The 60,948-nt window shown below is 32.1% G+C and overlaps 1 protein-coding gene and 1 long non-coding RNA gene across 2 annotated transcripts; both read right to left on the reverse strand.

Moving 5' to 3' along the window:
* Positions 1–6,190: 6,190 nt before the first annotated feature.
* On the reverse strand, positions 6,191–7,733 carry LOC139481598 (uncharacterized). The gene is made up of 2 exons (XR_011654644.1): positions 7,216–7,733; positions 6,191–6,347 (listed from the first exon to the last, which is right to left on the reverse strand). It is a non-coding gene; the product is annotated as an uncharacterized lncRNA (long non-coding RNA).
* Positions 7,734–20,381: 12,648 nt separating this feature from the next.
* Positions 20,382–60,577, reverse strand: LOC139483153 (golgin subfamily A member 6-like protein 7). Its single transcript, XM_071267187.1, has 8 exons — positions 60,322–60,577; positions 57,273–57,542; positions 50,657–50,926; positions 45,846–45,859; positions 39,981–40,377; positions 35,854–36,126; positions 23,991–24,269; positions 20,382–20,455 (listed from the first exon to the last, which is right to left on the reverse strand). The coding sequence occupies exons 1-8, from the start codon at positions 60,575–60,577 to the stop codon at positions 20,382–20,384; spliced, it is 1,833 nt and encodes a 610-aa protein (XP_071123288.1).
* Between the last annotated feature and the right edge of the window lie 371 nt (positions 60,578–60,948).

A 60,948-nucleotide genomic window follows, 5' to 3' on the forward strand; every position in this document is an offset into this window, starting at 1 on the left:
ATCCTGTTTGATCTTCGTAATTTCATGCAATTGTAATTTTGCTACTGGGCGGATGATGTCCTCAGGGACAAAATGTCCAACAGCAGAGACATAGACCCAGTGGTTATAAAAGAGAGACGAAAGATACCAAAGTGACAGTCAAACTCATCAATCGAAAATAAACTGACAAAGCCTGGCTTAAAATGAAAGAAGACAAACAGACAATAATAGAACACATGACACAACATAGAAAACTTAATAATAAGCAACACGAACACAACCAAAAACTAAAAGTGATCAGCTCCGGAAGGGTAAACAGATCGTGCTAAACATGTGGCATTCTTCGTGTTGCTATTGTGATAACAAATCCGGTAAAAAGTCTAATTTGGTAGGTCACATTCATGAAAGGGAAGGGCATTGTAGTTACGACGTAAGGAACATATCCGATATCATTTGTGAAACGGTTATTCCATAACAGTCAACCAACTTGTGATGGCGTCCGTAAAATTAACGAATGGATGATTTCAACTTCACCATTTGGAACGCTTAGTTTAATAACTTCCTTGTGAGCAGCAACCCTCTATCAAGAGGGCCTAATTGAGGGCCCTTTTCATCAAGAATATTTGCCAATATTGCACACTAAGAGTTACGGTATTTCTTGCATTTGATTGAACATATTTCAATGATTCAAGATGTCCTCTAATGTTAAATATTTTGAATAAATAATACTAAAACGAATGTTAAAGCCACATTCACCAGAAAATGCGCAAACTTGTCATTTCTTTTGCATGGGTTTTTCGGTTTATAATTTTCCTCGGATGTCGGTATATGTGCTTTGTTATTTTTTTTTTTTTATTGTTCTGATAAAAAGATCTCGTCTAAAATAAACTAAGAGAGAACGATTCATTACTTACATGAACGATTTTTCATCATTACAGAATCATTGTTTGATGTCGATGGGTTGCTGCTATAAAAAAAAAGGATAGAAATTATTGATTAATGCATTGTTACAAGTATTCATGCTGCATTTACATGTGTAAGACTGTATTTTTGTTCATAACTTGATTTTTTTCTGTGTTAAACACCACTTTCAGCACTATATTCATATTCATGGCGGATATTTTGTATCACAAGTGAAAGTTGAAGTGATTATTTAGGACTAGCGGTGTTCGGCAGGATCATTGACAATCCTTGTCAATCAACTCAAGGTTCGAACTCAAAACTGTTTTATATAAGTATAACAGACAACTGACCTACGGATAAAAGCAACATTTTGTTTCATTTTGATTTGGTTCTGTTTTTAACTTTTATTTGACTTCGAAGGAATTGAAGGTTTGCGTTTTTGTACAATTTGTGCGATTAACTAACAAGGCATATATACAAACTGAGACAAGAATGAAACATGCAAGATATTCATCTACACCTTTGCAATGTTTATTATATAATTATTTACACCAAATCTGCTACTGTTTTACATTTTCGTCTCAATATTGTTCAGGAAAGATTATGATATCCTTTGTAGAAAAAAAGTTTACCTGGATGAGGTTCTTTTCATAGATGTGGTTTAAGCTTGTGTTAATCAAATGTTTTTATTCCATTACAGGGGCATTCGTGAACTATATGATACTGATCGGTGTTTTAAAATCATTTGGTATTCTATATGCAGAACTTCTTGACCAATATGATATAACATCGGGACAAGGTGCTTTCATTTTCAGTTTGAAAGTTTTCATGGTGGCGATTGTAGGCATATATGACATAAGTCCTTAGTCCGGTATTCAGGAAGCTACCGTTTGTTTAAAATGGGGATGGGGTTGTGGTGTATTCTTTAAATACTCAAATAAACAAAATCATTGCACATTCATCATTATGGCTCTAAAATTTGCCAATACTTGTATCAAGGCATCGCACAAAGTCATGTTTTTTTCTGATTGTTTTTGCCGGTTTTGTGCTAAATCCATTTGATTTTTGAAGTGTACTGATTGATTATTCAGTCTTAATTGCATGATTTGTTGATAAGCTTCTAAAGGATTAAGCTAGATGTCAGTAACTGCGAGTATTCTCAAATATGTAGAAAGTGACTTTTTTCTAATTACCTACTACATATATTAAGCCATTAGTTTTCTTGTAGTGCTTTATATTTGTCTTTTTGGGGACTTTTCTAGCTGATCATATGGTATTGGCATTGCTCAATGTTGAAGGCCTTACGATGCCTTATATTTTGTTTATTTCTGTCATGTCTGTGTCATTTGGTCTTTTGGGAATAGTTGTCTCAATGATAATTATACCATATTTCCTTTTCAAATGTTTGAAAATTACACATGGAAGTGCTCAATCAGATTAAAATACAGATCATTTGACAAAACTTTCTCACAAGGATCTGACAATTCTCTGTTATACTTTCTATTTTTGCATTTTTTACTTTTCACATCAGCCAATGTTATTTCAGCCTTCAACATTTTGAAGGTGTGTATAATATGTAAATGTCCGACAATACTTAATTATCACAATAGGCCTTCAAAACAGAAGTTAGAACGTAGCAGTTCCAGTTTTGACATAAGAACTGTATTCTAATCAGTCTGGTACATGGTATATATATCCATGATAAAGGCAAGGTCATATCAAACTTTTTATGCAATTACTTGGACAGTGGTCACAGTTTTTGTACAAACGTGTATGAAATTGATAGACGTACGCATAAAATCTTTGCAACACAAAAAAAACAGGATGATAATCTATGTATAAAAAAATTATGTATGATATTTTTTACACGTACGTACAAAATCATTGCAGTTATTCATGTTTTATGTATCAATTTCGTATTGTGTGACAGATGATTTGAGAGGATGATAGTCAAGAGATCGAGATGTGAACCATTTGATGTGAAATAATAAAAAAACTGTTCTTACACATAAAACATTATCATCACCAAATGTTCACAAAATATTTAAGCTACATAAACATTACAATGCATATCTTCACATGTTATGATTAATGGCAGGCAAATTTTGCAGTTTATTTTGCACCTTTACGCAATTTACACTTGTCTCTTTTAAAATATGGAAAATGTTAAGTTTTCTAAAAAATAATATTAAGAGAAAGATGAATGTAAATCATATCTTGTGGTTTGGATATTTTTTTGTAAGTTTTCTTGTATTCAATGTTAATGATTTATACGATTTTTAGATTGACTGTTACACTTTTTAAAGATAACCAAAATATATGAGATTTATTTGCGCTAAGTCTTGCTTTGGAAGTAAAGATGGTCGTTCAAAAAATATATGATAGGATGCAAAGCAAACTACATGACTTGTACACTAAACTTGTTATCATTTTGAAATATCTTTTTCGTTCTAGGTGCATTATCAGAATTTCTAAGTAATACTTTTTCGTTTCGAGGTGTTACATTCGTTGGAGGATTACTGATAGGAAGTGGATTATGCTTCAGTGGTGTGACCAGTAGACCTATAGTTTACTAACAGGTACGACATGTAACAATTGCCCAATTTTACCAAATGCATCAACTTTTGTTTGTGTAGGCAACGATTGTACCGTTTTAATCAGACTGCATGTTTGTTTTCTAAATTATTGATTGCTTACGTCATATTTATTAGAATTATTGAGCCCGCCAAAAGATGGTTTAAAAGTCTTTCAGTCGAATAATCATTCAAAACCATTAAACTTCTTGTTTTGTTGTAACCGAGTTTTATAACGTCAATTGATATCTATTTACATTGATTTCAAACAAAGAAACCTTATTCGTATACAATATTTTGGAAAACCACGTTAACATTTTAACTTCCCGCGTATTTAATCTTCACACAACCATATTTTGGACATAACTTTGACTTCGATTTGAATAACTCGGAATACTCGTGGAAGTAGAGTGTAAATCGAACTGGTCGAGTTTCTAACATTTGGCTAGGATCGAGATCTACGTACATTGTGGCAAGGTTAAGTTGAGTAGTGTAAACAATCTGATGGAAAAACAAGTGAAGACAGTTAAAATTGATTTTTTTTTATCTTCAACTTTAATAAAGCTACTTGCATCTTACACTGTGTAAGAAATGGCACTTTTAAAACCAAAATATTAAAAAGCAGCTCATTTATTGATTCAATTCAAAATGAAAATGTTTTCAACGATTTTGTTCCATTCTTTTGGTAGCTTGCGTCTGCATCATCGTAGATTTTTTATTTTCAAGAGGGAATTTTTAAATGTTTCGATATCAATATTTGAAAATACCGGCGCAGACAAACTAGCTCTGATTAACATACCGGCAAAAAGGAAGTTTCTATGTAAATAAAGGCAAAAGTAGTATACCGCTGTTCAAATTCATCAATCGATTGAGAAAAAACACCAAATCCGGGTTATACACTTAAACTGAGAGAAACGAATCAAATATAAGAAGAGAACTACGACACAACAGAAACACAACATTAAAATGTAATACACACAGAACCGAACTATAATATAACAATATTCATGTGACAGGACAGGACATTTTAAGAAAAAAATTGGTGGGTTGAACCTGGTTTTGTGGCATGCAAAACCTCCCGCTATAATGGCAATGTTAAAAATAATATTAAAATGAAAACATTACACGACAGGACTACAATACAAATAAATGGGAGAATATATAGGACAGAGAAACACACGAATAATATCTAACAAAACGTACCAGGTTTAAAATTTAATACGCCAACGTGCGTTTCGTCTATACAAGTAACTAATGACGCTCAGATGAAAAAAGGCCGAAAGCCAAAACTATAACAAATTTGAAGATCACCAAGGACCAAAAGTACCAAAAGTTGTGACTCATACGACTACGTTTTTCTGCCGGGAATAAGAACATCATACTTTCAAGGCACTGGCAATATCCTGAATTTGTAGTTTAGCTATTTTCTTTTTAAAGATATAATTTTAAAATTTACTTTTGAAAAGTACTATGAAATGTGCATTATTTAAAAAATAATGTTGAAGAGTTTAGAAAGTTTGCTTGATTTGTAAGTTAATGTTTGATTTAACTGTCTAGTGCGCTTGCGTTATTACTTAAAAAAATTTACCAGAGTAACCCGTTCAAACAAATCGAAGTCGACCTAGTAGTAAAATATTTCTTTGAAAGTACCGATTGCATATGAAGCTGCAAACTACAGAAAGAGTGTAACTAAAACTAACTGAAAAATAATAGAGATCAGTGTGATAGCTATGTATATAAAAATATGAGATAGTTGATGCATCTATAACACTGCTTAACTTTTGTAAAGTCTTGTGTATTTGTCTTTTAGATACTGGAATAGGTTTATGTATGCCATCATCACTATCAGTCGTCAAATTTTACTTCAACAAGAAAAGAGCTTTAGCATGCGGAATTGTTACATCAGCCGGTGGCGTATCAGCTTTGATATTCCCCGCTCTGTACAGATGTTTTTTTTTAATTCATACGGAATAAGGAGCGGACTTGTTCTGTTAGGTGGTGTGGTTTTAAATGTGTGTGTAGGCAGTTTGTTGTTAAGACAGCCAGCACAATTAAGGAAAAGAACACAATTTGACAACGAACATACAAAGTCTTTTCCTAATTCATGTTGGACTGAGACAAGTAAATACTTGAGCATTTTAAGAAATACGTTCAAAAACATCATACAAAATCTCTGTTTTAGACTGTACACTGCGACTTTTTTCTTTTGCACTAGTTGGCTACACTGCAAACTTCACAGTATTCCCCCACACTTGCGCAGTCGAGGTATTTCTGATAACGACCACGGCCGTTTTTGGCACAACTTTTTTGATCTTTTGGTCCTCGATGCTGTTCGACTTTGTGCTTGTTTCGGCATTCAAACTGTTGTATCTGGGCGTCACTGGCGGATCTTGTGTGGATAAAATGCACTTCTGACGTATTAAAATTTTCAACTTGTTGCCTTTTGATGGCTGTTGTTCGTGTGTTTCTTTGTCAATTGTATTCTCCAATGTATTTATATTGTAGTCCTGTGGTGTTGAGTTGTCATTTTAATGTTATATTTCACATGGCTATGAAAGGGGAGGTTTGGCATGCCACAAAACCAGGTTCAACCCGCCATTTTTTTCTTTAAAAATGTCCTGTACCAAGTCAGGAACATGGCCATTGTTATATTATAGTTATGTTCTTTTAATGGGTTCAACCGAACATAAAGCATTTCTTTTCTATACAAGGCTTAATAACACAAAACACAAATATACTATGGGATGTAGGTTTGCAGCATCCAGTCTTTTAATAAAACATTCGGAACATAATAACATGTGGAAAAAAAAATTTAGAATGGCAGGTGTTACGCCAAAAAACGGTCCTTATCACATTCTCTTGCCTAGAAGTATGATCAACAGCCTGAACAATCTACAAAATATAATTACAAAAATTAGAAACAATTCGCAACTACATTTAAATGAATGAAAAGAGAAATTGATTAAATACTGTAACTTTGGACAGTATACATGTGCATCTATTGAATTGTACAATTCTATCAGAATAATCTTAATATACATGTGAAAGACAGTACCTATAGAACAACAAGTGGTTTTTTTTTTAAACAAAAACAAAATAAAAGTCAAACAGACCTTAACAGCAATTGAATTAAACGTGTATTCGAATGATTTAATTCCCGCTTAGGTATGCACGGGTGAATCCACCCGTGCAAATTACTACGCATAACGGTATTCGTTAAGCCTTATAACGAAAAGAAATTTATTTATGTTCTTTTTCACGGGTTCAACCGAACATAAAGCATTTCTTTTCTATACAAGGCTTAATAACACAAAACACAAATATACTATGGGATGTAGGTTTGCAGCATCCAGTCGAGACAAAAGGCGAAAGAGTGTATATTAGATGCTAAGGTATAAGAAACAGACTGTATTTCACCTATCCGTCTTTAGAATTTCGGCTCGCCAACGGCCATTAACTTTGAAAAGCATATCTGAAACACCGTTGTTTGCGGTTGAGAAGCGCCTCCTCTTCGTAAACTATACAAACTAAATTGTTTTTGTCTAACCCTATTGCACCTAAAGCTTCTCTGGCTATAGTATAAGATGAAGGCTTATATATTTTACTCAATACTAAGGTATCTTTTGGGGGCTGCAAAGAACAAAAATGTACTCCGAAGAATTAATCTTAAGATTGCTAATTAAGTCACAATAATATTTAAAAAAAAAAAAATTAACAGGATAAGTTGGTATATCCGTATTTGCTATCATAACTATACTACCTTGTCTATAAATATCGGTCTTGCCATTGTGAACTATGATTTCAACGTGTGTTTTATGAAAATTGATATCACTCATTATTATAAGCAAGAGTTCTTTGTATCTAAAAAATCAAGCATGCATAAGCCAATTATAACATACAAAGTAACCTACAATAGGACAGGTTAGAATTATCATGATACAGGTTAAATAGGAAGTTAAATTCTTTCTTTTGTATGGTTTTCGCCTATCCTTCAAGTACAGAAAATCACGACCAGGTCCGTGATACAAGCGGCCAGGTCCGCATATTAAACACATTTACAATGTACAATCTACTGTTACAATACCAAAAAACAAAAATCGGCAAGGTCCACATAAAGAAATTTTTACTCAAAATTAATTAATTCATTTTAGCATCAAGTTTCAATACAACATGGAAAGATATGCAATATCCTATCCTTCAAGGACAGAAAATCCCGGCCAGGTCCGCATATAAAACATATGTACACTGTACAATCTAAAGTTACAATATGAAAAAACAAAAAAGCAGCAAGGTCCTCACAAAGATATTTTTATTAAAAATTCATTCATTCATTTTAGCATCAAGTTTCAATACAAGACATGGAAAGATATGCAATGTCCTATCCTTCAAGGACAGAACATCACGGCCAGGTCCGTGATAAAAGCGGCCAGGTCCGCATATTAAACATATGTACACTGTACAATCTACAGTTACAATATCAAAAATCAAAAAGCGGCAAGGTCCGCATAAAGAATTTTTTCTCGAAATTTATTCATTCACTTTAGCATCAAGTTTCAATACAAGCACATTTGAAATAAACCTATAATCGTTTAAAACCGAATTCTCAGCACATCCCCTGTTCAAAAAAAAATTTTGAAGGGGTTTTATACTCAACAAAGTCTTGCACTAAACCAACAAACTTGCCGGTGTCAACAGACTCCAGTATCGGCCAGAAAACTGTCGATTTCAGGTAAGGGATACCCAATGTACCGTTAGCTTTACATAATTGAATATGTTTTACAGTGTAAGCTATTAAAGATACATGTGACAAGAGCAAATTATTATCGATTGACCAGTCAAACGTGAATGCATCAATTATAAAAATATACCTTTTGTTAAAGGATCAAAAAGCTTTGAATTATACCTTGGGAGTTAAGCATTGTCACTATTAGCAAACCGATATAAGCTAAAAGGTCCCAATATTTTATTAAAATAATGGAAAATTCTGTCCGACAACGACCAATCGTCAAAATCAAATTTTTTCCTATACTGATCCGCGGTAGTATTCAAAGTTCTTGGTATCCACTCAATTTTCAAACACATCGAATTTTTTGTACAAACATAAAAAATCTCCATAGCTAGATTGGGCAAATCCAGTTTCATACTGCCAACTTCGAATATTTTATCTACGTTTTGGTAATCGGTGAGTAGTTTGAAATTTATTTTAAAATGATCAGGAAAGCTTTCCAAGTCAAAATCACTGCCTTTAATTCTCGCCAAGTTGACCTTGAGATTTTAGTGAAGAATGCCAAAATTCTAACTCTTTAATAGACACAAGATCTAACTTAACTCTAGAGTCCCATCGATCATTTACTAAATGGTGTGTCTTGTCAAAATTCTACATATATTACTTAATGCGGGTAATAATGCAATGATTTTACCAATATCCGCTGCAAATTTCCTTGCAGTCGTATAACAAGGATTTATAAGTGTCACTTTTCTATGAAAACACAAGAAACTTTTGTGATTCAACATGCATATCTATATCATGAAGGTACCCCGATGATGTCTTGAATCAAACCTCGTATTTAAATTTAAATAACATTTCGTATTGATGTACGTGTCTGGGGTCAAGAATCAACACCGATAAAGTATTAACAACAAAAGGGGGAGTGCTAACTTCCTTAGCGACTCCCGTAAATACCAAAAATACAGAAGTAGGTGCATCGGTAATTTTCCAAAAAAAAAAAGCCAGATTCAAGTATATTCTCTTCTATTCTATTCTATAGGTAAAACTAATTTTTTGAACTCGGCCATGCAATAAAAGTTTCTCTTTCCAAAATTGTAGGCTATTATACAATCGACCTTTTACATTATAAAGTTGTATTAACTCATTGTCATACTCATATGTGTCTAAACATAAATTAAAGTCAATCAAAGATAATACCTCATTTGGAACTGCTGGTGTTGTTAGACCGCTTATTTCTGGACAATTAGACGACCAATGTCCTGTGGAAAACAACGAGAAAGCATCAGCTGTAGGGATGCTAGTAGGATTGTCATCTTCACTCCTATAATGACTTCTTGCAGGTGCACATTCAGGAGAACTTTGGACTTCCTCGTCAGACATGAAGTAAAAAAAAGTCAAACAGACCTTAACAGCAATTGAATTAAACGTGTATTCGAATGATTTAATTCCCGCTTAGGTATGCACGGGTGAATCCACCCGTGCAAATTACTACGCATAACGGTATTCGTTAAGCCTTATAACGAAAAGAAATTTATTTCGTTTCTGTGTGTGTAACATTTTAACGTTGCGTCGTATGTTTTCTTTTAATTTTGAGTGTAAATTCACATTGCGATAAGACGTGTCACGGTACTTGTCTATCCCAAATTCATGTATTTGGTTTTGATGTTATATTTGTTTTTCTCTTGGGATTTTGTCTGATGCTTGGTCCGTTTCTGTGTGTGTTACATTGTAGTGTGTCGTTGTTCTCCTCTTATATTTAATGCGTTTTAGTTGGTTACCCCGATTTTGTTTTTTGTCCATGGATTTATGAGTTTGAACAGCGGTATACCACTGTTGCCTTTATTTGTGACGACAATAATGATAAGCGGCATAGGAGAATTAATTTCTCGGATTGGAGTTGGATATACATGTATAGTCGACAAAAAATATGTGAAAGCAGAAACAGTCTTTATTGCAAATATGGGAATAAGTGGAATATTAAGTATCGTGTTTCCTTTTTTCGACGAAGTAAGTGTGAATTATACATAAAGTCTATTAGATGGGTTACTTCCGGGAGCTATTAATTTATTGATGATGTTGATGTTGTCTCCAGTTATAGGAATTGAACAGTTGCCTTCCGCTTTGTCGTTGTCATATTTATTCATTCATACCTTTTATTTGATTGGAATGCCATTTATAGGTAAGTCTTGTTTTGTGTCATGTAGGCAACAGATTATTACCGTAATTAATGTGTGTTTTTCAGCTGCCTTTTAATGTTATATTAGTATCAAATCAAGATTTTGAGAATTGGTTTAGTCTAAATGAATCATGTAAATAATTTCCATGGGTGTTAAATCTTTCTAGTTATCTTGAGTTATAATTGTCTTTCGCTTAGTTTGTACAGGCACACGTAAATAAACTGATGAATACAATAATGTTTACGTGCAAAGTACTGAATAAATTAAAGTGATATACAAAGCTCTTGACAAGTTTTATGTTTTTGAAATGTTTTTGGTTGTTCAACTTGCAATGCATTTGACAACATGGGCTGAAATTTATTCAAGTTTAAGGAAATGTATTTGACAGAATCTATAACAGTTAAGATGTGTTTTTGCTTATAAATAAAAAAGGGTAATTTTTACTTATATTTTGGTGTTCATACTTGCTGTAAAAACATGCCCTGTGCAATTTAAAAATATAAGTGTTTTTGTACGGACGTAATTTACGATCGAACGGTTTTAATTAATGTCTAGCAATATATATATATATATATATATATATATATATATATATATATATATATATATATATATATATATATATATATATATATATATATATATATATATATATATATATATATATATAAGCAGTTATTCTAATTGATTAAAACCTGTAAAAGCAAAATTAATGCTTCTTGTAGGACCGACGAACACAATAGTCAAACATTTTTATAGTGTAAAATGATTTAATAATACTACTATATGCTAGCTCTCGAACATAGTGAAGTAAAACATGTAGAAGAAAGACACACAGCAGGCATGCGTGATTTTATGAGCAATGTCGAATTATTAAAGTTGTCTTTCATCTCAATAAAATGGCTGTACTATATTTTATTTCAACTGAGTTGATTGCTCTCCTTAAACACCTCTTTATCAGAAAGTGTATAACAACGAACAATATTTTTTCTTATATACTGCTCTGTAACTCCTACACAGTCATACTGTTATGTCAACTTTCTTACTTGTTAAACAAACACATTCAATTTCTATTTTCGTTCTACACATCTGCGCATCAATACTTGGAGTACATTTAAAGTGGAAAATCAGAATAATGTGTTTCTTCCGTAATGCTATGCGATTACGTTTTATTTATGCAAGGTTCATGTATTATATTTACGCCTGATAAAGTGTATTTTTTCCTGAATTACAGGGTACATGGACGATTTGACTGGAAACTGGAATGTGTCATTCTACAGTATTGGTGTAATTCTTATTTTGTCAGCCATTTTAGTATTGATTGGAACTCTAACATATAACGTCGAACAAAAATCTCAAGATATTAACGAGGAAGTGGCATTAGAATTTTTACAAAGCCCCGAAAGCAAGCCTATGTTAGCCGTATCAAAAATTAGTAGAGTATGAGTCAATCATTGTTTTTATTTTTTGTAAAAGTTGATATGTTTAAATCGTTGTCGTTTTTTTCAGTTCACTTCAGTGTTTCGGTTGTTTCCCTCAAATAGTTATCTGTTTCCTTCGGTTTTAGTTTGTACCCCGGATTTGTCTCAATTTAAGACTTTCGAACAGCAGTATACTATTGTTGCCTTTATTTAAAGCACGTTTAACCTAAAATAATTGCAAATTTATAATAAGACGACATAAACTGCTCCCTTATTTTTCCCTAATTTTATTTTTCTGAAACAGGGAGATTTGGTCCATAACAATTATTTTTACGTCGATGTCGATTAAGATGTTGAAACTTTATTTGATGTTACCTTATTTTCGAAATATTTACATATTTCTCAGCTTCATGGACTATAGTTATGAAAAAACGAGTTGATCACATTTTTCGATTAAACTGACTTCTGAGTAACGGGCAAACCACAGAATAAACATGTTAAATAAAAATTGAAAATTATAATATACGAGTTTCTTATACTATGTTCCTTATTTTGTCATTTTTTTTTAAGGGAGACGGATTTATATAAGTTTTTCTTTTTCCGAATCCCTGTATTTATATTGTATATTTAAACATTTTGTGCACTTTTTAAAAATAAAATATTGTTTAAACCAAACTGTTCCCTGTACAAACGTCATAAGATGCAACTCAGAAAAAAAACATGAATTTTACATCAGCAAATTTGTGATACACTTTTGAGGCACAGTAATACATGTCAGACCTAAACAAAATACCAAAAAAACATTAAAGTTTGAAAAAAACAACAAAAATAAAATTCAAAATGATAATTTTACAGCGGGCTTATTTGAAAAATGGAAGACGAAGAAAAATCAAAACGATCTGACTGTTTTTATTTGAAAGTATTTGCATTTTGGTAACATGATATGTCTAATGAAAAGGAATCTACAAATTTGAAAATACAATTGTTTTCCTCATCACATGTTGTGAATGTACATGTGCGAATAGGGTCTATTTATTGTGTGTTGCTGTGTATTTACGGAGGAGTAGGTTCATGCTAAAGAAAAACCTGAGAAGCATTCAGTAACAAGTGCTAAAATGTAAGAAACAAATATCAAGCCTTCTTTATAAAATATATGCATTAAAAGTATCCTGCCTGAATATTTATCATATATTTCATACAACAAAGTTAATGATTCATATGGAGTGCTTCTGGTTTTTTAACCCTGTATACCATTATTTCCCATGAGAAATTATATTTTTTTTTGAAAAAAAAACTTTGAACGGCAAAATTATTTTATGTTTCAATATGTGACGTTTACATTTTATGACGTCAAACACGCGAAACAATGCTTGGGGTTTTAAAATTTGATAGATGCTTTTGTGCTTTTTTGTTGAATATTTGATTGTTTTGAGATTGTGACACATTGATGACTGCTGTACCCGTACTTTGACTATTTACATATTAAGTCTGTTTTGTCACACATTGTTGTAAATCAAATGGAATTTGATGCAACTGTCATACAATTGAGAGGTTAAGCGCTATAAAACCAGGTTCAATCCACCATTTTTATATTTGAAAAGGCCTGTACCAAGTCAGGAATATGACAGTTGTTGTCCATTTGTTTGATGTGATTTATTATTTGATTTGCCATTTGATTAAGGACTTTTCGTTTTGAATTTTCCTCGGACTTCAGTCCTTTAGTGATTTTATCTTTCATTTATTCCCACCAAAATACAATCTCGAATAATTATAATTCAGAATTAAAAACCAATTGTTCAGAGAACAATTGAATGTCCTCCCACCCATAAAGATCAATTGTAATATAGATCTATGAAAATTTAGTTCGAAACATCATATCCAGCGTCAAATGATAGCTTATTGTACACTGATTCCAAACATATATGATTTCTTTACAATTTTTTCTAAATAAGGGAGATAAATTGTTAGTTCCGGTTTGAAATATGTCACTTCAGGTTTCATTTGATAATTTACTTGGTTCCAAAAATATATTGTTTAATATACTTTGACATTAAATAGGTACAAAAGATAGCTACTTCAGGTTAACACAATGTCACTTCCGGTTGTTTTTTCCATTGTCAAGTGTCTTGCAACGTAATGAGAAATCTTCTAAGGCTTTATCATGTCTGCATCTGAGGTAAAAGCCAAGTTTACAATCTAGAACGTCAATTTTTACAAATGACCTCGAGTTCAATATTAAGGTCATAAACCAAGGGCTTCAAATCAAAAGACCATAGGTCTTAATTATATATAGGTAATGAGTTATATCACTATATGTCTATATTTTTTTTTATATAAGAGTGAAAAAAATTCTGATTTAAGACTAGCGTACGCTTTCAACCAAAATTAATGTGTTACAAAAAGTCGCAACTTACATTTTAGTAAAAATATGTTGTCGATATCTTATACGGCTTTTACAAAAAGTTGAACATTAAGTATCGTTTTCCTTTTTCGATGAAGTTACCGTGAATTATACATACAGTCTATTAGCTTGGTTACTTCCGGGAGCTATTAATTTATTGATGATGTTGATGTTGTCTCCAGTTATAGGGGTTGAACAGTTGCCTTTCGCTTTGTCGTTGTCATATTTATTCATTCATACCTTTTTTTTTTATTAGAATGCCATTTATAGGTAAGTTTTGTTTTATGACACATAAGCAAAACCTTGTAACAGTAGTGCATATCGGTTATTGCGCTGCCTTTTTTCTTTTGCATGAATATCTAATCAAGATTTTGAGAATTGGTTAAGCATTAATGAAGTAAGGTAAATACCTTTATTTTCTTAAATATTTTTGTTGTAGCAATGTGCTTGACAAAAAATGGACTGAAATTGCAAAGCGTTTGTCAAGATTAAGGGAATGCAGTTGACAGAATATATCACAGTTTATTTCTAACTTTTGCTTACGGTATTATGCAATGCCACATTTTATTCAAACTGTTTAAATCATTTGTTGATATTGTGTTCCATAATGTTAGTTTGTTGTATTATAAAGGATTTAGGACCAAAAGGTGTCAAAACTGTATAGCAGTGTTGACAGGGTTCTGATATAGCAGTTAAACTACACAGGCGGATCCAGGGGTGGGTTGGGGGGGGGGGGGGGGGGTGGGGGGGGCGAGCCCCTCTGCCGTGGGACAACTTTGGTTGTTTATATCGAGAATCATTGAAGCGTGACTGGAGTGCCCTTTTTTAGGTCAGTCAGCACTCCCCTTATAAAACGTTCTGGATCCGCCACTGTAGACCACTAGGCCACCGAGGCCCCGGAAATGGTACATTGTATTAATTAAAGTACCACACGTAATGAAGTGAACATCAGTTTAGATTTATGATTCAAAATTGATGATAAATGAAGGATATACTATAACGTCAATGATAATATACTAAAGATGAATTGATTACGCATTAGTAAACGAAAAAAAAAAAGAATTGAGATAATAGGGATCACTACATTTTTATCTTTTCTGTTTGTTTCAAATGGTATTTCTTCTCCAAAGAGTATTTGGCAAAGGAAGAGGGCAATGTTTTTTTTTAATTTTAAGTGTAGTTTATCGGATCTGAGACACTAGGCAAACATATCATTAACCTCACACTTTTTTTTAGTAATGCATTTAAGCGTGAATCGTTGTTTGAGAAAGACCAGTGGCGAATATATATGTATACGTCATGTCGATTCGGAAAGACCTTTTCCAAGGAATTCGGCAGCAACTATTTAATTTTCAGGGAGAGGGGGGGGGACTATGGATTTTTTTTATGACAAATGTTGAAGAAAAGTCGAAAACAATTGTTTCTTTAAATTTTAGCATTACATAAAATGGCAGCTGAGGGTGTAACAAACAAATTTTGTGGGTCAAAAACATGTTTTGTTTCCAAAAAATTCCATAGACACCCCTCCCCCCCCTGGAAAATCAAATGGTTGCTGCTTGATGGGTTCGGAAACAATGCTGCTTTGAGTCTTGATCAGGGGTTGATAAAGTACGTTATATTTGTTTAAAACAAATAAACATATAAATTTTAGACAACAAATTCTGTAAAGAACTGTATTAATAATTGTTAAATATATCAATTTTATTCAAAAATAGTTTCCTCCTTAAATATATACACGGTAAAACTAATGTTATAAATACACTTCACCTACACAAGGCCTACATTGACTATCGACTGTGTGTAGACAAAAAATGATTTAAACTACATGTTAACATTGAGTTTTATCAATGGGAACGCAACACCGAATTTAGGTCAATGTGAACACGGCCTTAGACAACTTGTCTATCAGCTCGGGGGAAAATCTTAAATACACATAATAAGTATACAGGAAATTTAAATCAGTAATCCGATTAAAATTTACTATTTACTTCATTATTTTATTTTTGATCTGATATTACGTAGCCCTACGTAATGTACATCTGAATGTGCAACCTCCATCGTGCAAGGCTTTGTTATACTTCAAAACGAAATATCAACTCAAAAATTGTGAAATGCAAATCAATGTGAAGGTAATTAATTTATACTTGATAGTACGAGAAATAGGCTTAATTATTTGAAATTAAAACACCCCACATAATTTTCTTGGATATCAAGAAAAAATGATAGACTCATTGTTTCAGACATTTCAAATTCGACGAGATCAAGAAGTTTTTTTTAAAGTTATTTCAAACGCTATAATTGATACGGTGGTTTGGACTGTTAAAAGTCAAACGTTGCCAGGAATCCTCACAGACAAGCCTCATAATGCCAAAGAACAAACTTCAATTCATCGTTTTATATGAACGTACATTTGTAGGGTTTTTTACTTAAACTAACTACCTTCGAACGATTATCCGAGTAACCGATTAGTCAAAATTGATCATGAACGATTTGACAAAACTATTTTAAAGGTACCTGATGAACTAGCAATATATAGATTCGACTCAGCGTGTCATTTGGTACAAAACAGGTCGTATCTTTTGGTATTCCTTATGATTTTTTTTACACAATTCAAGTATTACTTTATATTTTACAGTGTCGTCTCCAGGATTTTAGATGTCTGTACCTTCTCACTTTTTTCCCATTTTCCTTGACTTGAATTTTCAAAAAATTGAAATGTATGCAATTTTGTTAAATTTCTGACACTGTTACACATGGTGTGCAAACCAAACGAATCGGTATCATATGGTTTATTAACACCGATAAGAAAAAAGAAACATAAATGAAAACGCTTTATTAGTTTTATGATATCATTTGCAAACAACTTATGTTTATAAACGTATACGTGCTAGATACTTTACAATTGCTTCTATTAGAAAATATAGCTGACCTGTTCATTCTTTTGCTTATTGTATCTAAGAATCATACTAAACATTGCTAAACGAGAAAAACTTATCATTGACCACTCAATCATGACAATGAGATCAATTTCAGATAGTCTCTAAGTTTAACTACTAGTAATGTCAGTAATAACAATGTTAACCAGCGTACAGTAATCTTCTATGTAAGAAATATAAATTCAGACAGAAATATACAATCATGCAATGCTCTGAATATAGTATACATATTGTTTATTGTTTTTCTTAAAACAGTTAAAACGCAAAAACTTAACATTGATTATTTAAACTTGACAAGTCAAGATATGATAAAACCTGCAATACGTTCATTTATAACTTGCAATCATTTCATAAAATTTAGAAACGATCCAGGTAAACTTGTCGATCTTTTGAATAAACTTATTTTAAAAGGTTACCAATTCAACACTATCATTAAATATTATTTTATTAGTATTATATTGATTGTGTTATTAGAAAATTAAAAGAAAACTTAAAATTATTTTCATATAATTTAATTTTGGATGTAACGCGTCTTCTGATTGTCTGACGTCATTTTGTTTATCAGCTCATAGACATAATTTTGTAAAGTGACCTTGACTTCATCAACGTTTTTACATGATATACTCCGGTTAAAAATGGAATTAATAATGAAATTATAAGAAATTACTGTAATATTTTTTCTGACTATTCGAAATACCATAAAAAATGTGGTGCACACTTTAAATAACACGCTACGCTAGTTATTCAATGTACACCACATTTTCGATGTTATTTCTTCATAGACAGAAGAAAAACTGAACTCACGAAGACAGTTCTACCTAAAACTGGTTTGGTCAGTTCGTTCTAGAACCTATTCTGACAGTGCCACTTGAACTGTTCTATGACATATTTGTTTGACAGTTTGAATGAGAGGTTAGAAATATACTCAACTGTATATATTTGAATGCTCCTTTGATATGTTTGATATTTTTATTTTACGCAAGACGCGCGTTTTGGCTACAATAGACTCATCAGTGATGCTCGAATCCAAAAAAGAATAAAAAGGCCAAGAAAGTACGAATTTATGAGCATTAAGGACCAAAATTCCTAAAACTTTTGCAAAATACAGATAAGTTAATCTATTCCTGAGGTAGAAAAGCCTTAGTATTTAAATTCGAAAGGTTTGTAAACAGTTAATTTACAAATGTGACCATACCAATGATAATCCATGTACGCACAGAATTGCTGACTACTAGGCTGGTGATACCCTCGGGGTATTAAATCTCCACCAGCAGAGGCATCGACTCAGTGGTTGTAATTAAACTCATCATAGATACCAGGATTATTTTTTTAATTACGCAAGACACACGTTTCGTCTACAAAAGACTTTAAATAGTTAATCATTATCCAATCATATAAAAGATTCGAAATGACTTACAGAAGCGTACAGTAATTGACAATAGCAGAATTGCGAGGTCGTACACGGACAAACATGAAAACGAGAAACTAAAAAAACGAAAACGCGAATTCAAAAACGCGAAGGGAAATAATCTCACGTTTTCAACCTATAGAATGTGAAAAGTGAAAAGGTAAAATAGCGAAAACGGTAATGGCCTCAGCCGGTCACCATAAATGCCATAGTATCGCATTTTGAGACTTTCATCGGATGCAAGTCAAAAATACAATACATTGACCATTTACACTAATTAAAAATACATACATGTTTTTATAAAACATTTATAAAGACATACGTATGAAATATGCTAGAAACGCCTTTTTGAACATCTCTAACTTTATTCCGATATAATATTGTACCAAATGTCATATATATTGATGTGGTTCGGGAATCTGTTCCACACATATTCAATCAATGAGTATGAACAGTGTCTACCATGCTTGGGGCCAATCATGTCAGAAACACATTTCAGTACTGATAAGTAATAAGTCTAATCAAAAAGCGTGTTTGTATGGTTGACAATGAATCAATTTGCCTCCAGTGCCCAGATGCAACATTGTACGTCCCTTAGCTAGCTATAAAACCAGGTTCAATCCACCATTTACACAACACGACGGGTGCCACATGTGGAGCAGGATCTGCTTATCCTTCCGGAGCACCTGAGAGCAACCCTAGTTTTTGGTGGGGTTCGTGTTGTTTATTCTTTAGTTTTCTATGTTGTGTCATGTTTACTATTGTTTATCTGTTTGTCCTTTTCTTTTTTAGCCATGGCGTTGCCAGTTTATTTTTGATTTATGAGTTTGACTGTCCCTTTGGTATCTGTCGTCCCTCTTTTACCACATAATTTATTGCCTATAGTGTACCAAGATAGGCATATCACAGTTGTTATCTATTTGTTTGATTTGTTTTAGCTTTTGATTTTGCTATTTGATAAGGGACTTTTCTTTTTGAATTTTTATCTGAATTCAGTATTTCGGTGATTTTACTTTTTCCTAAACTTAAATATAAAACAGTAAAGATTTCAATTCATTCTATTTAGTCACCATTATCATTATAACTTGGCAATACAATTGTAAGATAAATTTAAAAACTGAAGTAAAAACATGGTAACATAGACCCTAAGAGGCTTAATGTTAAAATTTTGTTAAAAGATATAAGTGAAGGTAATAACAGCATACCGATTGCGTGATTGGTAAACAGAGCATCGTTAGAACTTCTGTACACCTTACACCTATAATTAATTCTGCACACTTTATTAGAATTCAAAGTTAAATTACTAAATATGTAAACTCTACATCTAGATAAGATAAAAGTATAATAACAAACAAATCCTTACTAAATTTAAAAATACACAGATAAATGAAATTAATTAATGATACATAGTAGAGCATGTTTTATGTGTAATACAGTGTGCATTCATTATAGTATTTTGAATTTAGGTAAAATACTAACAAATTGAATTTATTTCCTTGTGGGGAAACTGTCAAATACATGTAGAAACATTTAATGAAATTTAATGGCGATATACTATATTTTTGCCACCTTAAAAAGATATAATGCAAAGGGTGTTGAAGTTATTTATAAAAAATAAAACGATGAAGAGAAGCAACACTTATAAATCACCCATGCGCTAAAATGAACTACATCTTGGTGTAATGAAGTGCATATCGATGAAACAGACTAAAACTAAAATTAAAACAAAATAAAACTTAAAAAAAATTTCCCACTATCACAAGATGTTTGGATTTTTTTAGTGTTTGCTTATTGAAATTATCGTGTATCTTTTTTGCAGTGCCAAATTTTAATTTACTTATATTATCGATTGATTTAAGAGATTCTACACACTGCAGACTTTTCCTCTTTCTCTGATTTACTTGATTTCTCTGCCTCTTCATCTGTTTCTGAAAACAAATATTAAGCTGCATATATTTATGGCGAGTTTCATTACTGAACTCCTGTGGGTTTAAGAGATAGCTGCACATTTGCAAAATGAAGATACCTAGATTGTTAATTTGAACTTATTTTTTTACCATGAAATTCTGGTTTTAAAATTGTAACGACAAAACTTTCTTCAATAGTAAAAAGTAAGATCACAAAAATACTGAGCTTAGAGGAAAATCAATTCGGAAAGTCCATGTTCACATTGCAAAATCAAATAACAAAATGCATCAAAAACGAATGGTCAAGAACTGTCATATTCCTGACTTGGTACAGGCATTTTCAAATGTAGAAAATGGTGGAGTAATTAATTGTCCCAGGTATCATAACAGAAACAGAAAAAAAGATTAGTGATAAAAACACGGATGCATAAAGAAGACGAAAATTTTTGAAGATTTACCCAAATTTTAAGTTTTCATTAAGATAGATTCACTGTATACCGCCATCTTGGATTGTACGATAGCAGTACCCGATTCTCTTTTTTATATAATAACATTCTATCTGAGAAAATATATATCGATGATCCAACTTTATATAATTCATTATAAGCATCGTCCTTCTAAACCTGATGCAGGATCATATTATACGTAAAGATGCACATTGTCTTTAACATGCTCGAGAAACCCTATAAATATATTTTGTTAACAATTTCCTTCACTGTAAAGTTTAACAAAAACATGTAGAAGGTCGTACGGTGACCTATAGCTGTTAATTTCTGTGTCATTTTGGTCTCTTTTGGAGAGTTGTCTCATTGGAAATCATACCACATGTTCTTGTTGATAGAAATCGCAATAGTGTATACAAATGAGCAATCCATAAGTTTGTAGGTCGAATTAATCAGAGTCGGTCTTTCTTTCCGATTAATATGTGGAGTAGATCTGCTAGCTATCTCACATGAAGTCAAAATACATTGGAAACATTATGTATCAGCGAAATTTTAGGCTTTTGTAAAAAAAAACACCATTAAAACATAACTGACAGATAAAATTGAAATAATATTCAAAATTACTTTATAGTATTCAAAATGTCGTAATAACATTTATAACCTTCGTTCTAATGCAGTACATTTGTAACGATAGTTTTCATTGGACGTTGACAATTATATTGAAGGGGTGAATTGTAAATTCTATATGTATATATAACGTAAGCCTCGGTCAGACCTTAGCGGATAGCTCGAACGGATGCCTAACGGATAACTTTTTTTCAATCCGTTCATGTCTGTTAGACGTCCGTTTTTATCCGTTAGACGTCCGTCCATATCCGTTGCATGTCCGTTTAGCATACGTTTTATCCGTCGACGTCCGTTCTGTCCGGTAGCAAACTTTGAGCATGTTCAAAACTTTGAACGGACGTCCAACGGATGAGATGAAATGTCCGTTGAACGTCCGGTATGCGTCAGTTTTGTACGGTACTCATCCGTTTCGTTTCGGTTATGTATCCGTTACGAGTCCGTTCGTTATACATCTATTGGAGGTCTGGGAGATAGATTTCACCAACGGACTTCTTACGGACATCTAACGGATATAACGGATGTTGATTGAAGGTGAAACGGACTTTCACCGGACGTATAACGGATAAAACGGATGATGAACGGATTTGAAACGGATAAATGGCAATTGAAAATATTGCGTCATACATGTAAATGCAAATTATTGGTATGTTAGATTTCTTGAGTGTCATGAATTCTTATTATTTATAATCGATCTTAAAGTAAGGGCACGACTTCACTATCAAGCAGCTCTTATTCGGGCCAACAAACCAACACCAGTTACACAGAAACTTTTTGAATATTAATGCGATTTATATGTATTATTATTGTCGCCTTTAAATTTTCCGCATATCTTGTTTATCTGTTTTGTCCGGTATGTTTCAATTAGGCGTTCGTTTTATGCGGTACTCGTCCTTTAGATTACGTTCAACATCCGTTCTGTCCTATACGGTTCCGTTTCTCGTACGTTGCATATCCGGTGTGTGTCCGTTACGTCCGTTTTATTTGGTCAGCACAACAACTGACTCCCAAAGGATAAAAATTTTGTCAACGGACAACTGTTATTTTCATCCGTTAGGCGTCCTTTCGTGCTATCCAGTAAGGTGTGACCAAGGCTTCAGAAAGCCATCATTTAGAATTCCGATTTTTTTTTTTGTTTGTAATTTCTCACAATATAAACACGAAAGTTACATTTTTGGCTTCAAAATCTTTTTTTTCAGTTAAATTTAAATTAGATTTAAATTCGCGTTATATTTCTACTCGCAAAAGTCGCGAAAATAAATCGCTCGCGAAAATGAGATGGTTTGTAAACAGTATGTCATTTTACACCCAAAATATTGATAAAGTGGTATTCGTTTTAATATGTTGCATTAGAAAGGAGATAGCTGTATTGTATGTTAAGCTTTTTTTTATGAAAAAAACAAGCTTAAAATACAATACAGTTATCTCCTTTATTTTCTGATATTTTTTTGTGGCTTTTTAATGCATTGATATGACATTTGAGCAACAAAATTTGGACATTTTAGCGAAAAAGTTGAGCGCATGCTAGCGACTGAATTTTAACCCACTTAAACGAAAGTTAAATTGTTAATGCCCATTTTTGCGATATATTTTTAAACCAATATAATGAATTACATATGATAAATAAACAACTTTAATAGACTCGAGACAGCAAAATGTAAAACATTATAATATCCTAGATAAATAGAATACTAAAAGTCAAATAGATTAAATCAAATGTTAAAAATCCGTTCTATAGATATAGGAAGATGTGGTGTGATTGCCAATGAGACAACTTTCTATCCAAAATAACAAATAATAAAAGTAAACCATTATAGTTCAATGTACGGCCTTCACCACGGAGCCTTGACTCACTTCGAAAAATAAGCTATAAAGGGCCCCAAAATTACTTGTCTAAAACCATTCAAACGGGAAAACCAACGATTTAATCTATATAAAAAAAACCAACAAGAAACGGAGGCCATAGGGTGATCTAACACAGACACACCAAGTCCGAATGGAATTAATATTTTAATTTAAACGAAAAACCATGAACTATTCATAAAATTTAGTTTAGAACGCCACACAACCATTACTATAACATGTATAATATGCTTTATATATTACTATATAATGTATACCCTTTATGACCCCCGAACACGATGATTTAATATGAAACAATGTAAACTCGTCCCACTGGCTAATCTACCCACACCAGATCGCCACTTTATAAACAAATCGCCCAACTCTGGTTTACCGACTCGCCCCACTTTTGAAAAAGTATAAAATCAAATGAACAATCAGTCTGACAACTCACTTACTTGACGGACACCGGCATCAACAGAAAACAAGTCAGTTAGTGTGTTTCTTGATATTCGCACAACGCTTTGCAACTTCGAGTTCATATTTCTAGTAGTATAAATTTGTTCGCTAAAATGTCCTGCGTCCATTAAAAGAATGTATGTATGAATGTCACCCGACGAATAAATACAAGAAATGAATATCCATACCTTTTTGTTTGTAGATGTTTAAATCAGCTTCTACATTTTGTTTTTGAGAAACTAATTCCTGCTTTTCTGCTGTCATTTGTTGAATCATTGCTTTAGTTTTATATTCATGTTCCATTTCAAGCAATTGATTTTGTTGTATCGCCTTTTGAGCATTGTCTTCCGCTTTTTGTTTTCCTTCCCTCACTTTCTCTAATTCTGCGTTTGCTTGCTTAAGCTGAATTTCCATTTTTTTTCTTTCTTCTTGTTGTTCTTTGCCTATCAGCAAATTTTTGTGTAAACCTTCAAAATACAACTATAAGATCATCTCTTATAAATCGTGTTTTCGATGTTTTGTCATATGCATGTAAGATCGTTTGATCCTATGCAGTTGTCATGTTATGTACCTCTCTTTGTTAGAATCATGTAGGTTCCTGTTGGTGGGCGATTCATGACCCCTCTTCAAATGTCTTTATACTTTGTTTATGAGGAAGGTATGGTATGATAATATACATCATAAACTTCATTTTTTTAAAAATTTTGATCCTTAGGTACCATGGAAACAACCCTTATAAAATTTTGCCTAAATACGTACATAGGGATCTTTTTTATATACCTATGAAAATTAAGCTATTCAAAACAAGCAATAAAAGTGTTTAAATGATTAATAAACATCATTCAGAATTGTTAACATTTTGAATTAAATAAAAAGTTTGTTTCCAAAGCAACCATTGAAAAATGTAAAAAAATCCAAAATTTTGAATCTGTTTATCTCCCAAGACCAACAATACCAAGAAATTTCAAAAAACAATTTTGAAAGACAACATATTATATATTCAAGACATAAAAAGAAAGTAGCTCGTTTTTCTTTCTATAAAAAAAATAATTTTAGTCAACTTTCTTTCTATCAAAAAATTAATTTTAGTCAACAAAATGTCTATTTTTCACAAAAATCCAGATAGCCATACTGATGATTGAACTTAATAAGCTAAAATTTTCCTTTTATGTATAAAACTGACACACACTTGTTTAATGAAGATATAATTGTACAAAACGTAACTTAATCACTCTGGGTATGTTGCAATAGTTTATAGTGGTGTTCGTGTTGTTTTATCTTTTAATTAGTTCTCTGTGTTGTGTCATGTGTACTATTGTTTGTCTGTTTGTCTTTTTTATTTTTAGCCATGGCGTTGTCAGTTTATTTTAGATTTATGAGTTTGACTGTCCCTTTGGTATCTTTCGTCCCTCCTTTGCATCCCCCTTTTGTTTTTTTAAGATTTTTTTCTTTTTCTTTTTTAAATTTTAAAATTTGTTTAAAGTTATGTGGTATCTTATTGTGCCTTCTTGTGTACTAAGCATTATAAGAAGTTAAGTATAACATTACTTCTATAGTTGAATGCAGTATATGTACACCCTCACTTCGATCTTCTATATAAGATATCTTAGAAGTTTGAAAAAAAGTGGTAATGGTTACGCATAACCCTTTGTTGTGCCTGTGACAGATGCTGTCAGAGGAAAAATAATGTTGGAACTCCAAAAAAAACATTTAAGTCTATATATCAAAATAGAAAGATGTGTTATAATTGCCAATGAGACAACTCTCCACCAGACGACATAAAAATTAGCAACCACAGGTCACCATACAGCCTTCAACAATGAGCATAAAATATATATCAGTTAATCAAATCAGATTGAACAAATTAAAAAAAATATTTACTCAGGACATTATCACTTTTAAAATAGCTATGCAGAAGTTACAGTAACAGTTTAAAAAAAAACTCATTGTTGATTTGAACCAGATTATTTATGCTTTAAAAACTTAAACTCTTTACTAAGATCTCCAAACAAGAATGAACACCCTGAAATGTCTATACCTAACCTTGATATACTGTTAAAACTCTGTTAAAAGATTTTAATACAAGTAAAATATAAACTTAACATTGTCAGGTTAGATAAACCATGTAACATGTGTAAGGCAGACGAAAGATAGAGAACGGAAACGAAAATTTAATATTTTTTTCTATTTGTAAAGAGACACAACTCCTTAACAAAGCAAGTGACACCAATAAAATTCAAACTTGATCTGTATTTGATGGTAATACGCGTTGTGTATAAGTTTAAGTTACAGCTACGAATAATTCAGCAATTTTTCCATTTGTAAAGGGGTATTACTCTAGAACGGACGCACGTACGGACAGAAGTACAACTTTATGACCCCTTTGACGTTACGCACGATATTGCGTCCCAATTGGTAACGTCAAAATTTGAGTATACTTTGTACGTTTTGTTTGTAATCATTTTTGATCGATATGGATACTTCAAAGTCTTGAATATGTATGAAATATTTCCTACTGGTAGTTACGCAAGCAAAAATAAACAATACAAAATAGGTATTTGGTTGAGAAAATAGTGCCTATAGTATATTATATAATGCGTTGGTCACCCGTTTAAATTTAAGAAGAGAGGGAAGGGAGGAAGCAATCATATTGCTTAAATAACATAGTTTTTGTGTTTTGTGCTTTTATCTTTTATCTTTTTTTAAATGTTGTTGATTTTTTGTGTGTTTTTTTAGGGGGGAGGGGTGTGTGATGATTAGTGGAAGGATGATAATGAAAAAGACTTCTAGTGTTTACAACGGAGTAATTAAATCAAGAAAGAGAATGATTGCGTGAAAAAAATAATTATATTCATCTAATATGTTTGCAAGCTTTGTTTAATATCGAGGTGCAACTCCTTAGGTACAACAATTTTACTGCCTCCTTCAATTTCATCACAAATGAACTGTATTGCAGATGATTAGCAAATCGCAGTTCTACGCTTCACAAGTTTGAAAATAAACGGTTGATCTTTTATCCTCTCGTAATATAGCCCTTTCACAACTTCAGAATCTTGGTTAAATGACCAACCCCAGTCATCTGAAATATTTTACCTATTCATTGACAAATTACCATATGTTTTTTTTTTCATTTTAGATAATTATTACGGAAGCCGATAAGGGCCATTCAAAAAAAAATGTATGTCCTAATAACGACAAAGCATGTCGTAATTTCGACATAACATGTCGTTATTACAACATCGCTATGTCGTAATTTCGCTATGTCGTAATAACGACATCGCTATGTATATAAAAGAATATGTATTATGATTGCTAAGAGACTAAATGACACAGAAATTAATAACTATAGGTCATATCATAATGCCCCCAATAATTAGAAAAAAAAACGTATAATCAGCTATAAAAGAGGGACGAAAGATACCAGAGGGAGAGCCCCCGAAATCCTGTGTGGCAGACAGTGTTATTAATTAATTGTTAGCTCCCTTGGTAAAACCCCAAATTTAATATTTAATGTATTTCACTGTTAAATGATTTACATGAAGCTTAATATGTATATATTTGTTAATTGCAAAGCTTTTGCTATTTGAATTCATTGGTTAAAGATATTTATTTATATTGTAAAGTTTAATATTTGTATCGTCGCAAAATCTTTGGTCACCTTCTGCGGTTACCTTCTGTGAGAAACTTAATATATTTTACAGATCCCATTTCATAGTAATGCGTTAACTACTGTGGAAGGGTGTGGTACAGTTAATCATAAACGATATGGACTTAATTTGGTGAAAGAATAATATATGGAATTATATGAGGACTGAGTTTGAGTACTACTTAGGCAAGCCAAGCCTTCCACCTCCCTGTAAATAAGCGCAAACTCCATGGCTTGTTGTACACATTAAGTATTGATTGCTCTGTGTCTACAGTTAAACGTTGGGCACGATGTTCCTACAACACGACGTTACACTTCAAAAAAAGCGGCGTCGAAGAGGGTTTTTGACTTCGATTATTTTTTTTTATTCGTTTTTTTTTATATGTTGGTTGATTCTGGTTCTGTTCGTTTTGTGATGTCATTTTATCATAAATTACCTCAAGTTGTGGAAATCGATTTAATAATGTTTACCCTTTAAGTTATTTCAACTAAAAATGCATTACTGTCGCAAGTAATGTATGAAGGAAAGATGGGACGGAAATAGATATAGGAAGATGTGGTACGGTTTTCCATAAAAATTTTTTTTTAGATGTACGAAACTTTTGTCATATGATGTTTAACTTTCAAGGTGCATATCATCTGTCATTGTAAAATTTCTATATCTTAATTCAACCCCAATACAAATATATGTGATACTCTGCAAGTAAATCGAACATTTTTACCCTTGGTTAAATTTGAATAAAATTGTATTTTCCCTAGCACATAAGTTGTCGAAATACACCCCTTCAATAACTTGAACATTGGCTTGATAATTATTTCCCCAAGTCATCTATAGTGTTTAACTTCTGATATCAATTTGAAATATAGTAATCTACTCCTGGATCGTCCGCGAAAACAGCTTATATAATCCCGGGTTTTTATTAATTCGATGAAACGGTTTTCGTCGCGGTTTGGGATTTGTCTTTCAATTACCTCTATTTCATGCACAAGTTTATATTGACGAAAAGTTCCGGCTTTGCTAGTACAGAAATTAATTTCATCACGACAGTTATAACATGAATAGCAGAACAAATCGCGAAGTAAAACATTCCTTGAACTGGTATAAGTCTTTTAATATTGGTGATTGCACCTTACTGAAGTGACGACTTTAAATGATCTATTTCGGAGTACTTCCACAACATAAATTTCAATTCGCATTATACATTAAGAGGACTGTCTTGGTGTCTCCAATTTGTCTTTGCAAAACTTGGACGAAATTCATGTAATGAGATTTTCCCCCCATTTCACCATTCTTTTAAATAAATCGTTAAAAGCTACAAACGATTAATAAAAATTGCAAAATTTAACCTGTATCGAGCCTATGTCTCCAGGTGAAGTCTATAGCAATATGCGCTATTCTTTTTTTTCGGCAGCAATCATCAACCTCTTTTTCCAAATGTCATAATGAACAATGAGGCAAATATTTGTACTTTTGTTAGATATTACAATTGTCTTACTCTCTTTATTCATTTTCTGCTATATCTACTTACAAAATTCACTTTCAGTCGTTGAGTTAACGAAAAACGTCGTTGAACATTTTTCTTATTCCAGCTTAATATGAAGCCACCGAGTCAAATGAAATTTGGCAAAATAACGGCTTTAACGCCACAAAGAACCGACACATGTCGTTGTTCCTGCCAAGAATGAAGAAGATCAGAGAATAAGAAATAGGATCACTATACATAAGAGTTTAATCAGTTTTTCATAAATGTTACGTTTGACATCCGTTTTTTTTTTCACATAGCTTTGTCTAATCCTCAAATATACTAGATATTAATTAGTATATAATCAAGAGCTGTAAAAACACAATTTGAAACATATATTGAATTTGTTTTAATATTGGTTCGTGTTTTCTAACATTTTTATTTTGTTTTGCGGATGAAATTTCGAAGATTCTGTTTTAAATCCTAGAGGTTGTAGGAACATCGTGTCCAACGTTTGAAAGTATGAAAAGAGCAATCAATACTTCAATTCATCCTTATGACAAGAAGGCATGTCGTTGGCGCTTATTTTAAGGAAGGTGGAAAGCATGGCTTGCCTTGGGGGACTGTAAATCAGTCCATAAATAATTCCACACATAGTTCTTCCACCAATTAGAAGATTTACTAGAATTTGACGGGATCTACACCCCTGCTACGGACAGTATCTTTATAACCTACAATGGGATCTATAAATTATATAAGTTTCTCACAGAAGGTAACCAAAGAAGGTGACTAAAGATTTTGCGACGATACAATTATCAAACTTTACAATATGAATAATATCTTTAACCAATGAATTCAAATAGCAAAAGCTATGCAATTAACAAATATATACTTATTAAGCTTCATGTAAATTATTTAACAAGGAAATACATTAAATATGAAATTTGAAGTTTTACCAAGGGAGCTAATAATTAATTAATAACACTGTCTGCAGCCAAGCATTTCGGGGGCTCTCCCTCTGATATCTTTCGTCCCTCTTTTATAGCTGACTATGTGGGGCTTTTCTAATTATTGGGGCATTATGAAGACCTAGAGTTGTTAACTTCTGTGTCATTTAGTCTCTTGGCAATCATAATACATATTCTTTTATATACATAGCGATGTCGTTATTACGACATATCTATGTCGTTAAAACGACAAAGTGATGTCGTTATTACGACATGTTATGTCGAAATTACGACATAGCGATGTCGTTTTAACGACATGTTATGTCGAAATTACGACATGCTATGTCGTAATTACGATTGCTATGTCGTAATTACGACATAATTTTTTTTTTTTGAATGGCCCTTATCGGCTTCCGTAAATTATTGATTTTCTATTTGATTATAACTACTATTATATATTACAGTTCTTATCGTGGTTTCTATGATTTGGTTATTTTGTTTTGTCCTCTGATCTTAAAACATGAAATCGAACCGTACTTGTTATTTAAAAACAATGAAATATCGTTCATATATCATATGATAATAGACCTTTTCAACAACTCACGGCACCTACAGTTGAGAACGACTACGACAGGTAAAATGTGAAGGGTCGTCTCAAAACATTTTTTTGATATCATTATTGATTTTATCGCTTTCATAGACAATGATACAACAATGCTACAGATGTCCAAATGACATTGATTTTTTAATTCATAATAAAGACAATGATGGACTTTAAATCACATTTCATCTTTTTAGACGTAAATAGCTTCTAGCTGTCCTGATGGAATTTGGAAAATAAAAAAAACCAAAGCATGTTTTATTTCAGTTAATATTTGATTAAACAATGATTATGTATGTTGACAAGGGCGGCTGATGTTTCACAAAGTCTGTTAGTTTTGTCCTTGGTGCCTCCATAATATACTCAATACTTTGTATCTTTTAAATTCACCAATTTGGTGTTCCACTTGAATTCTGTATCACCAATCACTGCTATGATGTTGTAACATTGAAATGAGGGATCAGTTATAGTTTTTTTCAATATTCATCTAGGAAAAACATCAACTCTAACAAGATATCTTGCAGCGGAGAAGTCCGTCGTTGATATATATATATAAAAAGATGTGATATTTTCCTTCGACCTTAAAAATCAATATGTGATTATCCCTCCAGAAATTGAATATGTACATCAACTAAGGTGAAGATCGGTTGAAAAACACCAAGTTGGTCGTGTTGTGATACGGATGGACGGTCCAGTTATCAATTTTCATTAATTTTGAAAAATTTCATTAAAGCTTATACACCAACAAATTATTCGTTATTTGCATGCGGCAAATATTTGGTGAAAGACTCACATAATCATAAAATATAAATAGAGAGTGGGTTAGGATGCAGTATTTTTCAATCAATTCAACATGAAATGTCGTTCAAAAACATACGAAATAAGAATATTATATGATAGAGACATATATTTATTTATTTATTTGGTTGATAGATATTCTTAAGCTATATAGTCAAAACAGTATATAACCGCCAATCCAGTATGTTTCGTAATGATAATCATGATGGTTTTTGTCTTTGAGACAATTTACCTGTAAATTGGTTTTCAATTTGGTTTATTTGGGGGTGACCTCAGGTACCCATGTCATGACAAAATAAAAGGTACAATCCGCTCGTTCGTTCGTGTTTCTCTATGTAGGTTAAATATTTTGGTGGAGGTAGTTTTCTGAACGGACGGACGGACGGACGAACGGATGCACATACAAGAAAACATATTGTTCCTCTACTATCGTAGGTGGGGCATAAATAAAATCTAACTTTGAGAGCACAAACAAGGCCACTTTTCATCAATTTGATATTTCCAAGAGCCATAACTCTTTAAATAAAGCCAGTTTTCCACCATTTTAGAATTTATTCTAGGTATTTTTATGTTAAACTAGAGTTTAAGTTTTGTAAAAAACAATAGGCAATACCTGTTCCTGTGTGAGCGCTAACGAGTCCATTTCCATAAATTTATTAATTTCAAGTGTTATAACTATTTTTTTAAAAGTCGATCGACCACCAATATAAAACTTGTTATATATGTTGGTGATATAAACCTATAATAGTATAAGTTTTGCAAAAAATCTGGCAGATTAACTTATACTATTATAGGTTTATATCACCAACATATATAACAAGTTTTATATTGGTGGTCGATCGACTTTTAAAAAAATAGTTATAACACTTGAAATTAATATATTTATGGAAATGGACTCGTTAGCGCTCACACAGGAACAGGTTTTGCCTATTGTTTTTTACAAAACTTAAACTCTTGTTTAACATAAAAATATCTAGAATAAATTCTAAAATGGTGGAAAACTGGCTTTATTTAAAGAGTTATGGCTCTTGAAAATATCCAATTGATGAAAAGTGGCCTAGTTTGTGCTCTCAAAGTTAGATTTTATTTATGCCCCACCTACGATAGTAGAGGAACAATATGTTTTCTTGTATGTGCATCCGTTCGCCCGTCCGTCCGTCCGTTCAGAAAACTACCTCCACCAAAATATTTAACCTACATAGAGAAACACGAACGAACGAGCGGATTGTACCTTTTATTTTGTCATGACATGGGTACCTGAGGTCACCCCCAAATAAACCAAATTGAATATAAACCAGTTAATTCAAGTTAGCTCAGTTCACATTATCAAATACATGACATAAACTATGCAATGTCCATCATGTACTTGAAGTCCTATATTAAAAATACAGATATTTATTACAGAAGAAGTATATACCTTAGCAAAGTATCTACTTTTCTTTCATTAAAAGGGCACCTGAGGTCACAACAGAAAAAAAATCATCCATTTAACTCAAGCTTTCTCATTTCACCTTAACAAATACATGAGTGATGCAAGCAAAACTATCATTTTTTCCAGTCAAGTCCAGTGATTTTCCAAAATGAATTATTTCAATTCCTTAGTCTGGTTGTGTAACGGTTGACATGAATTACTAAGTGAGTTTGAATATCTTTCTGGTATCTTTCGACCCTCTTTAACATAAGGATGTTGGAATATGTGGATGTTGGGTTCCATTTTCATTTCCGTCATAATTTAAACTAGAGGCTCTAAAATGCCTGTGTCGCTGACCTAGGTCTATGTGCATACTAAACAAAGGACACATATGGATTAATGACAAAATTATGTTTCGGTGATGGACTACAGTTTATCTCTATCTATGATAATATTCAAGATAATAACAAACTAGAGGCTCTCAAGGTGTCGCTCATCTTGGTGCATATTAAATAATGGACACAGACAAATTCATGACGAAATCGTGTTTTGGTGATCGTGATGTGTTTGTAGATCTTACTTTACTGTACATTCTTGTTGCTACAATTATCTCTATCTATAATGAACTTGGCCCAGTAATTACAGTGGAAAATATATTCTAAAAATTTACAAAAATTTACAAAAATTTACAACAATTTATGAAAATTGTTAATAAATAACTATAAAGGGCAATAACTCCTTAATGGGTCAACTGATAATTTTGGTCATGTTGACTTATTTGTAGATCTTACTTTGCTGAACATTATATTCAAGATAATAAGCAAAAACTGCAAAATTTCCTTAAAAATACTAGTTATGGGGCAGCAACACAACAACAGGTTGTCCGATTTGTCTCAAAATTTCAGGGCAGATAGATCTTGACCAAAAGATTATTTTACCTTGTGTCAGATTTGCTCTAAATGCTGTGGTTTTAGAGTTATAAGCCAAAATCTACATTTCGCCACTATGTACTTTTTGTTAGCCATGTTGGCCATCTTGGTTAGTTCGCAGGGTCACGCCACACATTTATAAAACTAAATACACAAATGATGATTGTCGCCAAGTTTGGATTAATTTGGTCCAGTAGTTTCAGAGGAGAAGATTTTTGTAATAGATAACTAAGATTTACGAAAAAAAATATGGTTAAAATTTGACTATAAAGGACAATAACTCCTAAAGGGGTCAACTGACCATTTTGGTCATGTTGACTTATTTGTAAATCTTACTACGCTGAACATTATTGCTGTTTATAGTTTATCTCTATCTATTATAATATTCAAGATGATAACCAAAAACAGTAAAATTTCAAAACCAATTTAGGGGCAGAATTCCAACAACGGGTTGTCTGATTCATCAGAAAATTTCAGGGCAGATAGATTTTGACCTGATAACCAATTTCACTCCTGTCAGATTTGCTCTAAATGCTTTGGTTTTTCAGTTATAAGCCAAAAACTACATTTTACCCCTATGTTCTATTTTTAACCATGGCGGCCATCTTGATTGGTTGGCGGGGTCACCGGACACATTTTCTAAACTAGATACTAGAATGATGAATGTGGCGAAGTTTGATTTAATTTGGCCCAGTAGTTTCAGAGGAGAAGATTTTTGTAAAAGTTAACGACGACGGACGACGGACACCGGACGCCGGACGCAAAGTGAAGGCAAAATGTTCTTAAATGACCAATTCACAGGCACCAACCTAAAAAACGGGTCATCCGAATCATCTGAAAATTTCAGACCATAAAGATCCTGACCTAGTAAACAATGTTTCCCCATTATCAGATTTGCTCTAAATGTTTGTGGTTTAAGAGATATATGCCAAATTCTACATTTTTCACCTATGTTTTATTTTTAGCCATTGTGGGCATCTTGGTTGGTTGGCCGGGTGACGGAAACATTTTAAATAGATACCAAATGATGATTGTGGGCAAGTTGGTTAAAATTTGCCCAGTAGGTTCAGAGGAGAAGACAGGCTTAGTGTAAACTAGTAGAACTTTACACAGAAAGTCAGGATTCAACTTCGATATAATCACAGGTATCTCTAATAATGCTCCAGTCACACTAGACCACGATCGAACCAAGCCCATCGCGATCTAAAATTAATTCAGATCGTGGTGAGATCGTGGTATGAGCGGAATGAAAATGTAGATTTTCGTTGTTTGTCACGATGCTACAACGTCCTCATTACCCTTTTACAACGATTCCGCTACGATTACACCTCGGTTTCACCACGCATATTCTGCGACCTCTCTACGATAACAACGATCTTAATATTATTAGATACGGCATACTCAAATAAATAACTGGAAAATTTGCAGCGAAAATAGCAAGTCATATGTGTATTCTGAAAGTAAAAGTCAAGTTATTTCTATGACTTAGCAAAAAAGTCCTCAGAAATCTATGTTTAGTCTTAGTCGGGGGTGTCACATTTTAAGAAAATATGAGAGTTTGGCCACGACAATTTAAACATGCTCATCTTTGACACAGATAGTCAAACAAATCATTATGGCGCCCTTAAAAATCATAACAAATATCACGGTTTACGTTTTGTACGCAAGACACGAGTTTTGTTTTCACATGATAAAACAGTGACGCTCGAATCAGCTGAAATTCCAAATCAAATATAAAGATGACATATATGCAAAAGGGACTCATTTAAGCATTAACTTGTAACTTTAAAATTATGTCTGAATGGCTTTATCTTTAATATTAGAAACGGTTTGTTCCAATAATGTTATCACAAGACTCTTTATAGAAAACAGAAGCTCTGGAATATCTTGAAAACTCGGAAATACTTCTACATTAAACGCCGATATAATGGTTGTGAGAACATTATCTGAAATAATTCCACAGACAAATATTTTGATGTTGGTATACTTTAAATATGTATAGGTAACACCCTTTTCATCATAACTCTTATTTACTCCGAAGTCCGAATGGTATGGGTACACACTTCTTGTTACATATGCATACACTGAAGATGCTTTATAAAATTTACTGCAGATCAGAGCATTGTACAAGACGATACATGCATTATCATTCATATTAATTTTAATTCTACAAACTTAGGTGCATTCTAAATAGACTGACACCGTTTGTGTACATAGCACTAAGTTACGTATTTATTTTGTAATTTTTATGTTTACCTGTTAGGTTTAACTTTTGTTGAACTTGAAGTGCGTCTTTATGCTTTCGAATTTCTTTTGTTTCTTCCTCTAATTTTTTGATTTTCATAACAAACATTTCCTTTTCATGTTCCAACATTTTCTTTTCCATTTCTGCTTTGCGTACATATTTTTCTGCCTTTTCTCTTTCCGATTTAGCATTTTGTGATTCTTCTGTCATTTCTAATAATGATTGTGCATGCTGTTTCCTATCTGACTCGCGTTCCTTTTGGAGGTTAGAATAACATTCGAAACCTTTAAGAGAGAAAAAGGACACGGGTTTCAGAAGTATACCACTAGTGTAGGAGATGAATGGATGATGAATGGATGTAATGTTTTGTCTTAGAGTCATTGTTTCTTTGACGAAACCAAACATTCATATTTATTAAGATTACAAGAATGCAGTGTAGCTACCACGAATGTTCAAATGTTTTTAAATTCCTGTGTGTCTTTTTTCTTTATATTCATATGTAAAACAAATTAAGACTAGTAAATAAATGTAAACTTTTCCCCATTCGTTATTCTATCTAACTCAATGTTAAAAGTAAAAAGATAAAGTTTGCATGATAGTTGCTTTTGTGTATTTCTTAAACCAGACAGAGCGCTAAGACGGTAGAATTGATGATACTTGGTGCTAGTTATAACTGGACTAAAAAAAAGTATAATTTGATAGTAACCGCTTAAAAAATTGGATCAATTTATAAAATTGAAAATAATATGTTGTATGCTTCAATTGAAATTAATGCGATAGCCCTGATGAAAAAGTATGTACCATGTTAATTTCTTCTTTTCGTCATAAATCGAGAATATAATATGATAATTCCTTAATTGCATATGTTATCATATATGTATGCCCCTGTCGTATGCAACCGGGGAATAAGATGTTACCTTTGACCTTCCATCCGTCTGCAGTCAGTCCGGGCGTTCGTTCTTCTAAGTTTTCCTCATCCAAATTTTATTCAAGTCATACACAATGCTAAAACCAAAACTAAGTTCGAATTTACACAGCGAGTCACTTACCGGTTAGAGCCCCTATATAACTTGGAAAATGACAAATTTTGTTTCCGCACCCATTTTTTTTTCTCTCATCCACATTTATTTTTAACGCATACATAGTAGTAAGAACAAAAGCTTGCAGTTATGATTTGAAATTAGACAGCGAGTCATTTACCATTCTAGAGTTATACCCTTTCATAATTTAAACAATTTCAATTTTTTTCGTTTTTATACTATTACTTAAGTTTGCCTCATCCAAATTTTACTAAACTCAAACAGAATGCTAAAAACCACAACCCGCAGTCAGTGTCCACACCCTAACTCAACATGCATATGTTTGTCTCATTCCAATTATATGACACTCATACATAATGCTTAGAAACACAGCATGCACACAGAGTTTTAATTTTGGCAGTGAGTTATTTATCTTTCTAGAGCTATGACCCTTTTTAACTTGAAAAATTGCAAAGCGTGAGCTAGGGCATTCGTATCCATTGACACATTCTTCATTTTTGAAAAATTAATATATGATAAACTCAACCAACCAGTGAACGGAATTGACCCCATTTGGAATCTTAAACTTATTCCGGAGATTAATCTTAATGAATAATAGAAAAAAATCGTAACTGTATAAATTGTGCTAATGAAACATGTGAAAGAATTGAAAATGATAAAACTATCTGACATTAAAAGCAGAAAATGCTTTAAGCTGGGGTCACACATTTACGATTTTTACTGCCGTCTTTGACAGGACCATTCCCGATTAAAATTTATCAAAAGTCTGATCAAGATCCTGTGAATCGTTGATGGAAATTCAAACTTTAATTAAAATTTGTTAAACAAATAATTTAATAACGACAACAATCAGATATTGTTCAGGAAGCGTCGATATTCAACCGTGTCCAAGCGAATTTATAATTCCGTTCTCAATCCGCTTCTTATCCAATTTGTATCTTTCGCCAGGTAAAATTCGACCGAGTCTGTCACGTCTGCGTCCCGATTTTACCGAATATAAGCCGGCAGAGATCAGACAGTGACCAGACATTGAACCGACGCTGATTGAAGTTATCCGTTCGAAAACAGTCTGCATAATTGAGATGATCGTGTAGTGTCGGAACTTAATGATATCACGGTCCGCTATGTCGCATTGCAAACGGCGTTGTCTGCTCTCAGTCGTATTGTATTCAGTAATTGTCAGGACTCTGACGTGGGTATCATTGACGAATTTCGTATAAATAACGGGATTGTTCCGGAACGGTTTCGGCAAAAACGGTTCGCAATCGACAAGATCTGGATGCAATCTGGACTCAATCGGCATAAAAGCAGCACTGAATAATTTCTCCAGATCATTCCCGTTCCACAGGACACCGTCCAGAATACACAAAACACTGTTAGGATTTTGATCCGATGCAGCAGAATCTGTCACGACATAGGCACGATTGTAATCCGACTAGACAAAATCGGCTGAGTTTCCCCGAATTTTACGGGACGCAGCTAACTGTCGGGGTGCTACGCCGAACTATTCGGACCCTTCCCGACCCGTTGGAATCTGTTACGAACTTAAACGACTGCGTCCAGACAATGATGGGACATTCCAGATAATTGAGGATAGTAATCCGACTTTTTCATTTTTCGTGTCGTATCGCTATCTGATCTCAAACGGGAGCAATAATCGGCAATGTGTGAACCCCGCATAAGGTATTTTCGTTATCTCCTAGTGAAAGGATTTTATGATAAAAATTAATACCTATATTTTTTATCTCCTTTCTTGAAAATAAAAAAAAGAAAAAGGAATATTCATCTTTTTGCCAATGTTTGAGGTATGCTTAAATAAAAATAAGAAAAATATATTGAAAAATCCATTTCTATCTAACTTTAAAATTAAAAGAAAACTTTTATGAACATGAAGCCTGAAATAATGATTTCTTATTTTGACATTATTCCTTTTATCTTTATTGTTTTTCCAATGTACTTTTTGTGTGTATTGTCTTTTTCTTCCTGAACGTTTAGATAATATGAGTAACCTCATCGATTAACCAGACAAACTACGATTTTGCATTTTTTGAGTTCAGGATAATAAACTTTCTAACAAAAAAAAAAAAGAATGATGAATACAAGAAATAGTAATTGATTCTAAAATGAATTATGGTTTCACAGAACCTTAGCTTAGGAGCGGATCAGATTACCCCATCACTATTGGAAAATGAAAATATTTGTATAGCATGATTGTTTGTATTTAAATCCGTATTATTCTGTGGTTCTGTTGGTTATAAATATTTGAAAGTGAAATTGGCAAAAATCACAAACAATATAGTAGAGAACGAAATCATACTAATATTTAACTGCAAGGGCAGGGGAATTTTTAAAATTATATTTTATTTGAAGTTATGTGTTAAATAGATGAATCGAATATTATATAGTCGCAGTCAGCTAAAATTTGTAGCGGTTATCGGTAAAAATAATTTAAACTATCAATCGCGTTCACTTGAGATATAGTTTTTCACATTCAATTCTTAAATCGTTAAAAGAAAAATCACTACTGACCTACCTCAGAACATTTCCATTGTAATTCCGCCATCTTTGTTTCTATGAGGATCCTTTGTTTACATATGACATTCGTCACTTTCGGGGATTCCTGTAGTAATCTTTTCATTGATGTGATAAAGTTTCCCGCGCTTTATGTTCTGAACTTGAACTCCACGGAAACACTTCCGGTAAAAACAATGGTGGATTCCACCTTTCAAAATCGTCTTGGAAAATGTGAAGTTCAGGATTATCACAGTGTCATCATTTAAAGGGTAGGCCATTAGTGGTTTTTTGTTGGCGACTTATGAATGGAATGTGAAAAACTATATCACGAGTGAACGTGGTTGATAGTTTAAATTATTTTAAACGATTACCCCTACAAATTTTAGCTGACGGCGACTATGCATATGGTATGAAAATATAGATTTAACTGTATTCTATAAACTTCTACTTCTACATATATTTCACGGTTCTTTGATAAATAAAAACGCTAGTGCTTTGGTATTTTCTTTGGATTCTCCTTTTTCACACTTTTATCAAAAATTTGCAAATCCTTTTATTTTTGGTTGATATTCTACAACATTTACCTTCAATCATCTTATTTATTTTGCTTTCTTGTTCCCTCTTTTTATTGCTGTCTTGTTTATTGCTCTCTATTAGTTTTTCAATGCCATCAGAAAGATTTTCAATCTTTTTTTCTTTTTTCTGTAATTCTCTCTTGTAAGTCTCGACTCTGTTAGTAAGACTTTGAATTATTACATTGTTACTGTCAATCTCTATGTTTTTGCCATTTATTTTCTCCTCTGTGGTGCGAAGTCTATCTTTATTATACTCAGAGTCATGTTTCAGTTCTCCCACTTGTCTTATCAGGGCCTCCCTCTCTATCTCCAGCTTTTTAACAGTAATTTTTTCATTTTCTAATTTTTCTTCAAGTTCTCTATAACGTTGTTCCAGTTCAGTGTAGGTCAATGAAGCTTGAAGTTGCTGAAAGATTTTAACAATAATTCATAATTCAACTTAGTACTTTAATTGGCCTTTTTCACTTTTTTGGATTCGAGCGTCACTGATGAGTCTTTGGTAGACGAAACGCGCGTCTGGCGTATATACAAAATTTAATCCTGGTATCTATGATGAGTTTATTTATCATACTATGTACTGGTCCTTTTTAATGTCTACTTTTGAACCTCTAAACAGAGGTGACGGAAATTAAAGCGCGTTACACGTACGAACTTACAATGATTTAGGGTTCATGTATTTCAAATTTGTACAAATTTAAAGCACTGATGGGATATAATTCTGAAAACCTTTTTTACGTGTTCACTTTTTTTGTTCAACAACTGTGAGGTAATATTTTTGTATCTTATATTAAAATAAAACACACAAATAAACCAATACAAAACATATACCTAGTATAAGACGATATGATATGATTCACAATAAAAACAACTATAACCAGAAACAAAATACAGTTGATGTAATGACATCAATATTTCCAAAAATTCAAATTAGAAAAACAAAAGTCGTTTTATGCTTTCATAAAATTATTTAAAATAATAAAACAGAACAATCAAGGCTTAACTCCTTATAAAAGCACGCATCACACACAAAGCAACAAAACGACAGACGAAATAGAGTATACGTATTTGGAGTTGCGTAATGCTATTTCCAAGCTAAGAACAACTAGTTAACATGAATGGTATCCACGAAAAAGTCACCAATCAATTATGTGGACATAGTGCAATGGCGTCAAAAGTAGTTAGGGAAAAAGCATGACTCTGGGAAAGACAAATATAAGTATCTACAAGATATATGACATGTTTTATGTATCAATTATAAAATCAATGTTCTATTGGTGTAGCCTATAGCAAAAGGAATAAATATTTAAAGATTTGTGTATTTAAAATGATAAAACAACGTTTATTCAATATATCAATAAATTTTGATGGGTCGTATCAAAATTGATCGGCTATATAAAAACTTTTTCCGTGAAAATTAGAATGCAATATACATGTACCACTTGTCCTATAAAAATTCTATATGTTTTTCTGAGTGTGAATTCGTATTGCTTTGAAACGTGGCACGGTACTTTTCCATCCCAAATTAATTTGTTGTGTTTTGATGTTGTGTTTGTTGTTGTCATCGGATTTTGTCAAATGTCTTAACGTTTGTAGTTGTAAATCGTATTTTTTACTGTTGTATTCGTGTGTTTTGTTAGGGATAACTAATCATCCAGATCATTTGGTAGATATTTTTTTGGATCAACGAAATTTGGTTTATATATTTAATAAACGATATATTTGGTTTGCAGTGTGATCAGAGGAACGCCGACAAAGCTGGAGAATACAATTAATTATCTAATTACTACTACAATTAAATATTAATTAGTATTATAATTTTCACTGTTATTAATATAAGTTAGATAAATCATACAAATCTAATCTTGAATTTCATCCAAATTCTTTCTTAATGTTGGGAACACGTTTTAGAAATTGAAATGTGAATTAAATTTAGGCGCTGCAATGACTATGGCTAACACGGCTGTGATTTTGCAATGTATTTGTTTTTATTCTATAGCTTGTCACCACTTAGTATACTCATGTGTATCTATTATATATTCATTTTATAAAATTTACTGTTTGAAAACTATGTATTATTCTTGATAATAATGTGTTTTTCCCAGGCGGATTACCGTCGCCTCACAATCTGGTCCCCGACGATCTTCAACTTTGTAGTTGTTATGCTTTCAATTTTTTTCATCCGAGCATAGGTTTGTGTGGACATAGCGCGCGTCTGGCGTATACAAATATTTTTTAACCTGTTACCTTTTCATGGCTATTATTTGTTTGTTTCTCTATCCTTTATTTTCTCCCATATATTTATTGTAGCCCTAACGTGTAATGTTGTCATTTTAATGTTATAATTTTTTAAAGCGGAAGATTTGGCATGCCACAAAACCAGGTTCAACCCACCATTTTGTTTTTATAAAATGCACTGTACCAAGTCAGGAAATGGCCATTGTTACATTATAGTTCGTTTCTGTGTTTCTTACATTTCGGTGTTGTGTCTCTGTTGTGTCGTAGTTCTCTTATATTTGATACGTTTACCTCAGTTTTAGTTTGTAACCCGGATTTGTTTTTTCTCTATCAATTTATGAATTTTGAACAGCGGTTAACGACTGTTGCCTTTATCTTTATGTACACCCAAACTTCAAATCGCGATCTGCATCTATATAAGAATAAGGTAAGGGGTTTAATATTTTGAAGCAATGGAATATACGACTGATTATATATATATAATCTAAAAGTTAACATATATTAAACTTGATTTTAGATATGACTAAAAGGATGAGTAGGAAAATGTTCACGTCAGAAAAAGGGTTAAATGATATGAGCTTGTTAAAAAAATGAAAAAAAAAATAACAATAACAAATCGTTCTTTTTGTTCCGTGTAAATCTTAGACCGTTTATGTTTAAACAATATATATTGTATTCGGTATAAATCTATTGAAAAACCCGTGAAAAAAAAACTTTTAGATATTTTTGATTTGATACATGTAGCTTGAATATGCACGAACGAGCGTAATGTATTATTTGAGACATATAAACAATATACGATAAAGCAAAGTGTTTGGTAATGCTGAGAATTTGGGAAGTTAACGATTGGAAAATTAATATCTTCACGTTTGTCATAGATTGTAGTTTGAAGTATTCCAATTGTGCCAATATCAAAATAAACTAACGATAAGAAACACATTTAATATTTACTTTGCAGTCTTGTTACATATTATGTGTATAACCTTACCATTATCGGTATTGGAAATCTATTTCAAAATTGAAGTTTAAATAGAAATTTCAGATGTTCGGTATTTTGCCAAAATACACGTGTAATGATGTACTGGTTGATCACTTTAAAACCTGGCATAATGTGAAACAAATTTATAGCAAGACAATTATTTAAGTTTGTTTGGCTTGCTTCTGTCATATTTAATTGGTAGTAACGTACGCTACTATTATCAGGTTTATTTCAGACAAATAGGAATAAACCAAAACACACTGCTTCTCTGCTTTTTACTGAGACCTTCTGCTGCTTCTTTTAAAAATGGTGTTTTTCAATAATGAAATTGTGAGTTTACATTATGTGACTAAATGAGGAACAGATAGTTTCAGGTGTTGCTTAAAATAGATTTTAATAATCTTATAGACATATATAGTAATTTCCGAGATTTTCAACAATGACGAAAACATAGTGTGCAGTGTTGTTTCTTTAAATATTGATAAGAAAAGAAAAAAAAAAACATCTTCGTCTTTTCCGGTTAAAACCGAAATATAATTAACTTTCTTTTGAGGTTTACTAGAGATACGTATCATAGATTGTAAACACGTCAAGGAATTTGATTTTTTTTAAGATATCGAAAGTATATGTGTAGGACTCTAAAGTGCGATGGAACTCTAAAGTGCGATGGTCACGCTAAAGTGCGATGGTCTACGCTAAAGTATGATGGTGTCTCACGCTAAAGTGCGATGGTCACGCTAAAGTGCGATGGTCTACGATAAAGTACGATGGTTTCTCACGCTAAAGTGCGATGGTATTTTATTTGCTAATGTACGATGGTGTATCACGATAAAATGCAATTGACCAATAGTTTAGGTTTAGGGGATTCAAACGTTAAAGTACATGGATTTTGAAAAATATTTTTTTTTTGCAATAGCTAGTATATATATATATATGCTAAGGTATAACATACGTGATAGGCTTAGTTATAATTTCCCGATAGCCTTTAGTAATTGTTTCTAAATTTAGAAGACCAACCACGTACTAATTGCTAAAAAAATATTTGAATAATTGGTTTATCTTGCCGTATCACTAATGTGATTTTCCCCTTACAGTCGTCACTGTAAATTACAAATACCTTTATTTTCCCGATGTTAATTTTCAATAAAATCGACATTACTTTAATGGGACCCCTAAGTAGACTGCAACGTAAACAATGATTTCAATGTATCTGTTCGTTTCCAACAGAAGCAGGATACAGGATACCCTTGCGTATACTATTTTGTATCTATATAGAAATTTGGTCAACTGCAGGACACAAGTCGTTCTTCCAGCACTCGAAAGTAAACACATTTGTGTCAGCCGACAAAGCTCGGTCTGGTTTGAAATTAAGTCATGGACATTCCGGTTTAAAAGTTGTTAATCAAATATTTCTAATCTATCTTCCGGCATATACATTAATTTTTGGTTTGTATAAACGACTGCTAACGCCATAATCCAACTACGTTTTTACGTCTATACTTTCGCGGACCATCGTACTTTAGCGTGTGTAGGCATCGTACTTTAGCGTAGACCATCGCACTTTAGCGTGACCATCGTTCTTTAGCGTCCCCATCGCACTTTAGAGTCCTACATATGTATATCGAGTTATCCTATATTAGGAATAATTGTATCCTAACCAAATTCAGAAACCCAATTGATATAAGTTTATTGAATATGTAATATAACAAATTGAAGTAGGTATTTTAGACGACCCTGGCTTGTTTAAATGAAACTTATAATTATTCATACTGTAAGATAAAAATTGTTTTGTACCCAATCTAACTTACTTATTTAAATTCATTTATTGTCTAATTGCACTTTGGTGCAGAAACATTGGTAACGTAAATGTTAATACCAACAATAACTTTTCATGCAGAAAGAGTAATTTTTACAGGATAATTCAAAAGTGAGACATGTAAGTTAAACATAGCAAATACGGCATTGGTATATCATGTATATTGTAGAAAAAAACCCAATAAAATGTATGTTCGTAAAATTAAAAAACTCACCAAAGTATGTATGACATTTAGTCTTTTTTTCTTGCCCAAAATGCATTAAAGTTTAAAATATCTTAATATGCTAATAAGGAGTTAAAAGTTAATATTGATTTGTTAGCTGAAATTCACCTTTTCTTTTATAGAGGCATACTCCTTTCTTTTGTGATTTTTTTTATCAGTGAAAACAACATATTTTACAATCTTATATTTACATTATTATTTATTTCTGGAATCGAAAACATATCATTATCTCGCCACTTCTTTGCTTGCCGTAAAAAAAAACAGGTATTAAACACACAACAGCATCCTTTTATCAAACTTTCTATTTTTACCATCTATACCCTTTATGATAACATCATCCACATTTCCAAGTTGTACCATTTTCTAATAAACTATAAGCGTTTCATTTTGACGGTAATATTTACATTACTTTATCAAACGAACCTGATTATATGATACACAATAGATACAATACCTATTCATAACAATATTTAAATATTAGTATCTTAAATATTTTAAAACACAAAGTATTTTTTTTATGTTATAAATTAATAAATTATTATATTCAGATTATTAATGGTAATAAACAATTAAGATTAAGATTAAATTTCATAAGAGTAGTTATTAATATTGTAAACTCACTGATTCTTTTACAGCTGAAGAAAAAATTGTAAACAATTATAAAGTAAATACACAATAAAATATTAAATTTATATTTTTATGGGAACATATAAAATATAGGTGTACGCCAACACTAGTAACAATCGAAAGACATATCGATATCAGCATAATCATTGTAAATGAATAAACTTATTTTCTTTTTTTCTTTAACCAAACACTTTTCAATGCCAGCATTATCTTCCATAACACTGTTATACTTGTTCTTAACCAAACAAGATATCAACATAATTCTTTTTTCTTAATTGTCCTTTCCATCAGGGTCTGTGTGTTTTTTCAATTCTGTACTCTTTAGTTTTTTTGTTGCCATTTTTGTGCAAAAAAGAATACAGGTCAAAGGTCAATGTCCTGTTGTAAATTTTAACAATTGTTTGTCCTGCATCTCTTCTGAAACTTTTAAAGATACATATAAAAAAAAACTAGTGCAATATGTTAGTTTTATATAAGAATGTTGCCCCTAAAATGTATTTATTTACGGTTAGTAATTGATTATTAATTTAATATGGTACATGATAAAGCCATGGTTTATTTTGCAAAATGTTGGATGACATAATACAATGAAAAGAGATCATGAGTAAACCGAAAGTAGCAAATTTTGCACTTTTTAAAGATAATGTATCCAGAAACTATATAATTTTTTAATCGGAATTTATAAATATATCGTTTTAGACCCGAAGTGACCTTATAATCAAAGAGCTGATAGTTCTGAGTTGGAAGAAGATACATGAAAATATAACGTGAAATACAAGAAACGCGTAATATCAAGCGTGCTATGTGCCATTGGTGCTTTAAACTTATTTTTTATCTTCCAAAAATAGTATACTTACTCATGTCTCTACCAAAACAACTTAAATTAAAGACGAAAATTTCCTAATATTGTTAACTCAAATCTAATTTTCTATAATTCCTTACATTGCATCTTAGCATGCTCAACTTGAGAAAGAAAAATTACTATGCTTTGCTTATGATTCGCTGGAAAGTTTTACTGTCGACGGTTTTTATTCACTTTAGGTTTTCTAGCTTCCTTCATTAAGAAAAACTGGCTACTATGATTTTGTAAGGTGTTCTGAAAGTAGGGTTTCACATCATTTATTTAATCAATCATGATTTGGTATAGTTGTTCGCAGTTACTTTATTTTTGTTTCATTATCAACATATTTTGAAAAGTACCAAATAAAATTAATACAGATTCTGAAAGTTGGCAGGTATTAACACTTAAGTCTCCTTAGAAACTTAAATTTAACTAAAAGATCAATCAAGAACTGTTTCAGTTGTTATCATATTTGAAAACGATTTAAAATCCGTCATAAACTGATTTTGTATGTGAATACTTATGTTATGACGTTGCACAATTTTCCCTGGTCAGGAATATGTTTTCTGCACTCGTTCACATTTGTAACCGAGTAATTTATTGTTACTTGCACGTTCCGAGTCAGTAACCTGTACAATTTTTATAAAAACAATAATTTCCTTGTTTCGGGAAATTGAACATACACTTTAACAACATGTATCAGACATATCAAATTTGTATCGTCTCCAGTCTCAGATCAGAGTGTTTTTTGTCGTGAGAGCTAAAAAAACAAACAATGAAATAATTATTTTCGGGGGGGGGATTATCTCAGGGACTTAGCCTAGATTCTTTTATGCCTAAAAGATATTACTGGTATCCTAGGACCGTCATTATAAACTGGTGTTATTGGCGTATAAAAGGTGTCAGACCACCACTTAAAATCCCTATCTGTTCAATCAAATTTTTCAATTTTAACAGCTTTTTAAATATTTTACCTTAAGTTTAAACCAGGTATATCCTGAAATGTACATGTACCACCTTTCTACATGCCAATTTTCAACCAATGTTTAAAGTCTTATTAGAACTTTCTGATCTAGAAAATCTTAAATTTGAACTTTCTGATCTTAAAATCTTAAATTAGTGTACAGTTAACTATGTAGCGCATTAAATCCTGAAGTTTTAATGCAAACTCACAGACAAGTGAATTTTGGTTCAAAATGGTCTAAATATATCTCCCTTTCACCAAATGTGTCATTTTTGAAAATTTGTTGGTTAGTTTAGGTAAACCATGACATCAAATGTACTATTTTTTGTTCGAGTAGACATACTTAAAGTTTCACATACGTTCTAAATTGGAGGGAGTAATTGGTGGTCTTACACCTAAAAGTTCACATATTAAAATCTAAACATTAAGTATCATTATTATATATAAGACTGTAAAACGTTATATAAAACCATTAAAAAAACCTCCGTGAATATGATATGGCCATGTGTACTTTAAATATATATTAAACACCCTAAAGTGTTCCTCGACCGGTGAATATTTACATTTTGACGACAATTACGAAAATGTTTTTACTTGCTAATGCTGAGTATTTTTTATTTTTTTTCAGAAATAAGAAAAATTTTGATAACAGAATTATTATAAACATAGACAACTGGGGCCTGGTTTTCGAAAGTATCTCATGACTAAGACATGTCTTATGATGGTCTTAGGACATGTCATAGTCGTCAGATATGTTTTCGAAAGTGTCCTATGTTACGATTTGTCATAACTTTTGTAGTAAACTTAAGACCCCTCGCGACATGACTTATGATGGTCTTATGATTGTCAACTAAAATTTTAATTACTTTTCATGACTTTTTTGGTATAATTTCATATTAATTGTAATAAAAATATTTGTTGTGTTTCTCGGTTAGCTAAATAGTAAAGATTATATTACTACGTGAATTAAAATTTGAATCGCCTGCAACATACAACTTGGAATTTTTTTCTAACTTATGGTTTTGTACAATATATACATATTATTTCGTTCCTAGTATATTTAATAGTACTATATTTACGTATGTGCACAGGCATTTTGTACTCATGTGCATGTATGATGATACACGAAAGCGAAGTTCAAGATTAAACATATATTACAAACTAAATTCAAACAAACTATCAACTCATATTTCAATTACTGTTTGTATAAAATTTCAGGTTTATTATAATGAAAAAAAAAATATTCGTAAATATTAAGAATAGTTATAACTAATATGTTCATACTTTTCATTTTCATTCTTATATTTTATACTTTTTAAACATTATTTAAAATAATAGAAATAATGTTCACTTATGACAGTCAAAAGAGCATCATAGCTATGACTCTCTTAAGACAGCTTTGATTTACATCCTATGACATATCATATGATAGTCATAAGATGATAATAAAATATGTTCTAAGATATATCGTATGACATATCTTATGATACTTTCGAAACCCAGGCCCCTAACGTACATGTTCATTGAAGATCGTTATTTTAATATTTAGTCACTTTATTTACAATTATTATATGAAAAAATTATTGAACTGTCATTGACTACCTATGAAAATATATTGTTCTAAAAAAAACCCAGATCTTATCTATTTGATTTAAAAATGGTCCACCCTATTCTGACATTTCTACCCTGAACAAATTGATTCATTTCTACCCTAGAATTGATACTGACAGTTGTAACCTTCACAATTCGAAGACAAAACTCCATCTTGGATTGTAAAAAAACAGAGAACCAAAGGTCCAGATTTTCTATCAAGTTAGCAAAATTTGATGCAGGAATGCAGATATTCAATGTGAATTTTCATTTAAATGAACCAATTGATAAGAATATAACTTATTAATATTAATATTTTTGCTAATGTTGATTATTTTTGGTTGTTTTAAAAACAATTTAAATTGGCATTTTAAGGGGAGGTAACTCTAAAATAGTGCATTTTCTGAGGATTCTACATGGATTTTTCCTATTTTGTATTTTAGCCGGAAAAAACGTACGGTGACCCTATCTTTTCTTTTGAAATTATCAAAGCATTGTCTGAAAGCTATCTTTTCCTTAAGTATTTAACTATTCTATCATTTTGTTAAGTTTCTAATCACAAAATGTTTTTTTTTCCTGTATAATCCATACAAAATTTGGCATTTTGAGAAAATGCGCGGTGACCTTTCATTTTATTATATTTTTCAACATATATCAACAGATACTACGTTTTGGCAAAGTATGAACAAATTCTATCATTTTTATTTTAGATTCCCATACCACCTTAAGATAAGTTTAATTTAAGATTAATCAGACAATGGGATGAGCCGATCCCAACAGTCTGCAAGCTTCTTGTTTCAATGTGGAACAATACATTGACTATTTTACAGATTTTGTAATAATTCTACCTAGTACACATTTGCTACGATGATTCTTGTTAGAAAGGCTATAAAAATACTTTAACTTTGATTAATGATAATAGAATGAATGTCGAAAAAGCTCAATATTTGTAAAGAAGGAACATAAATCTTTATCTCGTTTGTTTTCACCTAAAACTGAAACTTGGATACTAAAGCTCAAAACCTGCAACACGGAAAATTGGGGAGAGATGGTTTAGAAAAAACGGAGCAATGGAAACTTTTCCTCTGCCTGCTGGAAATATATTATGATTCGGTTCTTTAACTGCATTAATTTATTTGATGCTTACAGTTCTATTGATTGTATGTGCTTTCTATGCAAATGTTCTATCTTAAAAGAATTTATTTAGTAATATTTTATAAACAATAAGATACACATTATGTCTTCAATCTTCAGTTCTAGATCAGCGAGCTTACAGAAAATGTAAAATATTACCAAACGCTGGTACATACATGACATAGCCCATTTACCATACTTTGATCTTAAATATGGTCGAGTCTTTCCATTTTAGAATATTTTTTTTTACTGTAAGTGTTGGTTGTGTTCATTTACCTGATATATTTATGGTTGCTTCTGTAGATGCAGTATCACAGACACACTTATAAATACCAGCATCATTTTTCCGAACATTCAAAAGAGTGAGTTTCTTTTTTAAAGGCGTATTTTCCTTCTTGAAGTATGTATTGCTTTCTGGTATGTTTTGTCCATCTTTTGTCCAAATTGGTTCCATATTAAAAGGCACATTCAGCTTACACTGCAAAATCACCGTGTCGCCATTCAAACATGTATTGTCTTCTAAACCTTTCACAAACCTAATTTGTTCTGAATGTAAAATATATAGTATAGTTTTCTCTTAATGATGATTCAATACTTTGATTTGTTGCTTGTACGTAGTTAAGAAAACACTTTTCAAAAGAGATTTAAATGGGTCAATAAAAATGTGATTGAACTAAAACCATAAACAACATAAACCCTACAAACTATCATGTTTTTTTAGTCCAGTCGTTCTTCTAGTGACAACTTAAATCCGGTCGTAAAGCCCCAGTCCCACTAAACCACGATCGCACCACGCTCACCGCGATCTAAAATAAATTCAGATCGTGGTGAGGTCGCGGTACGAGCGGCATGAAAATGTAAAATTTCGTTGCTTTCACGATGATACTACGTCCTCATTACGCTTCTACAACGATCCCGCTACGATTATATCACGTTCTAACTGCGCTTATTCTGCGACCTCACTACGCTTATCAAGATCTTTCCACGCTCATCACGTTCTCACTACGACCATACACAGTTGATATGCACTACTATTTTATTCAAAAGTCAAACTATAGGGCTGTGCGGTATATTTTCAATATATATATGTTCTGAACTTCCAAGAGTTTAAACATTCCCTGATTATGTTTCTGTGGGAAGACATACAGAGATCATTTTTTTAACCAACCTAAGTTTCTATTCATATTTTTACAATAAAAAAAGAATGTGTCTGAGGACACGACTGCCCCTTATCAAGTTTTGCAATTATTCATTTAAAAAAATAATAACCCTAGAACTGTATTAAAGTGATTCGCTGCATAAATTCGATCTTCGTTTTGTGGTTCTAAGAATTATGTAAGAGTTTCACAAAATTAAAATGAGTCAAATGAAAGTGCGGTAACTGAAAAATGTGCAATTTCTAATGAAAGGAGCACAACTCTAGAACAGTATGTAACTCAATGCCCAAATTAAAACTTAATCTGAAATTTGTAGTATTCACCATTTTGTATGAGTTTTATAAAAACTTCGGATAGAGTGCGGAAAAAAAATAATCGGACGGAAAGACGTACAAACGGACAAAAGGGCCAAACAACTGTCGAAAGGAAGGAAGGACGGACGGTAATGGATAATACTTAATTATATGTTGCTTACGGCGGTAGCATTAAGGGCATACGATACAGTTTTGATCCCGTATTTACAGTTTGAGGAAAATTTCCATATAGGCTATATGTTGCCTGATTAAATCAAATATGTAATAAAAATATACCTTCATGTGCTACTTTTTGAGTTGAGGTCGAAATTTTGTATATTTGCTCAAAATTCGGATTTGTGTCCGTATTTTCCCTTTCGAAAGAAAGATAACTATTTTGTTTTAAAAGATAAACAAATTGTTTTTTGTTAATTAATTTATATTTTTTTTATTTTATAAGTATCCTAAAAATTTATGCATTTTTGATTCAGAAATAACAGATATTTATCAAATGGTCTTGAATTGAGAAAAAAACGTAATTTTTTGCTGTATACTTATCAAAATTTAAAAAAATGCACTATTTACAGTTAAATAAAATTTAGTCCACATAATCTCCCCGCAAAATGAAACAAAATGTCGTTTTAAAAAATAGGGGTCCATGCACTCGTTTTCAAATTAAATCTGTTGGAATGATAAAAATCAGTCAAAAAATGCATCTTTTCCCGATATGTCATAGTTTGAAGTCGCGAAAATAACATTTTACGTTATCAACGTCATTACCTCCCCTGTAACTGTATCGTATGCCCTTAACATAAAATAGTGGGGACAGTTTTACTATGGTTTTTGTTTTATAATTCCATTTTAATTGCTGATATAAAACTCATCAAAGCGATACCCATATCAGTGTATGTAAAGTGCGGATCCTAAAATATCATTTTCACTGTATATGCCAGAAATTTTTGATGTACAATGATAAATGAACAGACGACTTTTTTTTATATTTTTGAAGAAAATGAAGAAAATTAGTTAAAAAGTATACGTTAAGAAACACATAATACTAATAAAACAAAGTAAGAGATGCGAACGGGTTTTTTTTCGCGCCTAAATCCAAATAGCTGTGAAGTATATACCAAAATAGGTGAATATTTAGGACATTTCACGAACAGATCGTGCAGGTGTTTTATAACTAAAAGGTAAGATGTTGTTGCAGAAAAAATATTCATTTCAACACAATTATTAAAGTTGTGTAACGTAGAATAGGTTTTGTCATTCAGTTTCTTCATATTGAACTGAATTCCACCATGATGCTTTCTTTATGCGAGTTATGTTTACTGTGGAATAATTTTTAAGCATGTAAAGCAAGACTTTAGTTAGCGTGCTTGCTTTTTTTTTTTTTTGTACAATCATTATGATAACACCCAATTTAATTCAAATATAATAATTATATAAATACAGGTTAAACTATGCCGATACATATTGTTTAAAGATGTCAATCTTATTTACAAAGTTTGTATAAACAATTATACAAACTAAGCAATCAAGTCAACCAAAGTTTTGCTTTACATGCATTAAGAAATTAGCTATAAAGCCTAAATTTAGCCGACTTGCTCAAACAATAGATGAAGTAAGAGACGGATTTGATAAAATTTAACTTACGGGTTACAAGTTTGGTTTTAAAACACTCTAAATAAATTCAATAGAAATAACATGTACATATTTATTTCAAATGTATTCCATTTTTAAAATTTCTTATGAATCGTATAGGGATCTTTATCCTGGTTTTTTTTTATCCATTTCCATATCCTTGATTTTTTTTTATCCATTTCCATGACACTTCACCACTAATTACGAACATTTTGATAAAGATTGAATCGTTGGTTTTCCCGTTTAAAAGGTTTTACACTGGGGCCCTTTATAACTTGCTGTTCGGTGTGAGCCAAGACTCCATGTTGAAGACCGTATTTTGACGTATAAAGGTATACTTTTATAAATTGTGACTCGTTTTGAGAGTTGTCTCATTGTCACATATGACATCTTATCTATCTGTGGCTCAATCCGAAACGAGACGGGATAAAAAGGGATAAAAACACACTTTTTTAATATATTTATAATGGGCTTAATATGAGTCAGAAAAGAGTAGAATAGTTGGTCGCGTTGGGGTATAAGCGTGACGCGGAATGCCGATTTTTTTGTAAGCGTGACACGTGATAGTCAAATGATTGTGTCGTGAAAACGAGAAATAAAGTATAGCGGGACACGGAAAATTAAAAAAAATGAGAACTGCATAGTATAAGCGGGATACGGGAATCTGATAAAGCAGAAAGCGGGATTAGGGATCAGACCCTCCCAATGAGACCCCAGAATAAGATATTTTTTTATCTTCATCCTATTGTTACAGTCATGCCTTCAATAACAAATGTATCCCATGCATGCATTTTTATAGACAAAAGACCTTATGGATATTTGGGGTTCTTTGACATGCTGAATCTAACATTGTATCCAGTTTGGGGATTTTTACCAAGTTACCGAAATAGCCCACATAGAGGTCCAAAGGGTCTAAGATCATCAAACATGAATTGTAGCATGCATGTTGTGTACAATTACCCAAATGTGCATTGTTTGACCTCTGTGGTAGTATCCACTCGCGGATCTAGAAATTTTTATAAGTAGGGGTCCAATGACTACCTAAGAGGGGGCCCGCTCCAGTGATTCCATATAAAAGTAACCAAATGTTTTCCCAAAAAGGGGGCAACCCCCTGTCCCCCTAAATCCTCTTCTGGTATCGAGCTGTTCATTACGGATATTTTTTTTTTGTATCAAGGGTGCTCTACTTCACGTACCAATGCAAACAAAAAAGTTTGCCCACACCTTACATTTCATGTTTTAATGACTGTGGATAATTTATGTCACATACCGTTTCACCTTATACAGTTCAAATCATGCAAGCAACAATCGAGTCAAGAACATTTGTTCTACCAAAACTGTCTTTTTCAGAATATGGAAATTGAAGCAGTTGAGGGTACAACTGGGGAAAGTTAATCTTTTATAAGCTTTTCTGTCACCATTGCGTTTCAAGATGCATATTTCTCTGTTCGCAAGTGTATTTATTGCGTGGAAGATAACGTCCTCAAATGTACTCGTCTCTATTTTACACAGACTGCACTTAAACTCCGCAATATCAATTTTTGACTTCAAAAAAATACAGAAATATCTTTTAATTTTTTTTTTAAATCAAGGAAAAACGTAATTTGAAGAATACAATATGACATTTTGAGAAGCGTTTTTGTTACAAGTTTGAAAAGCTATATATTTGATAAAGAATGAATGAAGAGTTTGTATTTCAATTTGAAAATACATTTATCATAAATTCTAAAGTCATCAACTAAGTTTTTTCATTTGTTTCAAGTGCATTTATCACATAATTCTACAATAAAAATTCCTCGCATCTTCGAAAATTCCACATCAGAAATGACTGCACTAACAGTGATAATTCATCGCATCTATAGTTAAAATGGATCGCTTTCAAAAATCGATATGCTATATTATGTTACTTTTATAACACTTATTTGAACTTTAATGCTATGTTTGTACATAAAAAAGACATATCACAATAAAAATATGTAAAATCTTTCCTTCAAATCAATTAATTTGGTATTTTCAAAACGTAAACAAATACAGTTTTCCCATGATCCTTTATTCTACAATAGACATACCCGCATATGACAGTGAAAATGAACTAGCTGGATTCGCACTTTATATACACTGCATATGAGCCAATTGTTGGACTATTCAATTAATTTGAAGTAAACTTAATGCAATTTGCAAATTTAGTGACTCACAGGCACTAGGAAAAAAAAAACACACTTCGTTAAAACTGTTTCCAACAAACAATATATATGTCAAGATATCTCAGTAGCATGGGTTCGAATCTCGGCGAGGGAAAAACAAAAACTTTGCGAAAGCAAATTTACAGTGTTTAGACGTGTTGTATATATATTTGGTCTTTTGGAAAATGTTGTTTGTGCTGTATTTAGACCCTTATACAACACGAAATTTGTTTTGCATGCACACGTATAAAAATTATGGTTTTTATCCAACGCAATCATAGGTTTGAATGTAGTTTTCAATTTAGACTTGTATATTATATATATATATATATATATATTATATATATGCATATATTCCAGATTCGTTACCTTTGATAGAGGTTTTAAACAAAACTCTTTGTCTTCAGTATGATAATATTAATTACAGATCAAATTTTACATCTGGTTTATTTTTAATCTGAGGATATACAAATAGAAATATTAAAATTGGTACTCTTAAATTTATTACTTCCACTAGGTCTTTTACTCTTTTGTAGGACATTTAGTACCCATGATTATCCCTATCCCAGTAGTCAGTGTTTAATAAGAAACTGGCAATACATTCGGATATTGTGTTATCTAGACTTCGATGTCAATTTTATTGAGTGGCATTCTAGATTTTGACATCATTTATCATTTGTTTTACACCTCAGGAATATATTGTTCTATTTTGTAAAACCTTAAGGAATTGTGCTCTTCAACTTCTTTCGATTTGTGTTTGGCTTTTAAAACTGTTTGGATCCAGCGTATCAAATGAGTCTTTCGTAGTCAAAATGCGCATCTGGCGAACAACATTTGAAGCCTGGTATATATGATGAGTTCATTCATGGAATATTATAAACTTCGAAACTTATTTTATTTTACAGGAAATAGTTAACTTGTACTTCAAATAGTCAGCAGCTGTTGACTAAAAATGTTCATATAAATATTTCTCACCAAAAATCCCTCTTATTGGTAAAACATTTAATCATACACAGGCAAAAGTGCCACACATGATATACTCACGAAGGCCATTACATGCGTGAATCGTGCGTAAATTTACGCACGATTATCGGATGTAGCTCTACTTGGGCGTTTTCCGTGCGAACAATAGGCATGATTTACGCATGATTTTCGCACGATTATCATGCGTGGCACATTTACTCGTGTACATATAACATATTTAAGGAAATCAAACTATGTAAGTATGGCATAAGTAAACTTTAATGTTGCGCACATCAACGTCAAGAGTTACAATTTTCTTCTAAATGCCATACGCATTAAAGTTACCATTTGAAAATGAGATGGTACTGGTTTTGTAATGTGGCAAATGTAACGCCCGAACCTTCCCAACAAAATTTTGAACAAACAAAACGATGTAAGGTGCATACCGTCGTCAGGTTTTCAGCAAATCATTCCTCTCTTATGTTTCAAATCTTTGGTCTAAAATGTATTTTTAAAGGATTCCAGGAAATGCGTGTTGTTCGCTTATTTATGATATCATACGGTATTCAAATAGTCATATAATAAAATTAAAAAAGGAAAATGATGAGTGTTTTTATTTTACGTTAAGAGGTCAGTTGGTTCTTTCCCTTACCTTCAATCTTGAGTTCACATCGAGTTTCTGCTGTTCCACATATACAGCTGTAGTCTGCTATATCACTTCTTTTAAAATTTAAGATGGTAAGTGTATGAGTACCGTTTAAGTGAGTGATTGAGATATTCTTGTCATCTTTCAGTTCTTGCTTGTTTTTCAACCATTTTGTAGTATACTTTTTTTCGAGTTCACACTCCAGGACCACATTATCTCCTATTTTAGCATTCCTTGTTTTAAGTAAAGGTATCACAAATTTGGCTCCCGGAGGTTCTGCAAATCATCGAAATAAAATATATTTAAACGTTTTGTAACCGAAGCGCTTTTCCTGATTTACATCTCCAAAATAAAAAAATAATGTTCTCTTTATTTCACACCAAGGACATTTAAGGAATAACAGTACTGTAGTTGAAGAGTTGCCACCGTCAATTGTCGATTTGACGGTCGCAAATACAGTTTTACTGGCGGCGGGTAGAAAGTAAAACGTAGATTTGCGACCGTCAAATTAAAATTGACGGTCGCAACTCTTCAACTACGGTACTGCTATTTCACGTATAATGCATTACAAAAAGAATTAATACGATAGAGCTGGCAAAAATGTATAAATTTGACATACATTGTACAAAAAATATTCCGCAAAACTTCATGAATGATTTTGGCGCAAAGACGTCATGGCTCAAAATGACGTCATACAAATGAAAACCTACAAACTGGAGGTCATTACGTTACCTCTACGATTCAAATTCGAATACAATTACATCAAAACGGCGAATTTGAGGTAGGTGTTGTTTTATTTTCGATAATATTGTAATAATCAAACATTTTTTGGTCTAATCAATGGAAAATTTGTTGATTGAATCAATATGAAATGGCGGTTCCATCCTTAGTTACGCCTGGTCAGCTATAGATTTGACGGTAACTTTTAGCCAATTATAAAAAGTTACACAATAATTGCACTAGAACTACATATTAAGAACTTTAAGCTCTTCTAAAATTCAAAGAAAAAAAATATGAATGTGTACTAAAAAGATTTGAACAGCATGTTGCTTTATTTTCAAACCAAATTATAAATACTAAATTCCTTCAGATGTCTCATAGCTGAAGTGTCTACAGACTTTTGCAACTATAATTATCTTCCTGATCTATGTTACAATCATATACATCTAATCGATAGTACCCTACCGTCGTTCAAAGCGCATAGAGAGAACTAGAAACATAAAAACTGAGTGAAACGCATGAACTCCCAAAAAAACTATATTGGTACGCCATTTGCTAGTTATGCATCAATTACTATGCAAATCTACACTTAGTCAAAATATCACAAACCTAAAACAAGATAAAATTACAGACCAAACGAACAGACTGATATCTAAAGCTGTAAGACCTCGAAAGTATGTACTTAGTAAGTTGATACACTGACACAGTGTATCAGTCAACCGATTAATGACGATTACCGTATAACAGATGAAAAGCGGATCTCAATATTCATCTTTATAATTCTATCAGAGCAGTAAGGTGGCAGGAGTACACCTGATGATAAAGTCAACAAAGAATGAACATGAACCAGAACAACTTATAAACTGATATATGTAAATACTAGAAGACATAGGAGAGAGTATGAAACTGCTAGGAAACGGGAGGTTGACAAACGATATTTTACCTGACAAGTATTGGGAGTTTGTGTAATAGTCCAAGTTCAAGTGTCAATATAATTATCCATATATAACATAGCGACTAAATGCAATTGCTATTTTGTTTTCTCGAACTCTGTGGCGGTTCAGCCGTAATTGGTATGTATGACGTCAAGTATTTTATTATTGACTATCAATATACAAATTGCTATGTATGACGTAACAGATTTTTATTATTGACTGACAATATACAAATGTATGTATAAATAGGAAGAAAGCTTCAAAATAATTTACAACAGAAACAAGGCTTCAAAATACTTTAAAACAGAAACAAGGCTTCAAATAGACGATTTACGAAGACAGTTGACAATATATATGTTATATATTGTCAACTTTCTTGGTGTTTTAGTCTGATTTGTTATCAACATCAAGAACTGTTTTGTAGGCGTCGATGTCAGATATATTTGTAGGTACTACAGTTGTATGTCTGTGATGTATGTTAACAAAAAATTTACAACAGTATCTGGCTCCTTTAGAATTTTTGAAATACTAAGGCTTTTCTTCCTCAGGCATAGATTACCTTAGCTGGATTTGGCAAAACTTTTAGGAATTTTGGTCATCAATGCTCTTCAACTTCGTACTTTATTTGGCCTTTTTTAACTTTCTTGGATTCGAGCGTCACTGATGAGTCTTTTATAGACGAAACGTGCGTCTGCCGTATATACAAAATTTATTCCTGATATCTATGATGAGTTTATTTACTAAACCAATTATGTCTGTTTGTGTTGCCAACTCAATTATTTCAATATGACAAAACTATTGACAATTTTCATACACTGGGGACGTTTAGCTTGCTATCAAAATCAGTTTTCATCCGCTATTTTCTTCTGATATTGCTAATGTTGTTTTTTTTACTTTGTCTTTAAAAAGGTTCTGTGGGAATTCTGAATCAAATAAAAACAACTCAAGTCCTCCAACGGAAGGGCATCTAAACAGTTAATCAAAACTAAAACTCTTTGGAAAATAGAGTTATTTAATGTTCTTTGAATACAAAAGATTCATTTTGGAAAGAGATGTTTTTTTAATGGTATTTTTGCTAATACATGTTAAATTTGCATTATTGTTGTCTATAGCAATATACAATAACGTAATTGTTAGTTGAAAGATAGGTGGTCATACATATAATTGTGTGATAATGAAACATGTGAAACACAAACTCTGTAACATTTGAATACTACAACATCAGGTTTTGTCCATGTAAGTGTAACACATACAATATAAATGTGCTTCACTACTTTGAAACCAAGACCGTTTGGGCATATGATGAGTAAAAATATGTTCTTGTATTTTTATTTGTAGTTCGAGAAAACATATACAAAAAAATTGTAAACCAATAAAGACTGAAGTATACTTATATTTACCTTCAACCAGATCTGCAGTTTCATCACTGATACTTCTGAGAATTTTGACAAACTGTGATTCATTATCACGGTGCTCTACAAGATCAAAAATACTTCGCAACGCGTCATGATCATCCTCACCCAGAATCTTAGTATTTTCCCAGTGTTGTATTAAACCCTTTCTCAGAAGCAGAGCGAGTAGTTGTTTCTGTTTTCCTTTAAGGTGCCTTAAAATAAACTGTTTATGTTCGAAAAAAATCCCTTTTACTCTTCCCATTATGATTACATAAATATTTATCGGTCTCTTGGATTGCTAAAACTAATCTAAATAACAAATCTAAGGAGCCTCATAGGTGACATATTCCCCTGTGTTTTTATATCATTTGTTTTGTATTGCATGATAATTTCACCGTTCTCAATCACACAAAGACAAAAAGGTCTGTTTTAACTGATTAAATAATTTGCGTCCATCGTCTGTTTTCCAAATTTTAAAGCCTTTTTGTATGAATGCGTAAGCTCGCTTACATGATTGTTGGTGTTTATCGATTTAGTCAGGAAATGAAAAGAACTAAAAGAGTGTAATCGGACAAAATTTTAATTCCACAAATCTATATCTAAGTAGTAGTATTGGGATACCAATGTATTCTA

Source organism: Mytilus edulis, chromosome 7 (assembly GCF_963676685.1).
Source record: "Mytilus edulis chromosome 7, xbMytEdul2.2, whole genome shotgun sequence".
Taxonomy (NCBI): Eukaryota; Metazoa; Mollusca; class Bivalvia; order Mytilida; family Mytilidae; genus Mytilus; species Mytilus edulis.

Coding starts and splice junctions, on each gene's coding strand:
- LOC139483153 (XM_071267187.1), bottom strand. CDS start 60,577: ATGGGAAGAGTAAAAGGGATTTTTTTCGAACATAAACAGTTTATTTTA. Junction 36,127..39,980: donor AATAAATAAGATGATTGAAG/GTAAATGTTGTA, acceptor TCTCTCTTAAAG/GTTTCGAATGTTATTCTAAC. Junction 24,270..35,853: donor ACAAAAGTTAAACCTAACAG/GTAAACATAAAA, acceptor TGTATTTTGAAG/GTTTACACAAAAATTTGCTG.